General features: G+C 36.0%; 3 protein-coding genes and 2 long non-coding RNA genes across 6 annotated transcripts; 1 reads left to right on the top strand and 4 right to left on the bottom strand.

The window, feature by feature from the left end:
- Nucleotides 1-24603: 24603 nt before the first annotated feature.
- Nucleotides 24604-28674, bottom strand: LOC120009412 (transcription termination factor MTERF5, chloroplastic). Of its 2 annotated transcripts, XM_038860006.1 has the most exons (4): nucleotides 28518-28674; nucleotides 27072-27121; nucleotides 26313-26528; nucleotides 24604-26203 (listed from the first exon to the last, which is right to left on the bottom strand). In XM_038860006.1, the coding sequence occupies exons 1-4, from the start codon at nucleotides 28592-28594 to the stop codon at nucleotides 25110-25112; spliced, it is 1437 nt and encodes a 478-aa protein (XP_038715934.1). In that variant the 5' UTR covers nucleotides 28595-28674; the 3' UTR covers nucleotides 24604-25109. The 2 variants fall into 2 exon arrangements, with proteins under 2 accessions (XP_038715934.1, XP_038715935.1); XM_038860007.1 differs by lacking the exon at nucleotides 28518-28674 and having other exon boundaries at nucleotides 26324-26528.
- A 140-nt stretch (nucleotides 28675-28814) lies between these two features.
- Nucleotides 28815-32050, top strand: LOC120009413 (ribosome-recycling factor). The gene is made up of 8 exons (XM_038860008.1): nucleotides 28815-29104; nucleotides 29552-29689; nucleotides 29807-29922; nucleotides 30530-30621; nucleotides 30913-30934; nucleotides 31076-31144; nucleotides 31609-31677; nucleotides 31760-32050. The coding sequence occupies exons 1-8, from the start codon at nucleotides 28885-28887 to the stop codon at nucleotides 31838-31840; spliced, it is 807 nt and encodes a 268-aa protein (XP_038715936.1). The 5' UTR covers nucleotides 28815-28884; the 3' UTR covers nucleotides 31841-32050.
- A 95-nt stretch (nucleotides 32051-32145) lies between these two features.
- On the bottom strand, nucleotides 32146-36869 carry LOC120009411 (ankyrin-3). Its single transcript, XM_038860005.1, is given in 5 exon segments — nucleotides 32146-32504; nucleotides 32507-33872; nucleotides 34437-34574; nucleotides 35063-35338; nucleotides 36390-36869. Coding segments are annotated over 5 exon segments (2253 nt in total). The 5' UTR covers nucleotides 36690-36869; the 3' UTR covers nucleotides 32146-32331.
- Nucleotides 36870-55101: 18232 nt separating this feature from the next.
- On the bottom strand, nucleotides 55102-56467 carry LOC120008564. Its single transcript, XR_005470533.1, has 3 exons — nucleotides 55731-56467; nucleotides 55330-55649; nucleotides 55102-55218 (listed from the first exon to the last, which is right to left on the bottom strand). It is a non-coding gene; the product is annotated as an uncharacterized LOC120008564 (long non-coding RNA).
- A 12608-nt stretch (nucleotides 56468-69075) lies between these two features.
- LOC120009535 lies at nucleotides 69076-71384 on the bottom strand. The gene is made up of 3 exons (XR_005470697.1): nucleotides 70529-71384; nucleotides 70213-70264; nucleotides 69076-69283 (listed from the first exon to the last, which is right to left on the bottom strand). It is a non-coding gene; the product is annotated as an uncharacterized LOC120009535 (long non-coding RNA).
- Nucleotides 71385-72089: the final 705 nt, after the last annotated feature.

Here is a 72089-nt window from a genome sequence, read left to right as displayed (position 1 = left end):
GGAAATCGGTGGAAAAGGAGAAGAAAGGAGAGAAAAGGTAGGGGAGAAAGAGAGAAAAAGTAGGGGGAGAAAGGAGGTGAAGAGAAGAAGGGGAAAAGAGAGAAGGAGGAAAGAAGAGAGAAAAGAAAACCGGGAGGCCAAGAGAGAAAGAAAATACACGAAAGAGATTTTTCGCTGCAATAACCAGAGGAAAGCGAAAGCGGGAGAGGTAAATATCATAACAAATTTTTATCACTCTCTGTCTCTTTGTCTTGGTGATAATCTGGTTTTGGTTGCTTTGGGTTTTGTTCTCTGAATGCCATGATTTCCTCTCGGTAGTAGCTCTGAATCCTTCGATACCTGCAGTAGCATACATCTTTGGTTAATGTTCATTTGTAATACTTTGCTTGGATGCTTGGGATCTTGATGTTTGATATACAGTGGCTATTCCATTTCTGGCAGGGATAAATATGTGTATATATATATATGAGTTTATAGATATATGTATGTGTGTATATATATAGGGTGTGTATGTATATATATATGGGTTTGTTTGTGTCCATATGTTTATATATATATATATTGCTTTTCTGGTTGGGGAGTGTCTGTCCTTTTCACTTCTTTTTACTATTTTCGTTTACATTTTTTCTAACATTTCTAGTACCAACTAATTCATTCGGGTGAGACATCTCATGATGTCATGATGCACCCATTCCTATATATATATATATGGTGTGTGTATATTATAGACCGTGTGTGCATATTGATTTGCTTGTGTGTAAATGAATGTATGTATACCTACGGTTTGTATGAGTGTATATAACATGGTTAGGGGTGCACACATGTTCATGTTATTTGTATGCATGGTTTGACCGTGTATGACATTATGTAAAATATGTTTGTGTATATGTATACTTGATGCTAATTGGATCCCTTGATATTATGTTTGGATACCCCTTTGCCCTATTTTTTGTGTTTGCTTGTTGGGGCTTGGATCGGGCTTGTGATCGCTTGGGCCGGAGGGCAACTTAGAGGATTTGGGCCGGATTTGAGCAATGGGTCCCGTGGGCAACATCCCAATTGTTGTATAATATTTTACATTTGTCTTGTGTACATAATTGTAAAGAGTAATCCTTGTAATAGGATAGAAAAATAGTGGATGTAAAATAGAAAATGCATACATGATATTCTAGAATTCTAGAAGCATATAGAAACTAGGGATTGATTATGTGAATGATGATTGCATTAGAATGCATGCTTAGGACTTTGATTTTTTATACAATGTCATGATGCCTTAGATGCATGTTAGGATTGTTTGAATGCCATGAAAATAAATGCAACGCGTTAGTCATTGGGTTAATCCAAGCCGTCTCACATTAATAAAACACATCAAGATTAAATTATGGAATCCTTATGTTTTGTTTAAATACCAAAGAGCCTTCAAGATATTGGGGTTCCATTGGCATTCATTGAAAACATTTGGATTTCGTGGATCCGGAAAGCAAATGTGTTTTTAGGGATTAGGAGAATTTATTTACGGACTCAACGGTGGGTTTAAAGATATTTGACCCATTCAATGAGCCATAAATAGATTCTTTCTTTTCTCATGAAGAACATAATTGTGAGTAAGACTTCAATTAAATATTTCTTGATTGTGGGCCCTTTTGGTACATCAACCAAGTCCTCAAAAAATCCTTCTTCAAAAATATCCAAACCCACTCCAAGTGGTGCTTTATCCAATCTTTGGCCAAGCCGGGAATGGCCCCAATGATCCCGTGCAACCCCTTTTTTTCAAATATCCAAACCCACTCCAAGTGGTGTTTTCTCCAATCCTTGGCCAAGCCGGGAATGACCCCAATGATCCCGTGCACCTTGTTGTCCAAACCACTCCAAGTGGTTTTTTTTTTCATTACCTTCCAATAAGACCCATCAAAATGGGATTTTCAAAAACAAATCAAAGCCAAATGGGAAAACATTCAAAGGTAACCGTTTTCGGGAGTTGTGGGGTGCCTAACACCTTCCCCATGCTCAATAGACCCCCTTGCCCATTTTTCTCGTAGACCAGAACGGATGTCCAATTGCATCCTAAAAATCAATTGGTGGCGACTTCATTGTTTTTCAAGCCGGTTGCTTCAAACGTGAAAAGCTCGTCTGTGGAGAGAGATGACAAATTTAAAAGCATCAAAGTGGACCGTTGTACTCTATTTAGTGTTCTTATAAGGCTAACATGTTAGTTTAGCTTTCGTGCATTATTTCGTAAGGTAAAGATGCGAAAAGACCAAGTTATATATCAAATTGCACAAAAACGTGAAAAGCTCATCTATAGAGAGAGTTGAGCAATTCCAAAGCATCAAAGTGGACCATTATACCATGTTTAGTATTCTTAGAAGTCAAGCTTACTAGTTTAAGTTTCGTAGGACGTTTGGAAACAAAAAGATGCCAATAGATCAAGTTATGTTTCAAATTGCATAAAAACGTGAAAAGGTCGTGTATGGAAAGAGTTGAGCTATTCCAAAGCATCAAAGTGGACGGTTGCACTCTATTTACCATTCTAAGAAGTCTAACATGCTAGTTCAGCTTTCATGCAACGTTTCGTAAGGTATATATGCGAATACACGAAGTTATGTTTAAAATTTCACAAAAATGTGAATAGCCAGTCTATAGAGAAAGTTGAGCAATTCCAAAGCATCAAAGTGGACCGTCGTACTTTATTTATTGTTTTTAGAAGTCCAACTTACTAGTTTACCTTTCGTGGAACGTTTCATAAGGTAAAGATGCGAATAGAATATGATATGTTTGAAATTGCACGAAAACCTGAAAAGCTCATCTATGGAGAGAGTTGGGCAATTTCAAAGCATCAAAGTGGATCATTGTACTCTATTTAGTGTTCGTAGAATTCTAAAATTCCAGTTTAGATTTCGTGTAATGTTTCATAAGGTAAAGATGCGAATAGACTATGTTATGTTTGAAATTGCACAAAAACGTGAAAAGCTCATCTATGGAGAGAGTTGAGCAATTTCAAAGCATCAAAGTGGTCCATTGTACTCTATTTAGTGCTCTTAGAAGTCTAACATGCTAGTTTAGCTTTCGTAGAATGTTGGAAACTGAAAGATGCGAATAGAACAAGTTACGTTTGAAATTGCACAAAAACGTGAAAAGCTTGTCTATGGAGATAGTTGAGCAATTCCAAAGCATCAAAGTGGACCATTTTACTTTATTTATTGTTTTTAGAAGTCCAACTTACTAGTTTACCTTTCGTGGAACGTTTCGTAAGGTAAAGATGCGAATAGACTATGTTATGTTTGAAATTGCACAAAGACCTGAAAAGCTCATCTATGGAGAGAGTTGGGCAATTTCAAAGCATCAAAGTGGACCATTGTACTCTATTTAGTGTTCGTAGAAGTCTAAAATGTCAGTTTAGATTTCGTGTAATGTTTCATAAGGTAAAGATGCGAATAGACTATGTCATGTTTGAAATTGCACAAAAACGTGAAAATCTCATCTATGGAGAGAGTTGAGCAATTTCAAAGCATCAAAGTGGTCCATTGTACTCTATTTAGTGTTCTTAGAAGTCTAACATGCTAGTTTAGCTTTCGTAGAACGTTGGAAACTGAAAGATGCGAATAGAACAAGTTACGTTTGAAATTGCACAAAAATGTGAAAAGCTTGTCTATGGAGATAGTTGAGCAATTCCAAAGCATCAAAGTGGACCATTGTACTTTATTTAGTGTTCTTAGAAGTCTAACATGCTAGTTTAGCTTTCGTGTAACATTTCATAATTTAAAGATGCGAAAAGACCAAGTTATGTATCAAATTGCACGAAATCGTGAAAAGTTTATCTATGAAGAGAATTCAGCAATTCCAAAGCGTCAAATTGGACCATTGTACTCTATTTAGGGTTCTTAGATGTCGAACTTGGTAGTTTAAGTTTCGTAGAATGTTTGGAAACAAAGAGATGTCAACAGACCAAGTTATGTTTTAATTTGCACAAACACAAGAAAAGCTCGTCTATAGAGAGAGTGGAGCAATTCCAAAGCATCAAAGTGGACTATTGTACTTGATTTAGTGCACTTAGAAGGCTAACTTTCTAGTTTGACTTTCGTAGAACGTTTGGAACTAAAAAGATGCGAATAGACCAAGTTACGTTTCAAATTGCACAAAAACATGAAAAGCTCGTCTATGGAGAGAGTTGAGCAATTCCAAAACATCAAAGTCCACCGTTGTACTCTATTTAGTGTTCTTAGAAGTGTAACTTTTTAGTTTAGCTTTCGTGCTACGTTTCGTAAGGTAAAGATGCAAAAAGACTAAGTTACGCATCAAATTGCATAAGAACATGAAAAGCTCGTCTATAGAGAGAGTTGATCAATTCCAAAGCATCAAAGTGGGCCGTTATACTCTATTTAATGTTCCTAGAAGTCTAACGTGGTAGTTTAAGTTTTGTAAAATGTTTGAAAACAAAAAGATGCCAATAGATCAAGTTATGTTTCAAATTGTACAAAAATGTGAAAAGCTTATCTATGGAGAGAGTTGAGCAATTCCAAAGCATCAAAGTGGACCATTAAACTCTATTTAGTGTTCTAAGAAGTCTAACATGCTAGTTTAGCTTTCTTGCACCGTTTCGTATGGTAAAGATGCGAAGACACCAAGTTATGTTTGAAATTGTAGAAAAACATGAATAGCTTGTCTATGGAGAGAGTTGAGCAATTCCAAAGTATTAAAGTTGACCGTTGTACTTTATTTATTGTTCTTAGAAGTCTAGCTTCCTAGTTTAAGCTTTGTAGAACGTTTGGATACAAAAAGATGCCAATATATTAACTTATGTTTCAAATTGCAAAAAAACATGAAAAGCTCGTCTATGGAGAGAGTTGAGAAATTCCAAAGAATCAAATTGGACCATTGTACTCTATTTAGTGTTCTTAGAAGTCTAACATGCTAGTTTAGCTTTCGTGCAACATTTCATAAGGTAAAGATGAGAAAAGACCAAGTTATGTATCAAATTACACAAAAAATGTGAAAAGTTCGTCTATGGAGAGAGTTCAGAATTCCAAAGCTTCAAATTGGACCGTTGTACTCTATATAGGGTTCTTAGAAGACTAATTTGGTAGTTTAAGTTTTGTAGAACGTTTGGAAACAAAAAGATGTCAATAAACCAAGTTATCTTTCAATTTGCACAAAAATGTGAAAACCTCATCTATAGAGAGAGTTGAGCAATTCCAAAGCATCAAAGTGGACTGTTGTACTCGATTTAGTGTTCTTAGAAGTCTAACTTGCTAGTTTAACTTCCGTAGAACGTTTGGAAACAAAAAGATGCGAATAGAGCAAGTTACGTTTCAAATTACACAAAAACATGAAAAGCTCGTCTATGAGAGAGTTGAGCAATTCCAAAGTATCAAAGTGGACCCTTGTACTCTATTTAGTGTTCTTAGTAGTCTAACATGCTAGTTTAGCTTTCGTGCAATGTTTCGTAAGGTAAAGATGCAAAAAGACTAAGTTATGTATCAAATTTCACTAAAATGTGAAAAGCTCGTCTATTGAGAGAGTTGATCAATTCTAAAGCATCAAAGTGGACCGTCATACTCTATTTAGTGTTCTTAGAAGTCTAACGTGGTGGTTTGAGTTTTGTAGAACGTGTTAAAACAAAAAGATGCCAATAGATCAAATTATGTTTCAAATTGCACAAAAACGTGAAAAGCTCATCTATGGAGAGAGTTGAGCAATTCCAACGAATCAAAGTGGACCATTAAACTCTATTTAGTCTTCTAAGAAGTCTAACATGCTAGTTTAACATTCGTGCAACGTTTCGTAAGGTAAAGATGCGAATACAACAAGTTATGTTTGAAATTGCACAAAAACGTGAATAGCTAGTTTCTGGAAAGAGTTGAGCAATTCCAAAGCATCAAAGTGGACCATTGTACTTTCTTTACTGTTCTCAGAAGTCTAACATGCTATTTTAGCTTTGGTGCAACGTTTCGTTAGGTAAAGATGCGAATAGACTATGCGATGTTTGAAATTGCACAAAAACGTGAAAAGCTCGTCTATGGAGAGAGTTGAGCAATTCTAGAGCATCAAAGTGGACCATCATACTTTATTTATTGTTCTTAGAAGTCTAACTTACTAGTTTAAGCTTCGTAGATTGTTCGGAAACAAAAAGAAGCCAATACACCATGTTACGTTTGAAATTGCACAAAAACATGAAAAGCTCGTCTATGGAGAGAGTTGAACAATTTCAAAGCATCAAAGTGGACTGTTTTACTCTATTTAGTGTTCTAAGAAGTCTAACATGCTAGTTTAGCTTTCGTTCAACGTTTCATAAGGTAAAGATGCGAATACACGAAGTTATGTTTGAAATTGCACAAAAACGTGAATAGCTACTCTATGGAGAGAGTTGAGCAATTCCAAAGTATCAAAGTCGACCATCGTACTTTATTTATAGTTTTTAGAAGTCTAACTTACTATTTTAAGCTTCGTAGAATGTTCGGAAACAAAAAGATGCCAATACACCAAGTTATGTTTGAAATTGCACAAAAACATGAAAAGCTCGTCTATGGAGAGAGTTGAGTAATTCCAAAGCATCAAAGTTGACCGTTGTACTCTCTTTAGTATTCTTAGAAGTCTAACATGCTAGTTTAGCTTTCGTGCAACGTTTTGTAAGGTATAGATGTGAATAGACCAAGTTATGTTTGAAATTGTACAAAAAACGTGAAAAGCTCATCTATGGAGAGAGTTGAGCAATTCCAAAGCATGCAATTGGACCGTTGTACTTTATTTAGTGTTCGTAGAAGCCAAACTACCTAGTTTAAGCTGCGTAGAACGTTTGGAAACTAAAAGATGCCAATAAACTAAGTTATGTTTCAATTTGAACAAAAAGTGAAAAGCTCGTCTATAGAGAGAGTTGAGCAATTCCAAAGCATCAAAGTTGACTGTAGTTCTCGATTTAGTGTTCTTAGAAGTCTAACTTGCTAGTTTAACTTTCGTAGAAAGTTTGGAAACAAAAAGTTGCTAATAGACCAAGTTACGTTTCAAATTGCACAAAAACGTGAAAAGCTCGTCTATGGAGAGAGTTGAGAAATTCAAAAGCATCAAAGTGGACCGTTGTACTCTATTTAGTGTTCTTAGAAGTCTAACATATTAGTTTAGCTTTCATGCATTATTTTGTGTGGTAAAGATGCTAAAAGACCAAGTTATGTATCAAATTGCGCAAAAACGTGAAGAGCTCGTCTATGCAGAGAGTTGAGCAATTCCAAAGCATCAAAGTGGACTGTTGTACTCTATTTAGTATTCTTAGAAGTCTAACATGTTAGTTTAGCTTTCGTGCATTATTTCGTAGGTAAAGATGCGAAAAGACCAAGTTATGTATCAAATTGCATAAAAACGTGAAAAGCTCGTCTATGGAGAGAGTTGAGCAATTCCAAAGCATCAAAGTGGCCCATTGTATCATGTTTAGTATTCTTAGAAGTCTAACTTACTAGTTTCAGTTTCGTAGGACGTTTGGAAACAAAAAGATGCCAATAAATCAAGTTATGTTTCAAATTGCATAAAAAGTGAAAAGGTCGTCTATGGAGAGAGTTGAGCATTTCCAAAGCATCAAAGTGTATGGTTGTACTCTATTTAGTGTTCTAAGAAGTCTAACATGCTAGTTTAGCTTTCGTGCAACGTTTCGTAAGGTATAGAGGCGAATACAAGAAGTTATGTTTGAAATTTCACAAAAATGTGAATAGCTAGTCTATACAGAAAGTTGAGCAATTCCAAAGCATCGAAGTGGACCATCGTACTTTATTTATTTTTTTTAGAAGTCCAACTTACTAGTTTACCTTTTGTGCAACATTTCGTAAGTTAAAGATGCGAATAGACTATGTTATGTTTGAAATTGCACAAAAACCTGAAAAGCTCGTCTATGGAGAGAGTTGGGCAATTTCAAAGCATCAAAGTGGACCATTGTACTCTATTTAGTGTTCTTAGAAGTCTAAAATGCTAGTTTAGATTTCGTGTAATGTTTCATAAGGTAAAGATGCTAATAGACTATGTTATGTTTGAAATTGCACAAAAATGCTAAAAGCTCATCTATAGAGAGAGTTGAGCAATTTCAAAGCATCAAAGTGGACCATTGTACTCTATTTAGTGTTCTTAAACGTCTAACATGCTAGTTTAGCTTTCATGCAACATTTCGTATGTTAAAGATGCGAAAAGACCAAGTTATGTATCAAATTACACAAAAACGTGAAAAGTTCATCTATGGAGAGAGTTCAGAATTCCAAAGCTTCAAATTGGACCGTTGTACTCTATATAGGGTTCTTAGAAGTCTAAATTGGTAGTTTAAGTTTTGTAGAACGTTTGGAAACAAAAAGATGTCAATAAACCAAGTTATGTTTCAATTTGCATAAAAATGTGAAAAGCTCATCTATAAAGAGAGTTGAGCAATTCCAGAGCATCAAAGTGGACTGTTGTACTCGATTTAGTGTTCTTAGAAGTCTAACTTGCTAGTTTAACTTCCGTAGAACGTTTGAAAACAAAAAGATGCGAATAGACCAAGTTACGTTTCAAATTACACAAAACATGAAAAGCTCGTCTATGCAGAGAGTTGAGCAATTCCAAAGTATCAAAGTGGACCCTTGTACTCTATTTAGTGTTCTTAGAAGTCTAACATGCGAGTTTAGCTTTCGTGCAATGTTTCGTAAGGTAAAGATGCAAAAAGACTAAGTTATGTATCAAATTTCACTAAAACGTGAAAAGCTCATCTATGGAGAGAGTTGATCAATTCCAAAGCATCAAAGTGGAGCATCAAAGTGGACCGTCATACTCTATTTAGTGTTCTTAGAAGTCTAAATTGCTAGTTTAGCTTTCATGCAATGTTTCGTAAGGTAAAGATGCAAAAAGACTAAGGTATGTATCAAATTTCACTAAAACATGAAAAGCTCGTCTATGGAGAGAGTTGATCAATTCTAAAGCATCAAAGTGGACCGTCATACTCTATTTAGTGTTCTTAGAAGGCTAACGTGGTGGTTTGAGTTTTGTAGAACGTGTTGAAACAAAAAGATGCCAATAGATCAAATTATGTTTCAAATTACACAAAAACGTGAAAAGCTCATCTATGGAGAGAGTTGAGCAATTCCAACGAATCAAAGTGGACCATTAAACTCTATTTAGTCTTCTAAGAAGTCTAACATGCTAGTTCAACATTCGTGCAACGTTTCGTAAGGTAAAGATGCGAATACAACATGTTATGTTTGAAATTGCATAAAAACGTGAATAGCTAGTCTATGGAAAGAGTTGAGCAATTCCAAAGTATCAAAGTGGACCGTTGTACTTTATTTATTTTTCTTAGAAGTCTAACTTCCTATTTTATGTTTCGTAGAACGTTTGGAAACAAAAAGACGCCAATAGCCAAGTTATGTTTCAATTTGCACAAAATCGTGAAAACCTCGTCTATGGAGAGAGTTGAGCAATTCCAAAGCATCAAAGTGGACCGTTGTACTCTATTTAGTGCTCTTAAAAGTCTAAAATGCTAGTTTAGCTTTCGTGCAACTTTTCATAAGGTAAAGATGCGAATAGCCCAAGTTATGTTTGAAATTGCACAAAAACCTGAAAAGCTCGTCTATGGAGAGAGTTGAGCAACTTCAAAGCATCAAAGTAGACCATTGTACTCTATTTAGTGTTCTTAGAAGTCTAACATGTTAGTTTAGCTTTCGTGCAATGTTTCATAAGGTAAGGATGCAAATAGACTATGTTATGTTTGAAATTGTACAAAAATGTGAAAAGCTCAGCTATGGAGATAGTTGAGCAATTCCAAAGCATCAAAGTGGACCATTGTACTCTATTTATTGTTCTTAGATGTCTAACTTCCCAGTTTATTTTTTGTAGAACGTTTGGAAACAAAAAGATGCCAATAGCCAAGTTACGTTTCAATTTGCACAAAATCGTGAAAACCTCATCTATGGAGAGAGTTGAGCAATTCCAAATGATCAAAGTGGACCGTTGTGCTCTATTTAGCGTTCTTAGAAGTGTAACATGCTTGTTTACCTTTCGTGCAACGTTTCGTAAGGTGAAGATGTGAATAGACCAAGTTATGTTTGAAATTGCACGAAAACGTGAAAAGCTCGTCTATGGAAAGAGTTGAGAATTCCAAAGCATCAAAGTGGACCATTGTACTTTCTTTAGTGTTCTTAGAAGTCTAACATGCTGCTTCAGCTTTCGTGCAACGTTTCGTTAGGTAAAGATGCGAATAGACTATGTTACGTTTGAAATTGCACAAAAACGTGAAAAGCTCATCTATGGATAGAGTTAAGCAATTCCAAAGCATCAAAGTGGACCATCATACTTTATTTATTGTTCTTAGAAGTCTAACTTACTAGTTTAAGCTTTGTACATTGTTGGGAAACGAAAAGATGCCAATACGCCAAGTTATGTTTGAAATTGCACAAAAACTTGAAAAGCTCGTCTATGGAGAGAGTTGAGCAATTCCAAAGCATCAAAGTGGACCGTTGTACTCTATTTAGTGTTCTAAGAAGTCTAACATGCTAGTTTAGCTTTCGTTCAACGTTTCATAAGGTAAAGATGCGAATAGACTATGTTACGTTGGAATTTGCACAAAAACGTGAGAAGTTCATCTATGGAGAGAGTCGAGCAATTCTAAAGCGTCAAATTGTACCGTTGTACTCTATTTAGGGGTCTCAGATGTCGAACTTGGTAGTTTAAGTTTCGTAGAATGTTTGGAAACAAAAAGATGTCAACAGACCAAGTTATGGTTCAATTTGCACAAACACATGAAAAGCTCGTCTATGGAGAGAGTTGAGCAATTCCAAAGCATCAAAGTGGACTATTGTACTTGATTTAGTGTACTTAGAAGCCTAAATTTCTAGTTTAACTTTCGTAGAACGTTTGGAAATAAAAAAATGCGAATAGACCAAGTTACGTTTCAAATTGTACAAAAATGTGAAAAGCTCGTCTATGGAAAGAATTGAGCAATTCCAAAGCATCAAAGTCGATTGTTGTACTCTATTTAGTGTTCTTAGAAGTCTAACTTGCTAGTTTAGCTTTCGTGCAACGTTTCGTAAAGTAAAGATGCGAAAGACTAAGTTACGTATCAAATTGCATAAAAACATGAAATGCTCGTCTATAGAGAGAGTTGATCAATTCCAAAGCATCAAAGTCGACCGTTATACTCTATTTAATGTTCTTAGAAGTCTAACGTGGTAGTTTAAGTTTTGTAGAATGTTTGAAAACAAAAAGATGCCAATAGATCAAGTTATGTTTCAAATTGTACAAAAACGTGAAAAGCTTATCTATGGAGAGAGTTGAGCAATTCCAAAACATCAAAGTGGACCATGAAACTCTATTTAGTGTTCTAAGAAGTCTAACATGCTAGTTTAGCTTTCTTGCAACGTTTCGTAAGGTAAAGATGCGAAGACACCAAGTTATGTTTGAAATTGTAGAAAAACTTGAATAGCTTGTCTATTGAGAGAGTTGAGCAATTCCAAAGTATTAAAGTGGACCGTTGTACTTTATTTATTGTTCTTAGAAGTCTAACTTCCTAGTTTAAGCTTCGTAGAACGTTTGGATAAAAAAAGATGCCAATATATCAACTTATGTTTCAAATTGCAAAAAAACATGAAAAGCTCGTCCATGGAGAGAGTTGACAAATTCCAAAGAATCAAATTGGAAAGTTGTACTCTATTTAGTTTTCTTAGAAGTCTAACATGCTAGTTTAGCTTTCATGCAACATTTCATAAGGTAAAGATGCGAAAAGACCAAGCCATGTATCAAATTGTACAAAAACGTGAAAAGTTCTCTATGGAGAGAGTTCAGAATTCTAAAGCCTCAAATTGGACCGTTGTACTCTATGTACGGTTCTTAGAAGTCTAAATTGGTAGTTTAAGTTTTGTAGAACGTTTGGAAATAAAAAGATACCAATAAACCAAGTTATGTTTCAATTTACACAGAAACGTGAAAAGCTCGTCTATAGAGAGAGTTGAGCAATTTCAAAGCATCAAAGTGAACTGTTGTACTCGATTTAGTGTTCTTAGGAGTCTAACTTGCTAGTTTAACTTCCGTAGAACGTTTGGAAACAAAAAGATGCTAATAGACCAAGTTACGTTTCAAATTGCACAAAAACGTGAAAAGCTCATCTGTGGAGAGAGATGAGAAATTTACATGCATCAAAGTGGACTGTTGTACTCTATTTAGTGTTCTTATAAGGCTAACACGTTAGATTAACTTGCTAGTTTAACTTTCTTAGAACATTTGGAAACAAAAAGATGTGAATAGACCAAGTAACGTTTCAAATTACACAAAAACATGAAAAGCTCATCTATGTAGAGGGTTGAGTAATTCCAAAGTATCAAAGTGGATCCTTGTACTCTATTTAGTGTTCTTAGAAGTCTAACATGCTAGTTTAGCTTTCGTGCAATGTTTCGTAAGGTAAAGATGCAAAAAGACTAAGTTATGTATCAAATTTCACTAAAACGTGAAAAGCTCATCTATGGAGAGAGTTGATCAATTCCAAAGCATCAAAGTGGACCGTTATACTCTATTTAGTGTTCTTAGAAGTCTAACGTGGTAGTTTGAGTTTTGTGGAACGTTTTGAAACAAAAAGATGCCAATAGATCAAATTATGTTTCAAATTGCACAAAAACGTGAAAAGCTCATCTATGGAGAGAGTTGAGCAATTCCAACGAATCAAAGTGGACCATTAAACTCTATTTAGTTTTCTAAGAAGTCTAACATGCTAGTTTAACATTCGTGCAACGTTTCGTAAGGTAAAGATGCGAATACAACAAGTTATGTTTGAAATTGCACAAAACCATGAAAACCTCGTCTATGGAGAGAGTTGAGCAATTCCAAAGCATCAAAGTGGACCGTTGTACTCTATTTAGCGTTCTTAGAAGTCTAAAATGCTAGTTTAGCTTTCATGTAACTTTTCGTAAGGTAAAGATGCGAATAGCCCAAGTTATGTTTGAAATTGCACAAAAATGTTGAAAAGCTCATCTATGGAAAGAGTTGAGCAATTCCAAAGCATCAAAGTCGACCATTGTACTCTATTTAGTGTTCGTAGAAGTCCAACATGCTAGTTTACCTTTCGTGAAACTGTCGTAAGATAAAGATACGAATAGACTATGTTATGTTTGAAATTGATCAAAAACCTGAAAAGCTCATCTATGGAGAGAGTTGAGCAATTTCAAAGCATCAAAGTGGACCATTGTACTCTATTTAGTGTTCTTAGAAGTCTAACATGCTAGTTTAGCTTTCGTACAACGTTTCATAACGTAAGGATGCAAATAGACTATGTTATGTTTGAAATTGCACAAAAATGTGAAAAGCTTATCTATGGTGATAGTTGAGCAATTCCAAAGCATCAAAGTGGATCATTGTACTCTATTTATTGTTCTTAGATGTCTAACTTCCCAGTTTATTTTTCGTAGAACGTTTGGAAACAAAAAGATGCCAATAGCCAAGTTGTCTTTCAATTTGCACAAAATCGTGAAAACCTCATCTATGGAGAGAGTTTAGCAGTTCCAAATCATCAAAACGGACCGCTGTACTCTATTTAGTGTTCTTAGAAGTATAACATGCTAGTTTACCTTTCGTGCAATATTTCGTAAGGTGAAGATGTGAATAGACCAAGTTATGTTTGAAATTGTACAAAAACGTGAAAAGCTCGTCTATGTAAAGAGTTGAGCAATTCTAAAGCATCAAAGTGGACCATTGTACTTTATTTAGTGTTCTTAGAAGTCTAACATGCTATTTTAGCTTTCGTGCAACGTGTCGTTAGGTAAAGATGCGAATAGACTATGTTATGTTTGGAACTGCACAAAAACGTGAAAAGCTCATCTATGGAGAGAGTTGAGCAATTCCAAAGCATCAAAGTGGACCATTGTACTTTATTTAGTGCTCTTAGAAGTCTAACTTCCTAGTTTAAGTTTCATAGAACGTTCGGAAACAAAAATATGCCAATAGACCAAGTTACGTTTAAAATTATAGAAAAACATGAAAAGCTCGTCTATGGAGAGAGCTGAGCAATTCCAAAGCATCAAAGTGGATCGTTGTACTCTATTTACGTTCTCAGAAGTCTAAGATGCTAGTGTATCTTTTGTGCAACGTTTCGTGAGGTAAAGATGCGAATACACTAGGTTATGTATTGAATTGCATAAAAATGTGAAAAACTCGTCTATGGAGAGAGTTGAGCAATTCTAAAGTATCAAAGTGGACCATTGTACTCTATTTAGTGTTCTTATAAGTCTCATTTGCAAGTTTTAGTTACGTTTGGAAATAGAAAGATGCCAAAAGATCAAGTTATGTTTCAAATTGCACAAAAACGTGAAACGCTTGTCTATGGAGAGAGTTGAACAATTCCAAAGCATCAAAGTGGTCTGTTGTACTCCTTTCAGTGCTCTTAGTGACGGATCGAGTTTAACACAAGAGGGGGGGTGAATTGTGTCCCCAAATTCCAATTGGAATCCCTTTTTCAATTTAAACAAATTAATGGCAATTAACAAGTAGCACACAAATTTGGACTCTAATGATTTTCCTAATCAATATTCAATCCAATGCAAGATGTGATACAATATAGTGAATGACCAAATATCAAATAATCAAGAATTGCACAAAACAGATTTTCAAGCAACACACTGCACACAGATTTTTCAACTCAGATTTTACCTATCAAATGATGTCGAAATGCAACGAAATTTTATATGCAATGTCACAACACCTTAATAAACACTATATCAAAATTTCAGATCAAAATTCAAAGTTTAAGTAAGTCTGCTAATCTCGGACAGATTAGGGTTTTGAAAATCCTGCAGTTTGAAACAAGTAGTAAATATAAACAAGTAAACAAAGAAATCAACACAGCGATTTATAGTAGTTCGGAGACCCTTCTCCTACGTCTACTACCTAGATTCACCAACCTAGGATTTTCCCAACTCCACTAAGGTGTGGTTTTAAGAGACCCACAAAACTCCTTACACCAAGGGTTTCTAAGAACTCCCTCAAACTTCAATGTTTACAATTTCCCCTAACAAAGGGAATTTCTCAATGGGATTGTCAGCCAAGGTTCTCATAGGTTACCTCAAAGGTATTTGGTGTGGAACTCTCAAGATTACAGCAACACTCTCAAAGATAGGATTTTAAGAACAAGAGAGGTTTAGATTGTAAGTAAACAAAGCCTAAAGGATATAGGAACTTCCCTTTTGCAAAAGCAAGAGTAGTGAGAAGTCCTTGATTGTAGAGGCTTGTATTGGAGAAGATTGTTGTAGCAAATAGCAAGAAAGCTTGATGATTGATGAACTTGATAGCAAGAGGTTTCTCTCAAGGATAATTTTCAATTTGCTTCTCCAAGTTGTATGAAAGGGAAGATCCTCTTTTAAAGGCAATTCTCTCCTATGCTTGCAGCCATTGGATCAAACTTCAAGAGTTGATCTCTACCATCCATTGCAGCTCCTAATCTTGGTCATTGATGATTTGAGCAAACAAATCTCCACCATAGAGCATATAGACGTTGCACATGCTCCTTTTTTAAGTCAAAAATTGCAAGCAAGAAAGTTGTCTTATGCACAACCATTTGATCAATGTATGTCTTCAAATCTTGACCATTCAAACTCTCTTTAATTCTCAACCATGGATGTAGATTGTACTATGCCATCTTGTCCCTTCATTTTGAATCAAAGACTTCAAAAGTGATCTCTTAGTCAAGGATCTTGTTTGATTGCACCTAACTTTCTTGGTAGCACATGTCTTGAGTGAAAATGTCAAGGATCTTGTTTGATTGCACCAACCTAACTTTCTTGGTAGCACATGTCTTGAGTGAAAATGTCAAAGAAGAATATATCACTAATGATAGAGAGGACAAGGTTTGTCCCACATGTTTGAAAAGAGTTGTATCTCCATGAAGACCACAACCAATAGCCTCAATGTTTGATTCATTCAACTTGATTAAGTGCCTTAGTGGAAAGTTGGCAAATGTAGGATTTTTCATAGTTTCCTAGAGCTCCAAGCTCATTCTTAGAAACTGGACTTCGACCACTCTTGAACATACTGAATTCTGAGCCATATGAGACCACAATGATGATTAACCTACAAGGAAATAGGAGGTAGAACTCCCCAATTGCATGTAAGCTCAAAGAGCTTCATATAGAGCGCATAGGTTAATTACATTAGAAAAACAACCCAGAAAATTCATATTACTGCATGATAAATCATTTTATATGTAGTAAAATGTCCATGTAAAATTTCATAACAATCGGAAATCGTTTGGTCACTCAACCAAGCAATTAGATCACTAATAGTGAAACCGATAAATTCTAAGTGTAAATTCAAAGTCATTTTACAAACTCAGTGTAAATGACCTTTTCTCTTGAACTTTACTAAATCAAATATGTTCATAGTGATGAAAATAAGATGCACGCGAAATTTCATTTAAATCGGAGTTCATTTGGTTCACCACGTTCACAAAGAACACATATGCACAAAATTAGGTAAAACCTAGTTTTGGCGGAATTTAAGCATATGACCAAATATATATGTGATGCACTTAATTTCTCATGATTATAGTCCTAGAACATATATTAAACCTTCATGTGTATGTGGTTCAAGTTTCAAGTCATTTGGACCTAAATTGGTTAAGATATGATAATTGGAAAATTGATGCTCTAACTTAGTCCATGTATGTTTGTTTTCAAAACTTAATTTCCAGCACTATCTCAAAATTATATAGTCATTTAAATTTAATTCATATAAATCAAATATTGCTTTAATGTTTCATTATCATTTATAAATGATTTAATATCATCAAAATTAGACATATAGGACCATAGGTCCAACACTTAGAAGTCTAAAATCTAGTTTAGCTTTCGTGCAACGTTTGGTAGGGTAAAGATGCGAAGAGACCAAGTTATATTTCAAATGCACAAAAACGTGAAAAGCTCGTCTATGCAGAGAGTTGAGCAATTTCAAAGCATCAAAGTGGACCGTTGTACTTTATTTATTGTTCTTAGAAGTCTAACTTCCTAGTTTATGTTTTGTAGAACGTTTGGAAACAAAAAGATGCCAATAGCCAAGTTATGTTTCAATTTGCACAAAATCGCGAAACCTCGTCTGTGGAGAGAGTTGAGCAATTCCAAAGCATCAAAGTAGACCATTGTACTTTATTTAGTGTTCTTAGAAGTCTAACATCCTAGTTTAATTTTCGTAGAACTTTTGGAAATAAAAAGATGCCAATAGACCAAGTTATGTTTAAAATTGTGCAAAAAGGTGAAAAGCTCGTCTATGGACAGACTTAAGCAATTCCAAAGCATCAAAGTGGACTGTTGTACTCTATATACTGTTCTTAGAAGTCTAACTTGCTAGTTTAACTTTCATAGAACGTTTGGAAACAAAATGATGCAAATAGTCCAAGTTATGTTTTAAATTGCATAAAAACATGAAAAGCTTGTCTATGGATAGAATTGAGCAATTCCAAAGCATCAAAGTGGACCGTTGTGCTCTATTTAGTGTTCTTAGAAGTATAACATGTTAGTTTAGCTTTCGTGCAACGTTTCATAAGGTAAAGATGCGAATGGACGAAGTTATGTTTGAAATTGCACAAAATTGTGAAAAGCTCTTCTATGGAGAGAGTTGAGCAATTTCAAAGCATTAAAGTGGACCGTTGTACTCTATTTAGTGTTCTTAGAAGTCTAAATGCTAGTTTAGCTTTTGTGCAATGTTTTGTAAGGTAAAGATGCGAATAGACTAAGTTATGTTTGAAATTACACAAAAACGTGAAAAGCTCTTCTATGGAGGGAGTTGAGCAATTCAAAAGCATCAAAGTGGACCGGTGTACTCTATTTAGCGTTCTTAGAAGTCTAACTTCCTAGTTTAAGTTTTAAAGAACGTTTGGAAAGAAAAAGATGTCAATAGACCAAGTTGTCTCTTCGACGAAGTGAAAAGTTTTATTTCATATTGTTGGAACATAAAAGGATGACTTGGAAACAAACGGCGGGAGAGGATCTCTCCTTTTAATTGAACTTCAATAAAACAAAGGATGGAGGAGGATTTCCTTCTTATTGGCCTCTTGGGTTTGCATTAAACATAAAATTTCCTCAGATTTGCAAGTTTTCCCATTCATCTTCTCGAGTTGGTAGGCTCCTTGCCCAACCTTGGCCCCCAGCTTTCCTTAAGTTTGCTCTTTGGTCAGCAAGAACACTTTCCACAGCTCCAAATCGCCTATCTCAAATCCTTTGGTCTTCACATTCTTATTATACGCCTTGGATAGCACTCATTGGTAGACAATGAGGCATATCATGGCCTAGTTCCTCTTCTCTTCCAACAGATCTAAACTCTTTTCCATGGCCAAGACGTAGTGCGATAAGCCTATAGCATGGTTGGGAGCTCATCCACCCACCTTTTCTTAGCTTGTTTCAGCCTCTTCTTGATTCTTTCTAGTAAAGTATTGTTTGAAGCCTTCATTTGGCCATTCCCCTGAGGGTATGCCAGAGTGGAGTAGGAGTTCTTAACTCCATAGTCTGAGTATAATTTCTTGAAAGATGCACTAGTGAACTACGTTCCATTTTTTGTGACCAATGCGTATGATATCCGGAATCTTGTTTTTATATTCTCTCAGAAAAACTTCCTCGTATCAACATCTAGAATGGAGGCAAGTGCTTCGCCTCTATCCATTTAGTAAAGTAGTGATTGGTAGTGATGATCCACCTCCTTTTTTCATAGCTTGTGGCAAAGATCCCACCAAGTCCATTCCCTACTGGGCAAACAACCATGGACTCGTTAACGGATTAAGGTCTCCAGCTAGTTGGTGTAGAATAGTCGCGAACCTTTGACACTTCTCACATTTCTACATGTACTTCACAACATCTTTCTACATGTAAGGCTACCAGTAGCCTTGCGTTATTGCTCAAAAATCGAGGGACCGCCCTGCTGCGTGTTCTCCACATATGCCCTCATGGATCTCATACAACAAGTCCTCAACCTTGTCCGGGTGGACACATGGCAGGTCAAGCCTAGAGTAAGATTGTCTGTACAGCTTTTGGTCTAGAGACAACCAAAACCGTGCTACCCTCAAGGTTAGCTTCCTCGCCTCTTTCTTGTCCTGGGGCAAAGTTCCCTCCTTTAGGTACTTGATGATCATGTCCATCCAGGTAGCATCTTGCTACTTGGCACACCTCACCTCTTATGTTAATTACTCATCTTTTATGCTCAATTTTTCCTGTATCTTAATCTAAATGACCCTCTCCATTTTGATTTGCTTAATCGCACCAAGTTTTCCAGTGCATCAACATGATCGATCTACTCCCTTAGGATTTGGGTTATTTTGAAGTGCTGCAACTGACCAAGCAAATCTTTTGCCTTCTCTTAGTAAGAGACCATCCTTTCAATTTTTGTACTGTACTATCCGATAAGCTGGTTCACTACCAACTAAGAGTCTGAGTGGAAGACTAACCCAATTGCCCCTAACATCAGGGTGCTCCTAATCCCATGGAGCAAGGCCTTGTATTCTGCCTCATTGTTAGTAGTAGGAAAGCCTAAGCGAAATCACCAACTCCAATACTTCACCCTTGGGGGGCAATGAGGACAACACCTATCCCAAACCCCTTCATGTGGAAGAACTATCAACCTGCAGCTCCCAGGGGCGTGGGGTTGTCACCTGCACTGTCTAAACCTGACTCTCCTCATGCTAGTATCCCGTTGAGAACTCTGCTAACATCTGCGCTTTTATGGCTGTCCTCAGGATAAACTTCAGACTGAGCAAGTTTAGTTGACCACTTCACGACTCTCTCTAATAGGTTTTCCTTTAAAGCTTTTAGTGGGAACTCCATCATGACTGTGATAGGGTGCGCCTGTAAGTAGTGGTTCCATTTTCTTAAGGCCATCACCAACGCCAAAATCAAATTTTCTAAAGGTGAATATCTTGTCTCTACATCCAACATGGTCTTGCTCACATAATAGATCGGGTATTGTACCCTTCCTTCCTCCCCTTAAACAATTGTACTTGCAGAATACTATGCCACTGCTAAGTACAGCTGTAGTATATCTCTATTCTTGGGTGTGGACAACAATTGCATCTTTTGGAGATAATTCTTCATGTCTAGCAAAGACTTATCACAATCCTTATCCCACTGGAAAGCCTTTCATGATTTAAGCAAACGAAAGAATGGTAAGAATCGATCCGATGACCGACTTATAAACCAGTTGAGTGTAGCTACAATGCTAGTAAGTTTTTGTATTTACTTCACCTTGGTAGACCTCTCCAGTATCTAGATAACCCTTATCTACTCTTGGTATGCTTCAATTCCTCGATGGGTAACTACATGATTAAGGAAGTTATTGATGCCAACACCGAACGCGCACTTAGTAGTATTGAGGTGCATCAAGTGGACCATTGCCTCCCTACTCTTCACCACCATGTCGTCAATGTAGACTTCCATGGTCCTTCCTATAAGTGATCCAAACAACTTCGTAACCATTCTCTAGTAGGTTGCCCCCACATTCTTAACTCCAAATGGCATAACCCGGTAGTAGTATATTCCATTTGGAGTCTTTTCTAGATTAGGAGAGTAGTGGTACCCCTATAAGCATCAAGGAAACTCATCCTAACCTGCCTTAAAGTTGCATTCACTAATTGATCAATCTTCGGTAGAAGGAAAAGGTCCTTCGGACACGCCTTGTTCAAATTTATATAATCCATGCAAACCCTTCATTTTTTGTTTTTCTTACGGACCACCATAGTTTTGGAAAGCCATTCATGATATTGCACCTCTCTTATAGCTCCTACCTCAAGTAGATTGTTGACTTTCTGTATGACTACCTCCGTGTGCTGTAGTGCCGACTTCACGACATCTCCATGAGATCTTCTAGCAACTTCTGTTGACGTAATTAACTCCATTAATTTCTCCAATAATATTTCTTCATTAATGGTCAAATTATTCTTCTCATAAATCTTAACCAAGCTTTCACACATCTCATTGTATTCGGTGATTTCACCTGCGTGACGTGGAGCTTCGCTAGCCTCTCTGATACATAGACGTCTGGCTCGATTATATGCATTCTTAAGCATACGCCCTTGGTTTTCATCGTTCCTTCCCCCTTTGAGTTTTTCCTTTTCCTCAAGGACTAAATTAGGAAACTGGAGTTTCATTAATGATAAATCTTCCCAAGTTTATTATTCCGATGGTAACGAATTCCACTGAATTAAGACCTCCCACCTTACTCGGTTATCTTTCTTCATTTATCGATATTCAAGATCCCATGTTGGTTGGAGGATGACCTCCCTATCATTGCCAAAGACTTGTAGTTGTGTCTCCATCGTAGAGGAATCCCTTAGGCACCGCTTCAGTTGTGAAACATGGAAAATTGGGTGAATATGGGCAGTGGCCGGTAACTCAAACTAGTAGACTATGTCACCGATGCATTACAACACTTTGAAAGGCCTATAAAATCGACTTCCAAGCATAACAAGGCCTATTGAGTAACCAATTTCTACTGATAAAGCTATATTTTGAGGAACACCTAATCCTCTGCCCTTAAATGATATTGTCTACGGCCCTCATCATAGTATGCCTTAGACCAATTGTTAGCTTGCTCTAAGTTACCCTTCAACTCATTAAGGAGTCCACCCCTATGTAACAATTCTTTATCCACCTCCGCATTCAAAGATTGGCTTTCACGGTAGTGTACCAAATACAGCAAATGGCGCCCCTACAAGTATTCAAATAGAGTTCACTTAGTGGAAGTATGGAAGGTTTTATTATGCCAATATTCCTCCCAAGCGAGGAAATCTTCCAACTTCCGAGGATTTTGGTACACAAATGCACATAAATACTGTTCAAGTGTTTGGTTGGTTACCTCGATTTGTGGATGGTAAGTGAAACTCATGGATAGCTTTGACCTTTCAAGCCTGAAAATTTCTTTCCAAAAATTACTAGTAAAAATACAATCCCTGTTTGTAATTATTGAACAAGGATTTCCGTGCAACTTGATCACATTAGAATACAAAGTTGAGCTACCGATCTTGCAATAAATCACTTTTGATGCGTTGGCAAGTATCATATGAGGTAACCTACTTTTAGACATCCCATCTCGAACCAACCCATTGAAAAATTTTACTTAACCTCATCCATGTCCGATAAATGCCTGAATGCTAGCCAACCACCGAATCATGAAAGTGGTGTAAAATTCACTATCTGTGATCATGATCCAGTGGCACAATCACATGTCCTTTATGTCGGACGTATTTGCCTTATAAGCTGTAACCTTCCATACTCTCAGGTGAGTCACAATTTTTTGTTTGAGGTTTACAATATAACTACAAGCTGGCCAATGAGTGTTTATCTCTTCCCATACTAACAAAGCTGGGCCAGTAATAGCTGTAAAAATCAGATTGTCGAACCTCCTTGAGAGTGTGTCAGCTGCTACATTTTTCTTCCCTGGGCGATAATGGATCTTTAACTCAAACCCCATCAATTTTGCGATGAATTTTTGCTGCTCGAGAGTGACAATACACTAATCTAGAAGATGTTTGAAGGGTTGTTGATTAGTGAACATCTTAAACTTTCGCCCAATCAAATATGGTCTGACCTCTAACTGCTTCACTCAGTACAGGCATCTCTTTGGAATATACTGACCAACCTTGATTCATAGGCCCTAAGGCCTTACTTAGATATGCTATGGGCCGCCCCTTTTGGGTAAGAACCGCCCCAATTCCTTCGTCAATTGTATTAGTACGGACCTCAAAGATTTCTTTACAATAAGGGATGGCAAAAACTAGAGTTTTCGTCATTGCTTCCTTGTGATTATGAAAGGCCATGATACTAGCCGTGGTCCAACTGAACTTCAACATTTTTAGAATCTCTACGAGAGGTTTGGTGATGAGACCGTACTTCTCTGAGTGTTGAGATACTTTTCGACTATGACCATGATTGCATGACATCAATCTTCCTTTGATCCACCTCAACTCGTTCTCTTGACATCATGTGTCCCAAATATTCTAGCTCTTCTTGCGCAAACGCGCAATTTGATAGCTTAATAAAAATCTTGTCTTTATCCAAACCATAAAGACCTATATTGTCTTTTTTTATTCTAATAATGACCCATAATCTATCATACTCAACCTATGAAATTCTTATATGCCATATACTATCATTATTTAAACTCTATCACATATAGTTAATAACTTAACACATTATCTCCTAAATACCATGCATAGTAAGTACGGTCATGCACAAGTGCATGTCTACCCATATGTATACGTGTATGTATATATGTATTATTTGCTATTAACGATTTTATGCAAGTCCTACCCAATGATGATCTTTATTTAAATGAAAAAGTATTAGACTTGTTTAGGCTTCACGACTATACTATTTTTACTAGGGTAAGATTTTAACTCACTTGGTTAATACTAGGGTCAAATTTTTGGAATGTTACAATAGGGGTGCATACATACCCGCCGAATACTAAGGATTCGTTTGGTAGAAAATTTTGTCAGTAACGTATATACTAGCAGATATGGTGGTACAGGATATGCTGCACAATAATAATAGCAGATATGCTGTCTGAATGATTAGTAGTGTTTGGTTCTACTTTTGCTGATAACATATATTCTATGAAAAATTATGAGCAGGGGTATTATGTATTTTAGTGGTAACATATGCAAATAAATACAAAAATAAATAACAATTATTTTTTAAAATAAAAATAATAAAACTTAACAGTTTGATATTAAAATTAAAAAAAATCCTACATATTTACATATTTTTTAGTGAATGAATAAATTATATGAATTTCATTTACAAACAAAAATGAAAAATATGAATAAATACTTCTAAAATTAATAAACAAAAAAACATCATCAGTGATGTCGTTCAAGTCTGAAGACGATAAGGTTGGGTTTATGGGATAGTCTCCACAAGCACTTCCAAGTCGATTCAACAATTGTATGAGTGTCAATCAAAGCAACCATTTCCTAGATCGAAAACTTGAACGATTCAATGATTTTGTTGCTATGCGAGACTGAGACATGGGCATTCTCTCACACACATTAGTGCTATACTCTCCTCCTCGACATGGGTTTTTTTTGGGCGACATTTTGGCCACGCGATAACAGTTGTGGCTGCAACGGTGGCCGTTGCGGCCCAGGCGGTTGCAGAGGTAGTGAGGCTCAGAGCAGTAACTATGAGGGTTGTGCAACCATGAAAGAGGAAGGAGAAATCATGGGGTAGTTATGGGATTTTATTAACAAAGGGTATATTTGGGAAGAAAACTGAAATGGTCTCAAAATTGTCCTCTCGAGTACCATTTCCATTTGATAATATTATTGTTTCAGAACTACCTCGATATTGCAGCCCTAAAATGGTTGTTTGGTTGGCACAAGCCATATTTGCTAATTACCAGCATATATGGTTGCCAAAATGGCTTACCAAGCGGGGTTTAAATCGGAGTAAGGGTATGATATCAACGTAATAACACTTATTGTTGCAGTATTCATACTTCAAAAGAAAGAAAGAAAAAAAAAAAAAACCAACAAAATACGGAATTTTCTTCAATATGATACTGGAATCGTTAGATTAGACCAAAAAGCCCAATGCTTGATGCAGACAATCTCCATTACCAAGTTATGAATCCTTCTCTAAATCAAACAGGTTATACTGAATAATCGATTAGATTATATCTCGAGATTAAATCCTTGCTTGTACCTTACAAAGTACGGAATTTTTTATTCCATCATCAAATGCAATGTTTACAAAGGAGTTGAGTGAAATCACAAATTACAATACTACAGAGAAACTGTGGAAGATCAACGCAGATGATCAAAAACCTTTGACCAGTGAAATATGTACGGACCTTAGGAATGGAATACCCTCCTTGGCAAATGACGCGACTAAAGCTCCATCAAAGAGCAGCAAGGACAAATTCAGCAATGCAGTAGCATCTCTGGCTGTGCTTCATATTTCTTTAAACAATGTGCATCGCCCAATGCATAGGAAAGTCATCAACTTTGCATCTGACCAGAAAATAGTATTACCGATCCTCTCTTACGATGACACCTAAACTGTCAAAAGATTTACAAGCATTGCACATTCCGATTCTCAATTGAGGATCACCAGAGACATGCCTATCTTTGTTTGGGCATTGGCAGAGCATGACGATCATTTGGAGCCTTCCTTAGAAAGCCTTTTCTTCATTTTCTTTTTGACAAGCGTATCAAAATCAGCTTCCGACACTACTAAAACCTGGTTCAAGTGTAATTTAACACCACAGTCTTTTACACGCGCATACCTTGGCTTAATCCTCTCTTCCAAACTGTAACCAAAATATTGAGGGAATTTAACTAGTTCTGGTTTTGTATATTCCATGGTCAGAAAGAACTCCCATTTTGGTACCAAATTTCCCGCCAAGCTGAAAGTATAGAGAGCTGCATATCTTGAAGCCATGGTTGCTACTTCCAATGTGCTATATCCCTTCTCCAAGAAAAACTGTGTCACAGGCTTTAAATTGGCCTCAATACTAAGACCAAATGTCTGCGGACATCGGTAAAGCAGAACCGCCACATCAGCTCCCAGTGAAAGGAAATACTCAGCTGTGGGCCGTAACTTCTCCTCCACACTATAACTTATAATGTTTGGGAAGCGTGTTAAAACCTTGCCTATGCTCTCCGGTGAGAGACCCATCTCAGAGAGGAAATCTACTGTTGCCTTAACCTTCTGCCTGCTGTAAGTGAGCAGTGCAGGAAAACGGTATATTACCTTTGCCCATTGACCCTTCTCTACACCCAAGTTTTCTAAAAATGCCATCATGGGTATAAGGTTTTCTGAGAGACTGATACCACATAATTGAGGCCTTTTAATGAGGACAGTGGAGATGTCTGATTTAGGTATCCCAAGATCAAGAAAGAACTCAACAGTTGGTTTTATCTTCCTCTCTAAGCTGTAATAGGCAAAAGCAGGAAATCTTCGTGTAATTCCTTTGATTTGCTCTAGATCCATGCCAAGCTCTATAAGGTATAGAACAAGAGGAGGGAACTCTCCAACTGTGCCTAACTTACTAACCCGAGAAACAGCTTTCAGTTTCTTGGAGTTGAGGGTTGAAGGAGGTGAAGAAACAGGTGAAGGTGATTTTTCTTTAACAGGGGACTCTGAAAAGTTTTCAACCACATCCATCAGAACGTTTCCATGCTCTTTTAGAAGTGATTCAAGGTAGGGGATAAGAGAGTCCCTTATCTCAAGAGTTGTAAGCTCTCTACCTGCAATGTGAAGTAGATTTCATAAGCAACAGCACAAACTTTAGTAAAAATTACACTCCAAAGTAGGGGCAACACAGGGGGAAAAAAAGGTGAAATTTTGCAACCGAACCTACTAGATACCGAGTTTTATGAATATAATGCAGCCTTGAGACAAGATGGTCAATAAAAAGGTCTGACTTGTTGATGGTTCTCGAGGAAACTGCATTGCTCAAACCTTGTTTCTTCAAGAACAAGGTTAAAATAGCCTTGGCTTCTTCTTTTTCTGCTGCTAACAAGGATGGCGGCAACACTCTTGAGCTTAAAGAACCGTCTATTCCCGAATCAGCTGTTATATCATCAGAACACAGTGGGTAATATTGACGGAGAATAAGGGGAAATGTACATGTGCCTCAACATTTTATCTTCCAGAAGGAAATTGGAAATACTACTCTAGAAACCATAGTTGCTAACTTACAATACCGAAAGATTTCATGCAATACTTACACAGCAAAGGCAGATTTTTTGGCGATTACTATGAATGTAACAATGATACCATAAAAACTATGTCGCACTTACAATTCCTACTACCTACGACCTTCGAAAACTCAAGAATTCCCAACCTTTATGTTACTTCTCTCCATTCTTAGAAGCGATGTCTTTCCAAGATAATGAACAAAAATCTATTCCAGCCTATAAAACATCCATATGTATATTGTATTAGAGATATTTATAATTCCTAAAAACAAGTTCTTTACTGCAAAAAAATTTATATGCACGATACGTATGACATCCTTCAGAAATAATATGAATATTGATGCACCCTAGGACACATCATTAAACAATTATGCTAGACACCACTGAATAGAGGACTGTTAAATAAATTGCTTACCACATTTTGTATGGCAAAAGACTACTTTCTTTGCAAATGAAATTCGATTCCTGTGTATAAGAAGATAAAAAAAGTTATACTATAAACTTAACAAGAACAAAAAGCATAAAACTAGATGCCTAAAATACAAGGTTCAAATTATAGATGCCATATCATTGTATGGCGATGTAACTTGGATAACATCCAAACTACATTGTTTCATCACCTAATTTGGCATCTCAAATTCAGACATAAAATTCCTGTTGTCAAAGGATATTTAGAATTTGACATCTCATGCATCTGTATTTAGTGTGCTCAGTTCTTCTACTACGAAATACAGATGCCTGGGTTAGTGTGCTCGGTTCTTCTACTACGAAACATAGATGTCCTGGTTAGTGTGCTCAGTTCTTCTACAACGAAATACAAATGCCCTGGTTGAAGGTGTGAGCAACGGTCATGCTTATAAGATTCAGAAAACATACATACTTAAGCGAATTGAAATTCAAGTTTTGGTTGGACAGGCATCCCTGTCCCTTAGTTCAGTTTTCAATCTAACAAAAAAAGGAGAGATAAAAACAAATCTAAGAACGAGAATATCTAAGAATGAAGTCAAAATGAAGTTATCCTAAGAGTCGAGTCATAGAGGAAAATCGCCAAGATGCTATGGAAAAAGACAATTGATAATTCGACAAACTTAACAAAAGCGAATTTCCACAGAAATTAAAGACAGTTTTCTAAGACGACCATCGTTAAAGTTCATCCGAGAACAAACAATTTATCCCTCTCCCTCTTCATCGCACTATTTATCATTTCCTCTTTTTCCTCTTTTTTTTCTTGGACATGTAATAGGAATCTATTCATAATACTTGGTGGGAAAGGGGGGATTGAGCCTTGCACCTTGTGCAACAAGTATAAGGAGTTGGCTAGCACTAGGCCACAAGCTCCTTTTTTCACTATTTCTTTTGTTGTTTTAATCAACTACCCACCATTTGTATCCTAGACAGTGTTCAACATCGAAAATAAGGTGCATTCTTGCTGCATCAGAATAAACCCCATTTGAAGATGTACAACAAATCCAATGAATTTCCAGTTTTGGTAAATACAAATTTTTGTCAAGTCACAGGTTGCCTCCGAAAATAATGCAAGCATACAAACTGAACCTTGTTATTTGGCACCATTAATGGTCTATTGGTAACATTAATGGTTTATCTATCACCTTCTCATTTCTTCAATCAAAATGATTATGGCATCACCTACTCAGATTCACATTGATCATCTTAATGAAATACAAAATCCTGTAAATCATACTTTTCTTCTTCCATCTAAAGGTCGGCTTAATTACACCTCAAGATTCAATCTTGAATCCCTAATTCCAGCTCAAGCTTATTTGGCCTTACAGTTCAGAGTACTTTACAAAAAAAGAAGAAGAAGAAACGGAGATGAAAGTGAAGAAGAAGTAGTTAGTACCGTGAGAAGGGCAAAACTCCTCCGCTTGAGAAATATGTGAGCTGCGACGAACTGATGGCACTGTAGGATCTCATCATTGCTTTTCAATTTCGCTTTCTGGTTTTCAGAGAATTTTTTGCTTGGTTGGAAATGGCGGTATCCTTTCACAGTCACGTGTAAAATGGGGCTCAGCCAGATAACCTGGAGGAGAGCCAACACGACACCGTTTTTAATAAGACAATGAAGCAAGAAAACGACATCGTTAAGGAACAAAAAAATTAAAAAAACAAAGTAATTAGTTAAGCGAAAACCCCTGCAAAACCCTAGAAGAGAAATATCAAATATGTATCAGTAAGTAGGCCATGAAAATTGAAAGATCCAGACAGCCATGGCTCTATACTTGAGACGTGCGTTATTCTTAAACCGAAACGCATTTCTCCTTGTTCGAGCCTCTTCGTTTCAATCTCGCAATCTCTCTCACATTCTCTGTTATCGCACTCCACGCATCTCTGATTCCCATAAGACAGAAGCTTCTATTCTTCCTACACTTGATTTCATCGGATTTCCTCATCGCGGATTCGCTAAAAAATCAAACCTCAACAAATCAAGTATTTCTTTTTCTCTGTATATACTGGTTATTTGGATTTGTTTTCTTGTGTATATTATCTAGAAATGAGGCTGTTTGTGGTGATTCAGGTTTTGTGCGCGACTAGTTGCGTGGTTTTGGTCTCTGGTTTTTTTTGTTCTTTTTTTGTAATGGGTTTTAGTTCATGTAGTTGTAACTTGTACTATGCTTCAATTGATTAGTTTTTTGTATGGAAATTCCTTTTTCCAAATTGAATTGGATGGTTGGATCTTCGCATCTATCATTGTTTTTTTTTTTTTGGTTTTCATGACTTGGAGGGTTAATGTGCACTACTCAATTTTCTTTCCACTTGGTTTTATTGTGAAGAGGAGAGTTGTTTTCTGTTGACACTTATGCCTTGATGACAAAGATCTGCTAATATGTTGCGTGGTTATTCATTTTACTCATTGTTTGTTTTCCGATTTCGTAGATGACTTGTTAGCTGACCAAACTGCGCCACATGATTTTGGGCCTAACATAAAGGCCACGGCTGTGTCACAAATGGAGGCAGCAGTAGAAGCTTTATCGCGTGAATTAACCAAATTGCGTACTGGAAGGGCTTCTGCAGGTATATTATTGTGAGCAACCTTTATAAAAAACAATCGGGGCAACCTCAATTTAAATAAGATTATTATTGTATTGTGGTTTGCGCCACTGACATGCTCACTTTGTAATCGTCTTGCAGGTATGCTTGATCATATTATTGTGGAAACTGGTGGTCTAAAGATGCAGTTGAATCGGTTAGCTGTAGTCTCAGTCATGGATCCTAAAACATTATCTATAAATCCTTACGATCCCAATGTAATGAACTGTACTCTCTAGACTCATACTTTTATTACTTCCTTACCTTACTATTACGTGCTTATTTATTTGTTTTTGAATGGTAAAAGAAATTTTATTAAGATCACCAACGGGGTTCCCAAATAACAAGATGAAACATCGAGGAATGATAAAGTCTAATACATTACACACTTCATCATCACTTACATTCAACATTTCACTGGACCAAAGGCAAAAAGTGTCCCCCAGTTTCTGCTTTAGAATTTCTTCGGGAGTTTCCTCCCATTCAAAACACTCTTTTGTCGCATACATATGAAATTGTAAACTGCCCTTTGTGTTCTAATTTTGGAAACCTTTCTTTGCTAGGATTTATGTATTTAGTTGGATAAACTCACTGAGCAGGATTTTTGTCTACTATGATCATAAAAGAATGGAGGAAATTTTGTAGCATCATGTCACCATTTTTTGAAATATTATTTGTGAAAATTATCTTTGGTGATTTTTCTTTGTTGTTAACTTTTCCAATAGCGGGCATTGAGTTTATTTTATAGTAGCATCTTAACAATTTCAAAACAACTCCATCCCACTAACCCTTTCCATAATGAAATATGTCAAACTGGTTTTGTAGACCCTGAAAGAGATAGAGAAGGCCATCACATCATCTCCATTAGGTTTAAATCCTAAGGTGGACGGGCAACGGTTGATTGCATCTATTCCTCCGTAAGCACTTGCTACCTTTGAACACGTTATTTTCCATTTGCTTCTCAGGATTAAGTCCCCATCTTGTTGTGGTGGATATTCTTAGACATAAGATGCAAATGGACAATTTTGTTAATTCAAATTCTTTTTGACTGTTTTTTTTAATGGAGGATATCTCTTTTTGACAATATAATGTAAGTATAATCTCTGCTAAGGTTTCGGGATCCCTGTGCATGACTGTTTTGGGATTTTGTCTGATTTTATCATCTTTGTATCTTATTGACTGAGCTTTCCATGCTTTGCATCCAACAGATTAACGAAAGAGCATATGCAGGTAAGTCCATGAATGATTACCTCCACCCCCCCCCCCCCCCACCCCCCCCCCCCCAAAAAAACTTCCCTCCCCAAATTTTAACCTTTTCATATCTGCTGTATAACGGCCAACTATATTCTGTCTTGCAACATGTTGCACCAGGCTATTTGCAAGGTGGTTACCAAGTCTTGTGAAGACGTCAAGCAGAGCATAAGAAGGGCTCGCCAGAAGGTATAGTTGTAAAATGCTTACGTCTATTCATCTGTTATATTGATGGAATAATATTCAAAATTTTGATTTTACAACAAAAATGAAAATTGAGTGCTACAAAACTCATGGTAGTCATGATGGATCCTCCACCGTGAATCTCACGAGATTCGTGTTCAGTGTTCACTAATGCCAGATAACTTGCATCATTTTCTTGTAAAAGCAAAACATCTGGAATTTGACTGTGAGAATCTCTACACTCGTGTCAGTTCTTTAGTTCAAAGCTTTACTGGATTTTTTTCTGCTAGACTGAAAGACCACTATTTATTTCTCTGTTTTGCAGCATTCTTGTTAGCTCATAATAGAGCTGACCACTGACACTATTTTTTTTGATAACCTACACATCAAACTTGTGTTTGTTTGTCCAAGTACATTCGTATATTCTTAGATCTTGTATTTTAAAGCTTATCCATGATTTTGCTATTCAGGCACTTGATACAATAAAAAAGGCAGGCTCGATATTTCCTAAGGATGAGGCCAAGAGATTGGAGAAAGAAGTAAGTCTATCTGCAGCTTAACGAGTTCTCCTGAAACTTATGTTCTTTTGTGTACGAATTGTGACGTTCAATCCTCTTCTAGGTTGATGACTTGACAAAAAAGTTTATTAAGTCAGTGGAGGATATGGGTAAATCGAAGGAAAGGGAAATCACTCAAGGCTGAGTGGCAGTTTGTTGTTGTGTCCTGGTATCATTTGGAATTGATCTACACAACTCGGAAGATTGACTGCTGATAATTTATGAGATAATGTTTTGTACAACTTCTCTGTAGATTTTGGCTAATATTAGCTATTGATTTGGTGTTCAAGCGAGGCTATATACTATGCTCCTTGAAAAAGGCAGCAGATTTTATGGAAAAAGGCATTTTCATACATTATCATGTAGCCTGAACTTAGTGCGTTTCGTTGGAAAAGAACCTACCCTCATCCAGGTATGAGTAGCTTAAAGAAAGGATGCACAAGTTCAGCGCAAGAGAAATCAAAACTGAAAATGGAACAAGGATCGGCGAGTGCCTCTGTAACTACATATGGCGCATCTACCGCTATTGGTGATCAAAACCTTTACAGTGACACTAAGCTGATCAAAATACTTCGAGACGAAGTACTCCCAACTATATACATACTAAAACATGACCTTGCGAGTTCATGTCTCGCTCTATTTGATCTTACCACAAATAGCATCCCTTGTGACAAGTTTAATTCCCCTAACCCACAGTTCAGCTACTTCAAACCCACCTCTACAGACAAAATGCACCTCCTTGTTCTTTGTAGTCAAGACTCGGAATATGCCAGGTTCATCAGTGTCACCCTTGCCAAGCCTGTTTTTCGGAAGGATGGGCTTGGTCCCAACTCTGCCTCAGAGCAAATCACGTTCCTCCGACTTGACTTGCCCCATCGAAGCACCCCAGCACCTCCAATCATTTTGATTTCCTTCACATGCGAACTTCCCTTTCCTCCTTTGGTGTGCTTCTCAATATGAGCACCACCCAAAACCAACTTGCGTGCAATCTCATCTAGTATCACGCATTCTACATCACCTTTTCCAAAGCGGCTCCTAGCAAGTGAGAGGGCAGTTTCGCCTCGGGCATTCTTGAAGTCGCAACAAGCCCCACACGAGATCAAGAGTTCACACATAGACCTATAGCCTTCCTTTGCTGCTAACATGAGCGGAGTGTAGCTATCCCCATCAGGAACATTAACATCATAACCTCTGCTTGTCAACAACTTGACTGCATCCAAGTCACCACGACGTGCTGCACAGTGCAATGCATAGAACCCTCCAGCAATGCGATTCCCCTTTTCGAGGGCATATTCAAGCAAAACCTTCTCAAACAGATCACGATTTTGGTTTCGTTCAGAGAGATGAAGAGCAGTTTCACCTGATTTGTTATGTAGCTTGACATCGGCCCCTGCATACAACAGTAATCGGAAGGCTTCGACATGACCCTTCAAGGCAGTAATCATGACTGGTGAGAAGCCACTATCATCCTGATAATCAAGATTAAGTTCTCCCGATTTTATGAGAACTCTCAAAGCCTCAACATCACCAGCTTGAGCAACAAACATTAGAGTTGAGAAAACAGAAGCATTGCTGGATTTGGGAATTCTTCCCGCCTTAATTGTATCAAGAACTGCACGTTGAAAACCAAGAGACCACTTGTTTGCCCTGGCAACTGAACTTGCACACTGACCAGCTAAATTGACCAAGCCAAAATCAGCCCCAGCCATTGCCAAAACTCTTAGACACTCTTCATGTTTGTATTTTGCACAAACAATCAAAGCTGTTTCACCAGAACTAGTTCTAGAATCAACATCACAACTTGAATCAAGCAGGGAACAAAGGATCGTAGATGAGCCAAGCCGGGCAGCCATGTGAATAGGACGGAATTCAACCTTGCTGGATGTTTTAACAGGAGACTCTACATTGGCACCACAACCCAATAGCACATTGACAGCCTCCATATTGCCGCAAAGAATGGCATGGTGGAGAAGGGTTCTTCCATAGTGAGGTGCATTCGTTGATTGTTGCTGGAGGAGCATGCACAATATACCCCCACTTCCTTCAAAATACTCCACTGCACACCAGGTAATGGCATAAGGCTCAGCCAGTCCAGCACCCACTCGGAACTCTTCACCCGTAGTTGTATCCCATGACCATGCCCCCAGTCTAACTTCAACATCTGTCCTAGCACCAGCCTGTTCACAACATTGGACCAAAATCAGAGTGTAGGACAACATTGGACCAAAATCAGAGTGTCGGCAGACATCATGTAAATAATAATTACTTGAAAAAATAAAATTAAAAAATCATAGAAATATTGTCTTTGTTCAGGAGTTGTCTGCAGCACCATTGTTCTGTTTTTTCTACTCAGAAAAGCTGTCTTTTAAGATTTCAATTTAAGGCATAGAAATGTCTACCATTGGTATGAAATCCACATGTAGAGATCCAACCAATTTAGGTTGTCACTACCATCATGAAATTTATATATGTTGCCAAACAAAGTTTCTCTATAATCAATCATCTATAATCACTTTCAGAAATTCTTATGCTTTACACTTTTGAAAGTCAATTTACACTACCAGAGCTTTCTATATTTCAAATCTTATCTCATTAGCAAAAAATTTATCTTATTAGCAATCATTCAGAAACGTATACTGTCGACAAATCACTCCTCTAGTCGTCTTGTGCATTGTCCTATTTCTTTTCAAGATTCATATGATAATAGAAGTTCAAAAAAACAGTAAGTATAAAGGATTCACCTGCAGCAGCATACGGACAACCGAAACTTGTCTACTGACAATAGCTGCAACAAGTGCAGTACAATCAACATTTGCATGCAGAGATGGCTTAGTGGATTGAAGCAATGGCCTGTCAGTAGCGTTTGTGTCAACTCCACACTGCCATTAAGAAAGAACCATAGTGATTGCATGTTAAAAGAGCATCATGAAAAATTATCCATTTTGACTTGTACACAACTCCCTACAGAAAGAAAACAAATAAATTCATTTAAATATTCAGCAGACACTTCATATAACTACAGTGTGGATTATATATCTTATTTTTCGGAAAGGTACAGCAGTTTTAGATATCTCTTTCAAGTTGAACAAATGAAAGGATACTCCATGCTGTCATAATGTTTTAATACAATAATCGCCTGGTAAAAGAGAGAGGAAAAATGAAGAACCAAAAGGCCACAAAGAAAACCAAGTTGAATATACACCCAGTTATATTGGTCAAGCTAGAACTAGGAGTTAAAAACCTGGGAGCAAAGCATACCAACAGAGTAGCTAAAACTATTCAGTGATAGAAGCAAAAGAATCATGCCATGTTTATCTCAACAATGAGGATGTAAAGCGCTCATAAATTAGCAATAATAGTAGTTTACCTTCACCAGAGTGTCCACCACATCCTTAAAACCTCTGCAGCATGCTGTTACAAGAGTGTGCACAGCAACATGGGGTCGAATCAGATCAGAGCCCATGAGAAGTTCAACCAGCCTTGCTCTCCCATGACAACTTGCCTCCAATAGAGCTTCCTCACAAGCTGGCCGAGATGCCCCAGCTTTCAGTAAGATCTCCAAAATCTCTAGTTGGCCCTCCCTAACTGCTGCTGTTGTTGCAAAGCCCCTAAAAAGCTTATGATTCACATCAGCTCCAATGCTCTGTCATCGTTAAAAATAAAATTTAAAAAAAAAAAAAAACAAAGTGTTAGCAAGATGGATCTATGATGAAGAATTTCATAAGACAACAACATTTCTTGTCCATTTCTCTCCAGAGTATGTACCTAAGCCTCTTCATTGTACACAGAAAACCATGCCCATTCAGTAACAAAACAGGGAACAAGATTGATGCAATAGACAATAACATTCACCTCAAGCATAGATTCAAGTCGTTAAAAACTAATGATGAGGGATGATCAATTGTGTGTGCTGTATTTTAAAATTTATGCCTGACGGCTAACCATTGGTCAAGATTATAAGTCTGTGTGGAGCTGTAATGAATCATCAAATAGGCCAGAGCAAGTCTGTGATCATTTCCCTAACCAGCACTGGTGGCCATAATATTGTGTTTGGACAGCGAGAAATGCAACAAGAATAGCAATATCATAAAACAGCTCAACTCTTTGAAGGATGATTAAAGAAATAGTTGTCCTCAGGACCTCAGGTTTTGTCTAATCCAGTTTGTCTGCTGGGAGTTGTAGCAGCTATGAATTAAGTTGTGTTGCAGAAAGGAAAATTTCTCACTGCTTTACAAAATATATTTTGTCCTGATTTTGCAAAAGTATAGATAAAAAAAGGTAGAAAGTATTCAGCTCAGTATGAATCACCAAATTCCGATACATAAATCACTCAAAAATAGCAAATCGCGTTTGAAACGCTTAAGAGACAATAAAATGAACAATCTGAGTGAAAAGGACTTAAATCACAAATCCAATCAAAAAAATAGTGTAAGAGAATCAGAGCAAGAAACATCGTCTAGTTCTTCAAATCGAGCATAAAATGCTCCGAACTCAGGTTGAATATCAAGGACGTGAAAAAAGTCCAATAGATTTCGACTTCAATCAACAAATCCAGTAGAAGAGAGAAGTATCTAAACTGTTCAAGACTTCAAAATCCCGCAGAAAATGTTTCAAAATCGCAACAAAGTGACAATGCAAATAAAACAGTTCAAATCTCGACAAAGAAAATAACTAAAGAGATTCATTGGCATCACCAGCAACTTCTTCACGAGAGCCACATTTCCACCGTGAACGGCGAGAAACAAAGCAGTAACGTCTGTTTTGAACTCTTCATACTCAACTCGGACTACACTCGCCGATTCGTCCCGTAGAACCACCTCGCTCTTCCTGGTTTTCAAGCAAACAGCACCAACAAAGTTCACGTCGAGGAACGGATCCGCAACGCACTCCATTGCCGATGTAAGATCGCCGGAAAGGCAAGCTTCTAGAAGTCTCTGAGAGACCTCGGCCTCGCAGTCCACCGGAACCACCTGCTTGCCAGAGAAAACCGTCATTTTCTCCACCGGCGCAACTGTTAAGTCCGGGCCCTGCCAAAACTGTCGCTACAATGCAACTTCAGTTCAGGTATAGTATAGCATGCGTATATATCCTCCACCTGTTTGGCTTTCGAGATTCGTTTCTCTGGAAAGAAAGAGAAAGAGAGAGAGAGAGAGAAGAAACTCGAAAGAAGTGAGCGCCAGAAACAAACACAGAGAGGGAAGCTACTGCAGGTTGCATTGTTTATTTATTGTGTTTGGCTTAACTTTTAACCTGGGGATATTAACCGTGGTTAAAATTTGTCATAAAATATTCAATGTCAAGGATGTGAGGTTGGGGTCCAGTGAGAGATTGTTTGTTAGAGTGTCACACAATGTGCGGCACTGATGGCCCCACCCTAAAAGAGATACGGGCTCCAATTAACATTCACTAAAAGGATCGAATTCAAAATCAGGGTGTATTCTACCATTGACTTTTTGCTTGTAATGAAATACTCAAAGGTGTCAAGTGTGTAGTGTTGTCTTATCCTGTTTGGGTTGTAGTTTCAAAAAAAATGAAAAGCTCGTGTGCCGAGTGTGTGTGATGTGTGTTGACACTGTGTCTACCACGGAGTGTCTACCACAGAATGTTCCACATCGGTTGTGTGAGTCAATCCTTTGCAGTTGATAAGTTCCTTCTATCACTTGACTTTTTACTTGTGATGAAATACTCATAGGTGTCAAGTGTATAACATTATCTTATCCTGTTTGGGTTGTAGTTAAAAAAAAAAAAATCAGGGCCACAAATGAGATGCACCTTTAATCAAAGGTTGTTCAAGAAATTAAAATGATCCTTTTTTTTTTGAATATAGGGGATGGGGTTTGGGAGTCTCGAACTCTAAACCTTTATGAGAAAGAAATTAAAATGGTGTTGATTAAAACAATTACATGATAATTACATGTCCGGTTCTGAAAAAATCGAATTCACTATATGCAAAGAGGGTAGTCTCCAATCTCAATCCTAATCGGTTAGTTTAATCTTGACTTTTTTTTTATTGTTTGGTTCAAAAAAAGCATGAAAGAGTATAAATTTAAATTTGATAAATTACAAAAAAAAAAAAAAGGACATGTGAAGCACAAAAATAAGATAACAACAAATTATCTCAATCATCGAGAAAAAAAAAACTTTAAAATAGAGCGATACAATAATCTTTGCTCTAAAGCAATGTTATAATTGATATCTCTTGGAGTAGCAATAAACAGACATGTATAACCTTATCCACAATGGAAATTGAGTTCGTGGCATATTCAACAACAATACAAGAGGCCATTTGACTTGAAAGGTTTTTGGATCATTTGGGAGTTAATGAGAATGTTGCGGACCCAATATTGGTTAATTGTGATTACCAAGCAACAATTGCATGCACAAATAATCTCAAATATCACATTAAAACTAAACATATAGTTGCACGAAAAGAGGTGAACATTCAGTACATATCTACACATAAGATAGTTGCAGATCCAATGACGAAACCTATATCTAGAGATATTTTCCTTTAACATGTTAAATCTATAGAATTACGTAGAATGTAATGTATTGATATTTTATTTTTCCTAAATGTTAACATGTTAATGATAAATTTGTCATTTATGCCTAATGAGTTTTATTAAACATATATACGTGAAAAAAAATAATAATATGTATATTTCTATTTGAAAAAGGTATGTCAGACAAATAAATGATTAGCTCACTCATATGGATAATCGCATCTATTACGTCGTAGTGAATGGAGATGAGATAATTTTAAGCTTATTATCTATGTGATAATGCAAAACTCAAAACTTGAAATATATTTGTCAACTTAACAAAAAGTTAAGATGATCTCACACGATATTTGTACCCGAAAGTGAAAGAACCCATAATTCACTATATATGTTTTTGATGCCAGATGCGAGTTCTGAGAAATTTTAAAGGAGTATATATGTGAACTCAAGTTAGTCATTTGAGTATGTATGAACTATCATCTATACGGTATTCAATTCACAGTTGATGGCATATGCTCCATGGGAAAGGAGAAAATATCGTAACACGTATTTCATATTATGTGTGCATTATTTGATCAATAAGGGTCATGAAAGTATTGATCTCAACTTTTCGAACATGTGAGACTGTTGAGGATAGTTTACCTCAACAAGTACCCTTACGACTTCTATTTGTTTCTCAAGATTTTAGTCAGTGCTTGCTATCTTAGAATGTTATCAATGATCATGTGAGATTCGATCTAATGAAATATTTCTAGAAAAGAAAATTGACTAAAGATTAAGAGATTCAAGAAAAGAAGAAAGATCCTTTTTGGCCGTATTTTATTGTATTCAGAGGTCGACCAATTATAATTATTCTTATTGATCAATCATATTTGTGAATACAAACAGAATAATTGAGAGATCGGAAAATGTATAAATATGACTAAATGACATAGGGTGTTGCATACTAAATATACTCTTTATATATGTCCAAGTATTCGAGCAGCTATATATTGCTAACAAATGTATAGCAATGAGCTTTCGAAGTATGCTGGTCCAATGGATTATTTGCGAGTATGAATCTTATAGTGAAAGAAGAGACGTTTATGAGCCCATCATGAGCGAGTGGGAGATGTTAGTATATTATTCTATATTGAAGGGCACACAAGATAGGTCAAAACCCCTCCAATGAAGTTACAATTGTCCATGGGAATTATCAACCCCATAAGCATACAGTTTGTGTGCACTCTAATAAGAAGAACGAAAATAGACAAAAGAACTCTCCAAAGGGCTCTCTCTCACATGAAAGATTGTACTTAATCTGTGGGCACCAAGATACACTCCATATATGTGATGTATCCTTGATTAGAATACATTTGATCATGGGAAGTTGTCAAATATTGAACTTTTTTCGTTTTTGATGCTTAGATCATCTTACATTCTTCAATTCAAGCAAAGCCATAAGAAAAAGAGTGTCAAAAGGTCCTCCATGGGTATGGAGAACCTCATATGCTTAAGTCAAAGAGAGAGAGTATTTAGAATAAGAAATGAGAAAGCGAGAGTTCATGTGATAACGGATGTCCCTCTAAATTCTTCCTTAGCCCATTTTATATTCTTTTTTTATAACACTTTGTCCACAATGCTTTAATTTCTTGTAACGTGATTTCATAGAACGTATGACATTCCTTGATTTCAGGGTTGTAGTATAATGCCGACCTTTAGAGTATATTTGGATTGAGGGATTTGAAAGGAAGAGAAAGGAAGAGAAATAGAGTTTCCTTCCAATTCCCTTGTTTGGATAGTTTATTAAAAATTAAGGGGAGGGATTTGAGGGGATTTGGGAGAAAGATTTCATTAAATTTTTGTTAAAATTCTTTCTCTCCAAAATGGAGTCATTTGGAGAGAATAAATTACTAATTAAGTCATTTGTAAGTTAAATATCTATTTTACCATTGTACATAATATTTTAACATAAAAATAAGGATAAATTAGTAAATTAAACAAATTTTCTTTCCTTCTTTTTTTTATCTATCCAAACATGGGAGAGAAATATAGTCCCCCTTCCCCTCCCTTCTCTCCCCCTCCCCTCCCTTCTCTTCCCCAAAAGAAGGGAAAGAGAGCTTCCTTCCAATTCTCTTGTTTGGATAGTTTAGAAAAAAATTAAGGGAAGGGATTTGGAAGGAATTGGAGGGAAGATTTTACTAAATTTTTGTCAAAATGGAGTCATTTGGAGGGAATGGATTACTTATCAAGTTGTTTATATGTTAAAAACTTATTTTACCCATTGTACATAACACTCTAACATAAAAAATAAGGATAAATTAGTAAATTAAACTAATTTTCTTTCCTGCCCTTTTTAATCTATCCAAACATGAAAGAGGGAAAATTATTATTCCTTCCCTTCTCTTCCCTCCCCTTCCCTTCTCTTCCCTTCTCCCAAATCCCTCAATCCAAACACACTCTAAGGGTGCGTTTGGTATGGGGGTAAATTTGGGGGTATAATTTGTTACCCATGTAAATGTTACAAAGATAATAATAATTATGGAGAATAATTGTTACCATTGTTTGGTAAAAAAGGGTAAAATTTACCTAAGCATTCATTACTCTTGTTTGCTATGACTATACGTTACTGGTGTAATACCACTACCCTTGTTTGTTATTATTGTAATGAACCAAACTAGAAAAGTAAGATCATGTTTTTTTTTTTTTTTATTGTTACGACTATCATGTATCAAATTTTAAAAAATATAGAACATATGCATATATACACACACACACAGGCAGACACATATTATATATATATATATATATATATAAGTTTCTAGTGTGAAATACTTCTCGTTGGAGCTTATTTTCAATTACCATGTGTGAGGAGTTTTTTTGGGATTTAATTAAGGGGGTAATAGGTTAGAATAAAACTGCCTATTACTTTTTATTACTCAGGTCCCCCCACCAGTAAACTTTATGTATAAAAAATAAGCTCAATTACTAAAATTTATTACAAGAGTAAAGATTATACTAACATAACAAACACAAGTAAACTTAAAATTTAATTACCCTTGTAACTATTACACCCCATTACCCCTCTACCAAACGCACCATTAGACTCTTGGTGATATACGAATGTAGGAAGTTAAGCAACTCTCTTCTTTCTCTTGATCAATATGAGAAATGGAGCATGGGATGAGTGGATGACCCCCACAATTACATTAAATTGTGTAAAAATAGCATGTGTTTTAACTTCTTCAAGTCACTTATCTTTGGAAAGAATTTAAAGAATGATGGTAGAAGTGAGTAGGTGACCTTATCTTCTTGGGTGACTCGGTCAAAAGATGTTTCATTCCCTACCTTCAAAGTTATACTGAAAAAAAAAAAGAGTTACTGAATAGTTCTTGCATTCAATAAGATTATGTAATTTATCAAAAAAAAAGGAAGAGTATGTAATAAGTTATCCTCTTCATTGAGTATGCAACTTGGTAAGTGTGGGCAAGGCGTATTTATCTTATTTCAATTCCGTACTAAGAATAATACTCATAACTGATATGGGATATTTTGTACCCAAAATGACCTTCAATCATCTATTGACATGTGGCAGAGAAGGACTTACAATTGGCAATGGTGAACCAATCTTTAGTGGACATGTGACAAAGGCGAAGAGATTTTAGATTAATGTTTGTTCATTTTGCAGGTAAATCAGGTGTTAGTTAAGCTGAAATTCAAGAGACAATTGCTAGAAATTAGGGATGTCTGAAGAACCTTGTTCGAGAAGCTATAAACAAGGGGTTCATTGTCATAATTATTTTTATTCTAATTTAAAACAGTTTGTTAAACAGAAAGCGAGATTTAAGCTAGATAAGCCTAAGAGAGGTTCAGGAGAAAGCGAAGTTTGAGGCCTGTACGTTCCTAAAAATTCTCAGACACATTTTCAGCAAACATTATGGCGATGTTTAGCCATTTTTCCTCAATCATAAGCACAGGGCCTATAGTTTAGGATAGTCAAATAATAGACACGCTCCCAGTATTCTCACATCCACCTTGTAGAGGGAGCACAACCAAGGATCTCTCACCATGATGCCCTTTATTAGGGAGGAGTTGAGGTTGTGAAGAATATTGACCAAGCAACAAGCAAGAAGACGGTCCCCATGGTACACCAAGTCAACACATGTCAAGATCGTGCCAAGGGAACATGAGATGAAGATTACTATGATCACCATGAAGAATATAAAAGGAGAAAGAAGAGAAGTTTACACGGACCCTACATCGTCAAACAAAGACCACGCGTCAAATACATACTCCATGTTTACAAAACTTTATTGCTTTCTTAGTCAATGATACTGATCACTTATTTTTACAATAAGTATGACTCACGCCAACTAGTTCCTTAAATTACCCCTTTGCATTTTCAAGCCACCGTGACTTTCGTGGCGTCTATATTTCTGTTTTAGTTTGTAAAGCACGCCTTAATACATTCCAGGATATATTCTCCATCAATGAAATTCCTGATACATTTAAGCAATGTGTTGTTTTTTATTTTATCTTATTTTATTTCAATAGAAGTTCTTTCATTCCGGTGTTAGTCTTCTATCTCCTGCTTTTTCCACTTAACACTTATTAAATTTTAAGTTCTTTTCTTAGAAGGCAACCTCGAATCAATAACTTTGTGTTCTCATACTGCACACAGCTTGTTTGGTGGTAAATCATATTTGATGCAACCCCATATCAGAATCTACTCAAACACTACTATCTCCAACAGTCGGAATTTATTTCCTATCCAGCGTAGAACATAGCAAACAGATATATTCCCAAAGTTTATCAAACAAGAGAGGGTCTCCGGGTGGACCAAATCTTACATAGGTTCTTCATAGAAATAATTTTTTTTAAGTTTTACATAAAGTCCACATCATTTTTGGAAAGGATAGAAAGTGTCATTATAGCATTTTCTTTAGTTTTGTAAGTGGTTATAGTGAATCCTATTTATATATAATAAAAAAAAATAGTAAGTTTGGAAATGATTAAAATACATGTATGACTTTGGTGGGACTAAATTTAGAGATGGAATTTGAAGAACAACACTGTGAGGTAAACAGATCATGTGGATCAGTGGATAAACCAACAGACCGTACAGTATCTAACCAGAATCAATATCACCATAACAGCTGGATCTCGACGTAGCATAGTCCCATCCATAGTTGTAACATATAAATATATAATATGGGCGTCATCTCACTCAAGTTTTATTTGTATAATAATACTAACATGCAATGCAACAGTATCTTCTTTCTCTCTCTCTTTTTTTAAAAATTCATTTTTTATTTTAATGCAATCTAATCACCGTCAAGCCCATTGCAAAACAGAAAATACATCATACAATGAACTACTTTATGATGATCGAAATATATCATTTATACATATAAAATAAGGAAAGAATAATCAAAGAGAGAGGTACCCGTGCATGTATAATGTTTATCTTTCTGTATTGTCATGTATTTGACAAAATGGATAGAATTAACAAAAAAAAAAAAAACATTATCAAGCAATAATTATTTCTAAGTTTCGTGATAAAATTGCTTTAAGCATCAAACATGATAAGGCCAAGTGTGACATGCTTGCTTTGACTACAACAAATGCCAACCATATATGTGTTTTGATAAGAAGAAATTATGGTTCTTATGACATTGTATAGTTAGATACAGATGCATCCTAATTCAATCATTCTCTACTCTTTGGATTGTAGAATTAGATGTTTTCTAATGGGACATGATGCATGTAAGGGGGTTCTCTTTTTAACTATCAAGTTATTAGTGTAACTTCAATTCTTCACTTTACGTAACTCATCTTCATTAGCAAGTAGCCAGCATGAGATGGTAAACTCTTATGATCAACTCTATTTGGGTTAAAGACTCGATTCTCCCACATAGGTTGGCACAAAATCAATCAAGTGGTTTATATGGACAAACCCCACCCTTATATGTCAACTAAGCATTTTCCCAAACTTAAGTGAGTTGGGCCTTGGCCCACTTGCTGAGCTTGGGAGGAGGAATAAAGCCGTGAGGATAATTGATGTATCCACGGGATTCGAAACTCCAAAATGGACAATATAATTGAAATGTATTGAGGTGTGGATTTCTTATAATTTGTCCTACTCTATCACCGGAGCAGGTGTGCATGGTGGAGAATTTAATGCCGACAAGAAAATCTTTGGTGCAATTTTATAGCTAGTGTTCAAGGTTTTGATTAAATCGAAAAATGGTTGAAGATTTTACATAAATGGTTGCAAGTGAGATGCCCACAACTTAAAACATTGGATTTGAAACATTATCTCCAAATTCATTGAAACCAACAAGAGTTGATGGGAATTAGAGCAACTTCCATTTATCATTTATTTACCTGTATTTTTTAGTGGTTGCAAGTGTGCAATTCGCGTGAGCCTTTTAAATGCAAAACTATTCATTCCACTTATTTTCAAAGTGTGTTTGGATTGAGAGATTTGGAGTAAGGAAAGAGAATGATAAATGAGTATCATTCTAGTTTCTTGTTTTGATAGTTTAGAAAAAATTAAGGGGATGGATTTGAAGAGAATTGAAGGATATTTCATTAAATTTTTGTCAAAATTCTCATCTCAAAATGGGGTCATTTAGATGGAAGGGATAATTAATTTAGTTATTTATAAAATAAAAATATATTTTATATTATACATAAAATTTTAAGATAAAAATAAGGATAAATTAGTAAATCAAACAAATTTTCTTTCCTTTCTTTTTTTTAATCTATCCAAATATGAAAGAAGAAAAAATATTATTGCTTCATTTCTCTTCCCTTCTCTTCCATTCCCTCCAAATCCCTTAATCCATCTAGGGAAAAAAAATTCTTGGGTTCGATTCCTACCCATCTCTTATATAAAATTACTATTTATTTGCCTAAGACGTTTCATTAGCACGAGCCCATTAATTTATTTAGTTTACATTGAAGGCTTAGCTGTAGGTTTCTATGTTATAAAAAAAGGGTACCTCAATGATATGGTTTATAAATGTGAGTCCAACCTTAAATACTTAAGGTGTCGTTTGAAGGACAAAATCATGTGGGCCTCGAGCCATGAGCGTTGACAATACCTTAAGTTAGGCAAGTCTATGAAAAATTCATGTGTGAGCTCATCCCTCTGTAGAAGATTGGACCTTGATGGGAGATTATAACCAGCATGCTCCTTACTACGTGCCAACTGCATCATTGGTAAACAAATGTTAATTGATAAACATAAGTTAATCTATATACAATACTCAAAAGCTGAAGTTATACGTCGCACCAATTAAAAAAGTTTTAGTGAAATAAAAAAATAAAATTTTATGTAATATGTATAGTATTTGTATTTGGACTCTAAATATATATATGTAATATTAACTTGATTATAATTTTATAATTATTTTTGTTTCTCTTATTTTAAAAGTACATATATAACCATGAACCAGGAGTGGTGAAATTGTAGACTCACTCTAGAGATATGAATTACTCTGTCGAAAATAGTAAAATTTTGCGGTAAGGTTAGAGTGTTAGACACCTACATACATTGCTGAAAAACACATGTATATAGTCTGTTGAATGAGTTAGTTGGAAATGAATCTATTTATCTGAGGATCTAAGTTTGATTTGTCGCATCAACAATCCATAACCTAACAAAGTGTATGGAGACACAACATTCAGATCCACCAAACAAAATAATTTAGACGCAATTGGCAAAAGATTATGAGATTTGTAAAATTTGAACTGAAAAGAGTGACATGGACCACATCCACCTTAGCCCCAAATTGTCTAAATCCTTTTCCAATGTATCAGGGCAAATCATGCTCAATCTAAAAAAGAAAAAAAGAAAAAAAAAAAGCAGAGAAAGAAAGAAAACCAATTCATTAAGTTCCTTTTCAAATTAAAAGTGAGAGCCTCCCTCACAACACATAAATAACATCATCATTGCAAGTTAAATTGCTTTTGCGCCAAGGTTTCTTTCCATTCAATTTCTTTTCTTACCAAAACACAATCTGCCACCAATTTTAAGATCTTATGATTGGGTTGCCAATTTTGTCTAAAATTCAAATATATATGCACTACAACCAACCAGGGCACCATATTTATATAATCATGAATCATCTCACTTTTAAACTTGGGAATGGAGCAATGGGGCCCACTCTAACACTAACTCCCACTCAAACTAATCTCCAAATTGCTTGTGTTTCAAAGTTTCCTAGCTTAAGCAACAAAGTTAAAATAAATAATTATTCTCATAAGGATAACTAATATATTATTCAAAAGGTTCTTGATAATATATATATGCATTTTGAAGTGTGTTTGAAGGATTATATAATTCAAAAGTTAGTTATAAGGGTGTATGAATTCGATTACTTTAATTTGATCATCAAATCAATTAGTTAAAGTTGAACTTAGAGCGTGGACATGATTGATATTCCAACAATCGTCGCGTTTGGTTCGATTTGAGTGTTTTTTTCCCAATAAATAATGTATATTTCCAAATAATTTTGATATTAATTGGTAATGAAAGTCTAGTGAAGACACGTGCACAATTCGTTGAAAGTATGAACGCTAGAGAATAATTGTACTTGTATGATATCACGATAATTCTTGATTCCAAAGGCGGAGCCAGTAATTGATATTAGGGTGGGTTGATGCATTTTGATGAGTCGGAAAATTTTAGCGGGGGTTTGATGCCCCATAATTTTTTTAGAGTTATTTTACAATAAGACAACTTATATAAATGATATTATTGATGAACATTCACATTGATATTTGTTCTCTCATAAAGTAACCCAACAACTTAAGATAAATATATATTAAAATTGATGAAAACTAATCAAAAGAACATGATCAAATAATACCAAAAATTTAAGATAAATATATATTAAAATTGATGAAAACTAATTAAAGAACATGATCAAATAATATATAAATGTAGTTCATTGTGGAGACCTAAATGAAGAGCACAATAATAATGAAAAAAAAACTATATTACATATTTCACTGTGATATGATGTTGTTGGTTATCTTCTACTCTGAATAGGAGATCTCACAATTCTAGCTGTTGGGAACAAGAGTTTTGTGGATCTGGATGTTAGATTTACAGGTGTGTCAGGGTTTGTTTGTCAAGCCAAAGGATTTGGTAGGATTGTTTGTAGGATTATGCACGGAATCTCCACACCAAGCGGACTATGCGCAGTTAGATAACATAAGGTTGCTGGTTCGAGGTTTGTCTTCCAAGAAAAGTACTTAAAATGTCTAGAGTGTCAATCTAAAAAAAAGTAGGAAAACAGAAGACTGTCACCGAAATGAAAAGAACTTCTATTGGAATGAAATGAAAAACAACGCATTGTTGGAATGCATTAGGATCTTCATTGAAAAGGGATGCATCATGGGATGTAGGCATGTTTTGCAAGCTTAAACTAAAACATAGTTGTGAAGGTTGGAAAGATAAATCTAAGTACTAGTTGGCGTGGAGCCATGCTAAATAAAAAGATAAATGACTGAAGCCATGCCTAAGAAAGCAATAAAGGATTGAAAATGATGTGTATGTGTTTGATGCGGGGTACTTTGTTGTTTCTTCTTCTTCTTTTATAGTGCCAAGTGATGGACACTTCTTCTATTCTTCTTCAAGTATTTGTCGTGGGACATCCTGGGGATAGAGGTAAAGCCACTTTCTTGCTGCTTGCTGGAGTGCTTGGGTTAGTGGGCTTATAATCGTAAGCTTCTTCTAAAATTGGGGATGATGGCAGTATCTCTCTGGTCATGCTTCTTCTTTAAAGAGGAAATGGACTCTCTTGGAAGTCGTGATAATCTTTGCTTTGTGAGCCTTCAGGCTTCGTGGTCAAAAATATGGGAACATGGCTATTTGCGATCATCTCGTTACTGCTTCTGCACGAAAAATCATGAAAAAATGTAACCTTCTTAATTGTGCAGGACGAATGTGGTTTGAGCTTCATGGAGTCGTGCTTCAGCAGGAAAAAAATTTAAGAGAAAACAGGGACGTTCAATTAATAGACTTTCGATTCTCCAAGGCTCTTTTTGATATAATCCTACTAAAATCTCGTTAGTTATCCAGCATACACGTTTGAAAAGAATTTATCTGTTAAGACCAAGACTCCCTGAATTGTAGCCTATTGGACAGTAAATCTTGGGCAGTCCTAATTTATGTGAACTAATCCCTAGGTTTCAGGCTAGCAACCACTCAGAATCTTACAAAATGAACACCGATTAGTAAAAAATTCTCCTTGCCTCTGTCACGTGTCACCAGGAGATTGCCACTTTTTATGCATCGTGGGACCCGCTTTAGCATGTTTCAGCTGGCTTGTAGGATTTAGATTTGGCACAAACAAACGTACAGAAAAAATTGAATGAAGGAAGGCAAAAATAGATAATGGAAACGGGAAGCTCTGAGAGATATTAATTCATGATTTGCTATCCGTAATTTTTTTTTCTCTCAATTATATCCATGGTTTCAGATTTCATTTACCCGCTTAAATCATTTGTTCTACTACTAAAATCAGGGGTTTTACAATTTGTGAATGCCACACTATTTGTTGATTATGCTATCCCAGTGCTAACCACATGCCAATAATCTTTGGATCTAAGAAAGTAATTCTTTGTCAACATGCTCCAATGGTCATGGTAACCATTGAAACAAGGAATAATTGGCTCAACAAAGTTATCAAATGTCACCTATGTCGATTCTTACCTCTAATACCAATGTTGGGAGGAGTGCGCAACAAGCAAACACAATAAAATTGTACGCTTACCTTAGATCGTTCATGCCATTAATCTAATACTATACTTGTAATGACTAGCCTCAAAGGGGGTCGGCTGAGACGGGGTTGGCGGAATTACTAAAATGTCCCAAACATATAAACATGCAAAATCCTCTAAAGTTTGTTTATTGCAAATCCAAAATAAATCCAACTCCTCTAAAAAACATTTAAGACATAATAATAAATAAGTCATTACGAATTAAAACATGTGACAGTCTTTATTTTTTAAACCTGACACTACTCCTAAACCACAAATGTATCCATGGGAAAACCCCTTTAACGCTTTGGGATGTCGGCTGCCATCTACATACTCACTTGAAAAGGAATCAAAAACATAAGTGGAGCTAAATAGCTCAGTAGGAGTATAATACCCGATAAGAACTGGGTTATCCATGAAACGGATACTCGAGTGAGCCAACCAAAACCACAGTCATAAATGATAGAAAAGAGAGTAGAACAAGCCTACAGATAATGCAATCAATTCAAAGTGACGCAAAGAAGGGCAGAGACAATATGAAAATTAATCATACCACAATCACCATCCAATATGCATATATATATATAAACATGTAAATATACATGTCATCACACATCTCCCAATGCACATAGCGCCACAAATCATCCACGTCCAATCAACAGCACACGGTAGTCTGAATTCTCCCTTGGAGGCCTGAAACTCAAATACCCCATAGTATCAAATGAGTAACAAATAAAGGGACAAATATCATACAACGATCACATCTCAAACACAACCACCGCACACAAAGCCACACAACAACAATAAGGCTATCACATCCACCCATATAACTCCTAAATCACAACTGACCAGACAATAACAACAAGGTCTTCACAACAACCCAACTCCACAAACCATAATTCAATCCAATCCAAACACATGGTCAATAATATATCATGATGCATATATTTTTAATAAGTTTCCCATATACCCCAAAGCAATTCCATTACCAGTTTAGAAAATATTTTATTTTTCTAAAAATATAATGCAAAACTCTACAAAGAGTCCTAATCAAATCAAATATTTTCTTGGGATAACTATTGAAATGACCCCTGAACTTTCCTGAATGGATCAATTTAGCCCCTGAACTTTCAAAACTGTAATCCATCACAATTTTCGTCGATTTAGCTGATATGACAGCAAGCCTGAAAGCCACATGTCATGTTAGTAATGGAAAACAACTGCCACATCAGTAAAAATAGACGGAATATGTGCGTAGGGGCTAATGGTATACAAAAGTGCAAGTTGAGGGGGGCAAATTGATCCTTTCATGAAAGTTCAAGGGCCATTTCATAACTCCTCCCTATTTTCTATCCCAATATCCAAAACAGTGCATATCTAACTACACGCCGAAAGGAATATGATCAAGTTTGAAGAACCATAAATCCATGAATAGACAACAACAATTATCCAATAAAGCAAGTATTTAACATGAAAGAAAATATATCACAGAATTTTCGACACACGAAGTATCGGACACTAGATGCCAATGAATGAAGAACCCCTACATGCCATAGAAGGAATCAAGACTCACAACATCACAATCGAATTTTAAATGAATTCAGTAGAAGACATTAAGGAATTCAACAAACAACTAATAATAAGGAAAATAATATCCCAACATTTATACTGAAACTGAAAGATGGAGTATTAGATGCCAAATAGATCAGAACACCTACCTCGATAATAGTGAAACATACACTAAGCGTCTACCGCATCTACTGCATCTCCTAAATCTCCTATAAATATAAATCAGCATATAGCGAGTTATTAAAATGTCTAAAATAATTTATTAGACTGTTGTCGCAATCGGGGTCATGACGCAGATCGGCGATGGGCTTATTTTGAAAAGGAAATGGATGAAAAAGAATGAAAAATGTTTAGAGTCGCCACCAATTGATATGAGTGCAATTGGACACTAAAAAAAATGGTCTGCGAACCAGAAAATGGGTAAGGGGGTCTATTGAGTGTGAGGAATGTGTTAAGCACCCCACAACTCCCTAAAAGATTACTTATATTGATCTATGTGCTTTTTCCTGAAAATTTATTTGTCCCAATTTGTTTTAATGAATTTTTCATATGCCCGAAAAATCATGTATTATCAAATGGGGTGGAATGTTTTCCATTAATGTTAGACCAAGACTTTATTCTGAAAATCCCGTTTTAATGGGTTTTATTGGAAATTGATGAAAAATCGCACTTGGAGTGGGTTTTGAAATTTTAAGAAAGTGTGCACAGAATCACTGTGGGCATTCCCGGCTTGGCCAAAAATGTTGATTTTGAAAAATATTTGGTGGAATTTGCAAAAGGGCATTGGGTTTTATACTAAGGGGACTTTCACAATCACAAAACAAAAGTGGTCTAATTTTATTTGACGAATACGAATGGTGTTTTTATTTGAAAAGATAACATAATTAAAGCCTAGGCAGGAGCTGAATGTCATCAAGTCTTCTTCCTAATTAACTTTAATTAAATTACCATTAATTTTACGAATACAAATGATACTTTAATTTGAAAAGATAACATAATTAAAGCCTAGGCAGGAGCTGAATGTCATCAAGTCCTCCACCTAATTGACTTTAATTTAGGTATCTATTGAATTTATTTATCACTGTTTTTCGTTTAAATGAAGATAACACAATTAAAGTCTAGGCAGGAGTTGGACGTTATTAAGTCCTCCTCCTCCTAATTGATTTTAATGTGGGTATCTATTGTTTTCCCCTTATTTTGTTTAAATGGAAATTTAGTGAAGACATGGTTGCTAAATTGATAGATTTGCAGCACTAAGCATACAACCTAACATATAATCAAGCAATGCATTCTAAATAGTTTATCAACTACTCCTACTCATGCATCTTTGATATTCTAAATTTACCAACCCCTAAAGATGCATACTAATAACATTAAACATGCATAAAACTAAACTACACTACTTTACACTACTTTTTTATTATTTCCATTACCCTATTACATATTTATATTTACAAGGATATATACAAATCAAATAAAAAGATCTAAAAATATATACAAGAAAAGAAAAAGAATACAAACAATATACATATGATGCAAATATAGCCGATGGGGCCCGGTCTACTACTCAAGCCCAATCCAATCTCCAAATGTGCACTCTGCCCCGAACGATATCCTTGAAGAACTAGAATCCTTTTCTCCTATTTCTTCTCTGGTTTGCGGTTCTTCCTTTTTGCGGTTCTTCCTTCTTCTCTGTTTGACGGCGATTCTGCTCTCTTACAAACTCCTATTTTCTCTTCTTGAATCCGTTGTGCGATTTTGCTCTCTTCTTACCCTCTTTGATTGTTCGCAATTTCGGCTCTCTTACCCTCTTTTCTCCTCTCCCACTAAACTCTATTCTCTCTGATTTTGCTATCTGCTACTTCGGCTCTCTTTACCCTCAAAACCCTTTTTGTTTTTTTTTTGTTCTCCCTTTCTTCAATTGTGCGGCTGCCTTCCCACTACTTTCAATTTCTCTTTTTTGTTTTTTTTTTCTCCTCCCTTTGATGATTGTGCCCCGGATAATGCTTGAGACCCCCAAAAAGTGATCCCCAAAAGTCCCCCATTTATTGTGGAGTGTTGGATGCGAAGTGGGCCCTACATGTGTGTTTTTAATCAATGGTTATTTTAATGCCACATAGATTTGGGGGACTTTTGAGGGTTAAATTTTGGGGGTCTCTAGCATTGTCCTTGTGCCCCGCATGAAAATGGTGTGGCTGTATTATTTATATCTTTTTCAATTTTTTCTTGTCCCCTTTTTACCCCTTAAACCTTAGTTTTTTTTCTCTCTATAGAAACATTAGGAAACTAACCCTTTTGTATTTTTCATTCTTTTTATAAAACCTTAAAAGGTACCACCTTTCCCCTCTTAAGATTTTATTTTCAATTTTTTTTAATTCTCTTAAAATTTTAGATATTTTCTAGGGTTTTTACTTATGGGTACCTATGGGCTCATGGATCAAGGTAATGACTTTTTTTAGACTTGTGGGTACAAAAACGGGCTTTTGAATTTTTTTTTGCTTATGTGCTCAAGAACGGGCTTTTGAATTTTTTGTGTTTTTCTATTTTTTTTGTATTTTTTAACTGGATGGAAACCGATTACTACAACTGTCCAAAATAATTTTCCCAATATCAAATTATTTTTTTGGCTTGTACTAACCTATTGGGCCTGGCCGACGGGGTCATAAACACACATGGATTAAAAACTTGTAATTATTTAGTATGGGTAGGACGAATAGACTCACATATCTCTTATATTGGACAAACTCCAAGTAGAGTACTGTATCTTGAATGGTTCCTGTTAAAAAAGGAAAAAAAATCATAACACATAAGCTAATGTCACATTGAAATTGGGTCTCTAGTAACCGAGTGGTGGTAACAATACATGAATTTTATATGATTTAAATCACACAAATAAATCGCACGACCCTATCTTTGATTCAAGTTTGACACTCCATATTCACACTTTGTATCTTGTCTAAGTATTTGAAAGATATGAGACGATGCAAATACTTACTTGCAATGGCTAGGGTATGGTGGCTACTATACCATTTTACCCTCACTACAATAAAAATAATCAATACCAGTGATTAAAACTGCTGGCATAGGTTCAAAAATTCACAGGTGTATCAAACTCTCCCGTTTGACAACCATTGGTATGTTTGAATCGCTAAGCTTAAACCTACGTTTTTTATGAGCGTTCGTACAAGTATATTGAGCGTCGTAATATCTAGGTATTGGTATTTTTTAACCGCCGTTGTTTACTTCATAAACGTAGTTGTAGACAGATGTTTAGTGACATCATAAAACATGGCAATAGGTTAAAAATCGTTGGAATTGGTTGTAGTTTTTTAGTAATCCATAACTGCTGGAATTGTGTAAAGCTGCCGCTATAACTTGTTTATTTTATTTTTCTAATTAATTTAATTTGAGAAATTAAACACATCCAAACACAAAACATGATCAGTTAAGAATATCCAAAACACAAAACATTATTATCAATTAATGAAACAAGAGATATAGCTTGAAGAAACTTCCATTGTTATTGAAGCATATAATATATAATCACGTACACATATTGTTCAAAGTATAAGAGAACACATTAATTGGAAAGAGCATCAGCTTTAGTAGATCTTCAAAGTCCAAAATAGATCTTCAAAAGTCCAAAATATTTTTTCAAAAGTCCTTCTCATAATTATCATGCATGCACTGTCCAAAATAGCTAGATCTTTAAATGCCCTATTAGTTTCCTGAAATATTAATTGGAATCAGCCATCAGCTCAAGTGCAAAAATGTAATACCAACATGCCCAAGTGCAAAATTGCAACCAAGCGTTCAATATTGAAATAAAAAATCAACACAAAAAGAATTCTGATTAATTTGGGAATATTAGGCTAGAGCTTTGAGTTCTTCCCAATCCCAGCAAGACACAGGGCCTCTTGCTCTAAGCCATTTTTCAGTCCTCTTTGCAGCAACATGAGGATAATTGTCAGCATCAGAGGCCTCAATAAGAGATATTTTCCAAAACTAAGCAAGAGTCCGATGCTTAATAGCCAGATAAAATCCATGACTATTAGAGTAGAACCATACTGCCCACTCAAACTTCTAAAGGAAAAGTTTTCAAACAATTCTTTTTAACTAGGCCTTATAACAAACTAAAATGACCACTTCAAATCATTATAGCCTTAAATAACACATCAAACTGCTTTCCAATTCAAATAGTAATAAGACTTGAATCACAAATATATATTTCAGAGACAAATGTCAACAACAAAATGACTAAGTTAGTATTGAATTGTAACCTAAATTGATGACAACCTAGCTAACTGCATTGATTTAGACAAAGATAATAAATCTCACAGCCCACCTCCACTAGTCCAACTATCTCTTTTCAATATTCCTTCCTCCCACTAATATATATATAGAACCATAACCAAATCTCAGTGCCTTAGCAGCCAAATTAGAGACAACAATAATAGATGAACCATCAACAATGATCTCATTAGATTCATACATGAAACCTTAATAGTAATTGTGCTATGGTTTTCAAGACTTGAACCAGAAATTAACAAAGACCATACGTATGTCACAATTATCAAGAAAGCATGTAAGTTGATCGAAATTGTGACTTACATTGTTCAACTTGATTGACAAGATCATGACTAGAGCTTGAAGAACGGAGATGAGTCTTTGGAGTTACCACATGCTCACTTGATTCACCCTAGAAAAAACATATATGGAAGAAATGCAAAGTTAATCCAAAATTTACATTAACTTATATACAGGTCTAGCAACATACATGGATTTATTATCAAAGAAACAATAATCATACATGTCTAGTAGTATAAGATTGAAAGGCATCCATGAATTTGGTGAACTTATCCTCCAATGACGCTAGTCGATCCGTAAGTTCCATCACTAAAGTAGACTATCTGCTACTTGTTGATGATGAAACGATGGAAACACCTTTTAATGAACGAGGGATGAAACAATTTTTTGAGATGGAGTAGGGCCATGACCCACACCCCTTACACGACCATTTTTTTCATCTCCAAAGACTTCAGAATAAACATTGTCTTTGCTCCAACCTATGTCATCTTCATTTGAGATCCCAACATTTGGATCTTGAGTGATTTTCTCTTGAATCTTTTGCTACAAAAGAAATAAGAATTATTTTATCCAAGCAAACACCATTGAAATCAATAATTTATCCACAAACTTTATTATACTTACTATCTTTTCATGAGTGTCTTCAGTGAGAATAATGCCATCCTTACGTGTGTGTCTTGATAAATAATTTGGCACGTAAAAGAGCCACACCATCTATTTTAGTTTGTCAATATAAAAGAAATAGTATAATATAGCTTTATTAGGGCAATAGCAAACAAATTCAACAATTTTATTGATTACCATCTCAGCAACAACTCGTGCAAAGCTCTTTGTAGCAGCAGTATGAAGCAAAGTTTGCTTTGAATGATTTTTCCTATTTTACTCACTCTTCCTCTGTACATGCATTTGATTAGAGCCAAATAAAACAAGTCCATATCAGAATGTACTACATAAAATAAAATGACATGAGATGATGTTACAACATTTAAATAGTGACATATAGAGAAAACACTAAATGACGTATAGAGAAAACCTTCACTGTATACCATAATCCATCATTGTCACTGCCTTATTAGTCATTCCACAAAGAGTCTTTATACGATAGAAATATATGATAAATGACAATTTACTATACTTTTCGCACACAGGATAAATTTATATGCGTCACTAATCAGATCATAAAACTATTCATTCAATGAATTCCTACTTGTATTGCCCCTTTCCCTCCTCTGGTTTTGATCATCACTGTTATCAATGATATTGTCATTACAATTATGCACACCAAGTAATTCATGAACAAAATTTTCAATGCCATCATGATCCATAACAGGAGCAGGTATATCAGCAACATCAGATGGGGTTCGACATGCTGCCATAACTTCACCATTGTAGTCCTAGTATGTGTAGCGAGGATTGAAACCATTACATATTAAATGGTCTTCAATGGCTTGACAATCAACCAAAAATGCATTCACGCAATTAACACAAGGACATAAAACCCATCCAGCACTATCACTTGAATTTTGGAATGCAAATTCAATGAATTTGTTTATTCCATTCAAATATTCAACACTAATCCTATGCTTACTAATCCAACTCTTGTCCATAGACATATCTATGTTCATATATATATATATATATATATATATATATATATCTGAAAGCAACACGTATAACATAAAAAAATTAGAAGCTAACCATAAAAATCATATCAAAGGTCAAGCATGCAGAGAAAATTATTGATATAGTTTCAGCCATTAAAGCTAAAAACACATCATGGATAAATAAAAAATTAAAAAGGTTAAGCTAGTACATTAATGATAAGAAGTTTAGCTGGACAGAAAATACTTAAAATATTTGAAGCAAAAAATAAGAAGATTATACAACATTATGACTTTTGACATTGCATTCAAAGAAAATCCATTCACAAGAAGTCAAGTAATGAATCACATCACTAAGGACATAGTATCTGTAATTTTCACTTTCTCCATTTATTATCAGTTCTTAAATTGTTATATATGTAAAATTAATATCTATCTGCATCCTATTTGACTTGTTAAGTCCAAAAACAATGTAAGGATCCTTTAAATCAATTTCTTTAGTCTGACCAAGTAAATTTAAGCCAAATGGAGAGGAGGAAAAATGCTTCAGTTCTGGCACAAAAGCTACCTCAAAAACAGAGATTGGTCTGAGTTTTTCTCAACTAAAATATCAAAAATGGCAAAACTTGGTGACAATAAATGCTTCAGTTTCGGGACAAAAATTGCCTTTAAAAATAGAGATTGGTCTGAGTTTTCCTCAACTAAATTTTCAAAATGACAAAACTTGGTAAGTGGAAATTAAACACAAAGTACAAACACTACTAATGTATCTCCCTCATTCTTAACAAATAGGAATTGCAAACACAAACAAGAAAGAATGATAGAAGATGCTATCAACTTTGAAGGTTCAAACTTGAAGCCCTAAGAATACTCTCAAAATGTCATAATTCTAAACAAAATCGAGTAATTCCACAAATTTATACAAACTTTTCATCTAAAAACTTCCAGCAACAAAGCCACTCACTACAACACTATAACTCAACAATTACAGAATCGAAGAATCCATTTCAAGTTCCAAATCAATGTCAAGGTACCAGAATCAATTTCAAGGTCCATTTCAAAATTTTAAAACTAGCTTCGACTTAAAAGAAGAAAAATAGCTTATGGCGTACCATAATTCATCAAATTTGAGGGAAGTGTTCTTCCCGAGTAGAGAGGATACAACTTTTCTTCTTCTCCTCCTCTACTTTGAAAGAAAATCCTTTCGAAAGAAACCCATAATTATAATATAGCCAACAACAAACAAACAGAAGAAAGAAAGATTAGATTCGTTCATAAGAGTTAAAATGAACATCCAGATCCAAAAGACAAGCCGCAGATATTGATTTGAAATCAATCTGCGATAGAATTTGAGGTAGGTTTGAGAGGAGCCTATGGTTGAGGGAGGGTTTGGGAGAAACCGAGGGTTGAGGGTGTTGGAAACATGCAACTCGCGGAAGCGTATAAGGACCTCATAGACATAAACGATAGCTAGACAAGATTCAAAAATTTCTTGCCAAATACTAATCACCATAGCATAAACCATATATCAATTAATTGCAAGTAGATTATATACCTTGAGATCTCTCTGATTTGATATCTAATAATCAGGAACGAAGGATGGAGTCAGGGAGTTTGATACTAAGCTCAAACTTGCGGATCTTCCACCGTATGCACCAATTCCCAAACTTGGATTGAGAGGATGGTCTCTTTTCTCCAAGAACCTGAAGAACACAAACCAAAACTAGTGGAAACGATTAGAGAGTAGAGAGGCCAACTGGTGTCTCAAAACTTGTGTTAACAAAATACACACTATGTGTGTATTTATAGGGTCGGTCAAACCTAGGGTTTTCTCCCTAGGTGGGCCGGCCCCTAAGCCTCTCCCTCTCCTAATTCCAGTCCATTTTGGTTTTCCTGCAGGGACGAAGCCAGAAAATTTTTGTAGCAGGGTCAAAAAAAAATTAAACTAAATAATTCTTCAACAATCAACAAGTATCAAAACCAATTAACCAAACTAATCAAAGTTCAAACATATAAGGAGATCAAACTAAGATTACCTTTGGGTACAAATAGTAAGCTCCATGCCTCCACCAATGCCTTAGGTACTTAGCCGGTTAGCTCCTGTATTTGAGGAGATCAAACTAGGATTAAAATGAATATGTAACCTATCTAGTCATATTATCAAAATTGAAAAAAAAAATATAACACAATATTATAATATCGCATTGTGTCATTTGTGTGAAGTCATTACTAAAAATTCCAAATTCTAGTATATATGTTCCAATTTTCACAGGGGTTAGGGTGTAACCAATAAACCAAATAATCAATTACCATTCGTCCATTCAACTAAACAGCTATTGAGATTCAAGAACATGATTTTCTACAAATAACAACTTAACACGTTACATGTCAAAAAATTAAGCACTATTGAAATTTTAACGAAGTACAATAAATGAATCAAAAAATTACCTAAAGAATGACCCAATTTGAGGCTTTGAGCAAATTGATTGATCTTTGATTGAGCCCTAATAATCGTATGAATCAATAAGCACAAAATTGAACAAGAAATAGAGTGATTCATACTTTACAAGGCTAGTTGGCACATGCGACTCACTCACCACTTGTGTAGACTGTGTAGTTGTGTTCTCGTCTTTTCGATTCGCCTTAGTGGGCGATGTTCTCGTCTGCACGTCTATAGAGTCTTGACTGGGGTTTTTCCGACTTTACTTTTGCTTCTCTCGTGTTAGATATTGTTACTTATTATAGATGTATATGACAATTTCAATTGGCTTTGTAGTTAAAAATTTGAGTTGGACTTTCTACTCGACCTAATTAAGGCCCATATTTTTAAACACATGAATTCATTCTATATTCACTTGAGCTTTTACTTAAACACATAAATTGATAAACTCTAAAGGCCCATATTAGTCACAATAATCATATTTAGACTACATACATATATATATGTATATTAGATTTTTTTTAAAACTTTTCCAAGGGGGGTCAATTGACCCCCCAAGCCATAGCCTAGCTTCGTCCTTGTTTTCCTGTATCTTCTAGTATTGGGCTTTTGAGCTACAGTAGGGACCAACTAGGAAAAATAAAACATGGGCTTCCTATGAATTTAATTATCAGCCCAAACCCATGGACATAATTATAATTCATAAATTATAATATAATCCACTAAAATATTATAATTGCACTCCCTGTTTTATCTCAAATTAAACCTGAGCCTTTCGTGATACTTGTTCATAAAATTCCTCACGTTAAGTTACAGATACCCATCAATTAAATATGCCACTGACATATAATATTTAATTGACATCTTTAAATATTTCCTTGAGCTTACCGCTTAACTTATTTGAATATGTCGTCTTAATTAAAATCCACCTACAAGGTTTTGACACAATCTCAAATCCTATAAGCATTCTCAAGAGGGTATCATCAATCCATAATTGGACGTGAATTTTATTAACAGATTATTTTCTATCGTACATTTAATGCGGTGACCCAACTTACTTGGTGTTTGTTGGCCTGTACAAAAAGACCTCACCCTTTAGTAAATCAAAGTCCCGTACATTAAATGCACATGTACTAATAATTTTTAATAAATTAAGAATATGAACAATTCTATAACGTCTGTGTGAGTGTACAATTTTCCATATAGTCAGACTGGGAAAATTGACTCACACGTAGTCCTGATCAATACACTCCAAGTGTACTAGTATAGTAAGTTCAAGCTTTATCGCTCTCCGTAACCAAGATAGGTATACTGAAATACTATGCCACAGCCAAGCCGACGGTTTGTCCAATTCCATCTTAGTTGTGATCGCTTACTTATATTCGATAGGAACTTATGAATTGATCTTCTGTGTGCAAGCTTAGACTCTACACACCAATTCATATACCATATAGAATAAAAGACACTGATGTCAATATGTCTTTTCTCATTTTAAATGCTAAATATATTTTATTTAAATAAATAAATCGAGTTTGAATATTACATAAAATAATGGCCTTTAGCATACTTTTCCTATCAATCTCCCACTTCTGCTCAAGGCCATGACGATACACATCTTATTGCCAGGCCCTCCAAGTGTCCCTCAAATGATTTTGTTGGTAAGCACTTGGTGAATGGATCCGCCAGGTTATCCTTTGATGCTATCATTTCCACTATGACGTCACCTCTCCATACGATCTCTCGTATCAAGTGATACTTACGTTCAATATGTTTTCCTTTTGAATGAGCCCTTGGTTCCTTTGAATTTGCAACTGCTCTGCTATTATCATAGTAAAGTGTAATAGGCGACAGAGTTGTAGGCACCACATTCAAGTCTATAAGAAAGTTTCGGAGCCACACTGATTCTTTGGCTGCCTCAGAGGCTGCTACATATTCAGCTTTCACAGTGGAGTCAGCAATTGCTTGACACTTCTCCAACTAATGGCTCCACCTCCCAATGTGAAAACATACCTTGAAGTTGATTTCCTGGAATCTTTGTCTGATTGAAAATCTGAATCTGTATACCTAGTGGGTATAAGCTCATCAGACTTGTAAACCAGCACATAATCTCTCGTTCTCCTTAGGTACTTGAGTATATGCTTTACAGTAATCCAATGTTCCATACCTGGATTAGACTGATATTTGCTAACTAGAACAACCATATAACATATGTTCGGTCTAGTACACATCATAGCATACATGAGGCTTCCCACTGCCGAAGCGTATGTTACTTGACTCATTTTCTTTATCTCATCAGCATCCTTAGGACATTGATCTCGAGATAAAGTGACTCCATATTTGTAAGGAAGAAATCCTTTCTTGGAATCTTTCATGTCGAATCTTTCCAGGATGGTGTTAATGTAGACTCCTTGAGATAGGCCCAACATTCTTTGTTTCCGATCTCTTAGTGGTTTGATCCCAAGAATGTGGCCGGCTTCTCCCAAATCTTTCATTTCAAATTGACTACTCAACCAGACTTTAACAGTAGATAATATAGCTACATTGTTTTCGATGAGTAATATATCATCTACATAAAGGACTAAGAATACCACCACACTTCTATTGCTCCTCTGATAGACACAAGGTTCATCAGGACAGTGCTCAAATCCATAGGATTTTATGGCCTAGTCGAATCTTATATGCCAAGACTTGGATGCCTGCTTGAGTCCATAAACGGATCTCTTAAGCTTGCACAATAGGTGCTATTGGTTTCTCGCTACAAATCCATCTGGTTGCATCATATAGATGCTTTCGTCAAGACTTCCATTTAGGAAAGCTATCTTGACATCCATTTGCCATATTTTGCAATCATAATATGCTGCAATGGATAAAAGTATCCCCTTCTTTCTGAGTGTACCCTTTCATAACAAGCCTAGCTTTGAAGGTTTCAACCTTCCCATCCACCCCCTTCTTTCTCTTGTAGATCCACTTGCAACCAATGGGTTTTACACCATTCGGTGGTTCTATAAGTTCCCAGACCTGATATGAGTACATGGACTCCATCTCAGATTTCATAGCTTTCCTCCAAGATATTGCATCTTTATCTTGGAGAGCTTCTTTGTAGTTACTGGGATCAGTATCTTGTTCAGTTGGGATTATTTCATATACTTCACCCAATAGAGCATTCCGACTAGGTAATCTAGTTACCCTCCCACTACAACGAGGCCCTATTTGTTCGTTTGGAGTATTTTGGTGTGATGATTCTGTTTGATTTGTATCAAGATTTTCACACTAATCTGGTTGTTCCCCAACATGTCCTGATCATCCCTATGAGCAGAATTAGTTTGGGATTCCACAATCCTCCCACTATTATGTGGTACTGGATCGTTATCCTCAATTGGTGTTTCTTGAGTTGTTTGATTTCCTTGTGTTTCCCCTCTTAATTCCATAAGAACAATCTTACTTTTGGGTTTATGATTCATCATATAGTCTTCTTCTAAGAATCGGGCATTGGTGCTGACAATGACCTTCTGATCCTTAGGACTATAAAATAAACCACCTTTGGTACCTCGAGGGTATCCAATGAAAAAACATACTTCTGTTCTTGATTCCAACTTCCCAGTGTTCCCTACCAACACATGGGCCGGACTACCTCATATCCGTATATGGGCCAAGCTGGGCTTTCGCCCTGTCCATAATTCAGTAGGAGTAGTTGGTACTGACTTAGAAGGAACTAAGTTCAGAATATAGGCAGCTGTTTCCATGGCATAGCCCCAGAAGAAATTAGGCAACTCAGAAATACTCATCATCGATCTTACGATTTCTATAAGAGTCCTATTCCTCCTTTCTGCCACACTATTTTGTTGTGGTGTGCCTGGCACAGTCAGCTGGGATGAAATCGCCTCTGCGTTTAAGTATTCCATAAACTCTCTTAAGAGGTATTCGCCACCACGATCAGATCGTAGTGTTTTGATACTCTTTCCTAAATGCTTCTCCGTAACTGCCTTATATCTTTTGAACATCTCAAAAGTTTAAGACTTACAGTGCATTAGAAAAATGTATCCATACCTTGAGTAATCGTCTATGAAAGTGACGAAGTACTCATAACCTCCTCTTGCTTGGATAGTCATTGAACCACACACATCAGAATGTACCAACTCCAAACATTCTTTGGCTGTATACCCCTTGGCCGAAAATGGCCTCTTAGTCATCTTACCTTCCAAAATGATTCACAGACTGGAAGTTCCTCAACTTTTAATGAACTCAAAAGTCCATCTCATACTAGTCTAGTAATCCTGTTTAGATTTATATGACCTAAGCGTAGATGCCAAAGATAAGTTTGATTTGGTTTTGAAGGAAGATAAGTTTGATTTGGTTTCGAAGGTTCCTTTCTCTTAGATGGCAAAATTGTTGAGTTATTCAATTCATTACATATAGCAGAATTTGGACTTATAATGTAAAGATTATCTACCAAAGTACCAGAACAGATAAAATGTTTATTGTACCTGATAACAATAGAGTTATCAAACTCAAAACAATATCCATTCAAAGCTAAAGATGGAACTGAAAGTAAATTTCGTCTCATAGCTGGTACGTAAAGACAATCGTTCAAAATTAAAGTCCTATCACTACTAAAACTCAAATGAAAAACGCCTACTGCTTCTACTCTTAGTCTTGTTGCATCTCCCAAAAGCACGTAACTCTCTTCTTTATTTGGTCGTCTGGTTTCCTGGAACCCCTGCAACGAATTGCAAACATGATTAGTGGCTTCAGTGTCTACATACCAAGATCTAGTAGACACAACCGCTAATTGTGTTTCGACAACAAATAAAAGAAAGTTACCTTGAGTATTCTTGCTTAGCCATGTCTAACATTGCTTTTTCCAATGTCCCTTCTGGCCACAGTGAAAACACTTGCCTTTTGGCTTTTTCACTCCCCCTTGAATACCTTTGGAGTCGACTGATTTATTCTTCTTTTGAGTCTTTTTCTTCTTCTTCTTACCTTTTGGTTTAGTAGAAGATCCTTTCTCATTCAGATTGACCTTAGCTTGCTTAGGTTGAAGTTTCTCTACTCCTTTAAGCTCATTGAGAAGTTTCGGCAAGGTATAACGCCTTTTGTTCATGTTATAATTCAATCGAAAATTCTCATAGCTATCAGGAAGAATTTGAAGTACGATATCGATCTGGCTTTCACCATCAATATCAGCACCAAGTGCTTCGAGCTCATTCAAAAGACTCATCATCTTAAGAGTGTGCTCACTTACATTGGCTCCTTCCTTCATCTGGGTGTTTAGGAGTGTTTTCATGGCAGTCTGTCTTGAGGCTCTGCCTTGATCACCAAACATCTCCTTTAGGCTATAAATGATGTCATAGGCACTTGTCATATTATGGTGTTGTGTTTGCAACACGTCTGACATTGATGCTAACATGTAGCATCTAGCCGTTTCATCAGCCTTCTTCCACTTCTTGTGAGCACTGATTTGCTCATCAGTGGCACCCTCCTCAGGCAATTTAGGGCATACTTCAGTCAACACAAATTTGTACTCTTTAGAGTTGAGCACAATATCCAAATTTCTTTTCCAGTTGATATAGTTTGTTCCATCCAACTTATGGTCTTTCGGTATAACAGATAATGGGTTGAATGAAGACATTTTGAAAAACTAAAAAATGACATATTCAGAAATTAATTTATGGCATACATGATTAGAATTATCTAAGATTGCACCCATAATCAATCATATAATTCGTTAACAATTAAAACACTTTACCATGAAATTTCCTATCTCGATAAGAGAATAAATTCCATGCAATCTAGGAAGCACGGACATGGACACGGACACGGGACACGACACGACACGGACACTCCGACACGGGAATTTCAAATTTTGCAGGACACGGACACGGCAAGGACACGCATACGTAGATATATATATAAAATATATATATCCCATATAAAAATTAACATAAACAAATATTTTTGAATTGCATAATGCTTGATTTTATTAAATATATTTCTAGGTATTTTTTTCAAATTATAAAAGAGTAAAAAATAAATGACATTTTTTTTCCTTGCACAAGCATTTATGAATGGAAACTAGGTTAAGGACACCTATTGACCAACAATAAAGAACAAGGGTTTCAAGGTAGACACACCACATCAGACTTGACTTCTTACATGTAAGAATCTCATGGTGAGTGGGACATAAAACAGCAACTCCTCCAAAGGGAAAAGAGCGTAAGAAATTTACCCCTTTGTCTTTGTTTTCCAGCTGAGGGAGAGCCAAAAACGTGTCCAGGAGTGTCCCCACCGTGTCCTCCCTCTAAAAAGTTGACCAAAATCAGGACACGGTCAGGACACGTGTCCGACACGTGTCGGAGGCGTGTCGGCGGCGTGTCGGTGTCCGACACGGACACTTCGTCATTTTAGAAGTGTCCGTGCTTCCTAGCATGTAATTTAGTTCACATTAAATTTCATTGTCTAGACAACACGCCGTGTCAAATGTAAATTTAATTAGTTAACTTGCTTTGGTCCTATAAATAATGGTATTGATTTCGATGAGAAATATTTCCATAATTTATAGTTAAGTGTATAACTATCACTTGATCATAATCTCACAATCTTCATAAAATTTATTCCAATGGGAAAATAATTTTATAATAAATGACTACCCATTATGACTATCAAGAAAACTAATAATTTGAGATATCTGTAATCGAAAATTTCCGATAGGGAGGAAGGTCTAAGCCAACACATATTTTCAATTACATCTCTATTAAACTTTCTTACCAATAATCCAAACTGAAAAAATATTTCTATAATTCCAAAACTCCTGGAATTGAGATATCTTAAAAAATGCATTGACCGAAATTTACGCATTTTGGTATCACCGCCCAAAACCGAGATTCGTTATGGATTTTCTTCATGAAGTGAAACCGTTATCGTAGCACCATAGGTTTTCAATTTAACAATTAACAAATCTAGCAACAAGGTCGTTCCCAGGAAAGAGGGGGTTTTCCAAAAAACGGTGCGCAATTAAGTAACCTCAATCCTCGACAGAACTTTCTAGACATTGCATTGTTAATCATAAATTAGAATATTTAAATGCATGGGTCGGAATTGCACACTTTGGTTCCGAAAAGAATCTTAAGTTAAAATTTTTTTTTCCCAAAATAATACCATAGTCACATTTAATATCTCAACTTTCCAAATTTTATTATTACATATTTTTCTTTGAACCAATGATGGAGACCGTAGGGTGATGTGTAACCCTTCTCCCACTTAATATTTTATTTTCGGGTGATTAATATTTTAATTTCCATGTTTAGATAACATCCATAAATAAATAGGAATCCTAATCTAGCATGACATTTAATTACAATCATACATGCAATTAAAATAGGAGACATAGTTAAAATAGGAAACCAAATCAATCAAGAGTCCTAGCTATCATGGTCTTCAATCAAGCCCGAATCTCTACTCGATTAGGAATCCCTGTTTGGAAACTGCTCGAAACACTGCTATGCCAGCACTTGCTGCCCGCTGCCCGATCTGCCCCCTGCCGCCCACATCTGTCCGGCAGCTTCCGGCGGTGACTGTCGGCTGCCGGATGCTCTACAGAAGCTATGCCAGCACTTGCTGCCTACGCTGGCAGCAGCTGCCTGTGATGGCAGCAGCTGCCTGTGCTGGCAGCAGCTGCCTGTGCTGGCAGCAGCTGCCTGTGCAGGTAGCAGTAGCCGGCAGCGGCAGCAAGGCTGTCGGTGTCCTTCGTTTCTTCATCTTCTTTTTTACAAAAAAATCATAGCCTCCTTCATACCGGAGTTCGCAATCTAAAAATTCGATTTACAAAAATTCCTACTCCTTTATTTGGAGTGAACAATTCTAAAATCATAATTAAGAAAACTAGATCATGATAGCCAGAATTTCAGCCTGCAAAAACAAGTTAGCAATAACACAGAAAAACATAGATTATGCTAACAAATTAAATTTGATAAATTTTTTATTTTGTTTAGCATCGATTACGTATCTATGATCGGCTGCGATACCAATTGTTGGAAACATGCAACTCGCGGAAGCGTATAGGGACATCATAGACATAAACGATAGCTAGACAAGTTTCAAAAATTTCTTATCAAATACTAATCACCATTGCATAAACCATATATCAATTAATTGCAAGTAGATTATATACCTTGAGATCTCTTTGATTTGATCTCTAATAATCAAGAACGAAGGATGGAGTCAGCGAGTTTGATACTAAGCTCAAACCTGCGGATCTTACACCGTATGCACCAGTTCCCAAACTTGGATTGAGAGGGTGGTCTCTTTTCTCCAAGAACCTGAAGAACACAAACCAAAACTAGTGGAAACGATTAGAGAGTAGAGAGGCCAACTGGTGTCTCAAAACTTGTGTTAACAAAACACACACTATGTGTGTATTTTATAAGGTCGGTCAGACCTAGGGTTTTCTCCCTAGATGGGTCGGCCCCTAAGCCTCTCCCTCTTCTAATTTCGGTCCATTTTGATTTTCATATATCTTCTAGTATTGGGCTTCTAAGCTACAGTGGGGGCCAACTAGGAAAAATAAAACATGAGCTTCCTATGAATTTAATTATCAGCCAAAACCCATAGACATAATTATAATTCATAAATTATAATATATTCCACTAAAATATTATAATTGCACTCCCCGTTTTATCTCAAATTAAATCTGAGCCTTTCGTTATACTTGTTCATAAAATTCCTCACGTTAAGTTACAGATACCCGTCAATTAAATATGCCACTGACATATAATATTTAATTGACATCTTTAAATATTTCCTTGAGCGTACCGCTTAACTTATTTGAATATGTCGTCTTAATTAAAATCCACCTGCAAGGCTTTGACACAATCTCAAATCCTATAAGCATTCTCAAGAGGGTATCATCAATCCATAATTGGACGTGAATTTTATTAACAGATTATTTTCCATCATATATTTAATGCGATGACCCAACTTACTTGGTGTTTGTTGGCCTGTACAAAAAGACCTCACCCTTTAGGAAATCAAAGTCCCGTACATTAAATGCACATGTACTACTAATCTTTAATAAATTAAGAATATGAACAATTATATAACATCTGTGTGAGTGTACAATTTTCCATATAGTCAGACTGGGAAAATTGACTCACACGTAGTCCTGATCAATACACTCCAAGTGTACTGGTATAGTAAGTTCAAGCTTTGCCGCTCTTCATAACCAAGATAGGTATACTGAAATACTATACCACAGCTAAGCCGACGGTTTGTCCAATTCTGTCTTAGTTGTGATCGCTTACTTATATTCGATAGGAACTTATGAATTGCTCTTTCGTGTGCAAGCTTAGACTCTACACACCAATTCATATACCATATAGAATAAAAGACACTGATGCCAATATGTCTTTTCTCATTTTAAATGTTAAATATATTTTGTTCAAATAAATAAATCGAGTTTGAATATTATATAAAATAATGACCTCTAGCACACTATTCCTATTAGAGGGATGATTTGAGGGAAGAAGTTATAAGATTTTCATTTTTCATTTTACTAATTTGAGTCACACAAAATTTTTAGTCTAGTAAATAAAAGACCGCCAATCTAAAACGATGCCATTTTAATCAGAACCTATACTGGCGATTTTAAACGCCTCTATTTCTAAGATACACGCAGTCGTTGATCATATGTATACCAACCGCCACTGAATTAAAAGGTGTACCTACATTTTAATAAATCGTGGCTATATAGTCAATACCGACATTTTCTCAATATATATTCCTGCGTATTTTAAAACCCAGGTGTAACCAAGTAATAGCGGTGGTTTAGCGAAAACCGCTACTAAAAAAATGCCACTGTTGAACCTTTTTGTAACGACCCGTCCCGGAGGGGGGGTCTGCGGAATTACCAATTTGTCCAAACCATAAACTATCCATGTAAATCCTCCAAAATCATTTAATATAATCCCAAAAAAATGAATAAAATGCATTTAGAAATCCATTAAGAGATAATTAATAAGTCTTTAAAATTTAACAAAGCGGAAGTCTTTAATAATCAAACCCTATGCTACCCATAAACCACAACTGTATCCATGGGGACACCGCTCACGCCTCGAGAAGCTGGCCACCAACTACGTACTCACCTGAAAGGGAAAGAAGAAAATAGAGATTGAGCTAAATAGCCCAGTAGGGGTATAGTACTCGATAAGGACTCGGATATCCATGATGCGAATACCGAGAGAGGGAATCACATACGATATGACAAAGAGTAGAACTAGTCTACAAATACAACAATCAGCTCAAGAGTAATACAAGAATAGGCAGGAACAAAAGGATTATGCTCATGTCACAATCACAACCCAATATGCATATATATATAAACATGCAAATTATATATGCAAACACACATCTCCTCCCAATGCGCATAGCGCCACAAATCATCCACATCCAATCATCGGCACACGACAGTCCGGATTTCCCCTCGGAGGCCGTGGCAATCAAATCCCCGTATAATCACATCGCAAGGCAATCCGGATTTCCCCTCGGAGGCCGCGACAATCAAATCCCCGTATAATCACATGGGAACAGATTAAGGGGAATAAATCCCAGACAGTGATCACGTCTCAAGGTGGTGTGTCGCGAGTCACAACCACTGCACAAACCGGAGCCAGACAACAACAACAAGGCCATCACATCCACCCATCTCCACAAATTCACAATCCGAACACACAGTCAATATATATTATGATGCATGTATTACAATAAGTTTTTCCACTCACCCAAAACCCATTTCCAAACTAGTTAAGAAAATATTTTATTTTCTTAGAAAAATAGGACACAAAGCTCTACGAAGAGTCCTAATCAAATCAAACCAAACATCTTTTCCATAGCCAAAATTTCACATGTCTATCTACATGCTGAAAGATTATAGTCAAACACGGAGAAATGCGAACCAATGAATAGACAACAAAGAACGATTCAAGAGACAGGTATTTAACACGCGAGGAAAACATAGAAAATTGTAAAACACGAAGTATCGGGTAATAGAGGTCAATAAATGAAGAACCCCTACCTCGACACCAATGCGAAATCTAGCAACGCTTCTAGAGAGTCACCACCATCACCTATACAGATATACCAGCATTGTACTGGTTAATATAGATTTGTCATAATGTTAATCAACTAATTTATGGTCCAATGACCAAAAGTCAACTGATGGGTCAACTTCAAACAAATTGATTTACTTGACCTTTTGGCACGTGGCCAAGGAAAGAAATTTCCTGCAATTTCCTCAAATAGCCGAGACCCACATGGGTCCTAATGGCCTAGTAACTAAATGGTACAATATTTAAAGAACCAATTTGATTTGTCAATTGAGCCCAACTCACCTTCACCATTTAAGGTCTAACAACTCTAAAGCCATGGGCCCACCACTCTTCTTCTTTAGAAACAATTCAACACAAATAGTAGGTACAGGCTCGGTGTTACTGTGTACCCGAGGCCATTCATTCTGCGTTCAAACCTGCCTAACACCAATCTTGGAATCAAAACCTTGTTCTTATTTTCTTCAATGAATATAATAAATATTAAAGAGACTACCGGATCAGCTAACAAGTAACACTGGGTCGGGTCAACATGTCAAAACTGGTTCTTCCTACTCCGATCTCTATTCCGATCAGCTGCTAGTTGAGTTAGGTCGGCCTCACATCACAGAACACGCAGGTGGCATCCGAGAACGGTGGCGTGGTCTAAGGTGGCCAGATCGGCCCTGTTTTTGTTGTGTTCCACCGCGGCTTCAGCTGCCTTATTCCGACAAACAACCTCTGGCTGCTTGCGACGGTTGGCGGCTTGGCCAGTCCCTAGTGATACGGCGTTTCGTTTGACATAGTTCATGGCCGGTGACATGACCGGACGGCATAGATAGGTGGTGGAGTGGGGCGGCGCCACAGAGATGAGAGAGGAGAAAAGTTTTCTTTTTTTTTTTTTCACGACTCCCGGGGCAAGTCTTGTATTTATATTAGGTTTGATTAAGGTTTTCTTTATTTAAATTTTTTTAACACCTAAACATTTCTCTCTCTTTTTTTTTTCAGTTAAACCCCTCCTTGTTTTAAAGAAATTTCAAGTATCATCCCCCAAAAGTTTAGGGTTTTACACTTTTTCTTGTAGTGCCTTATCTATTGCCCATACCCTACAAATTGGGTAATTATTTTCTTAAACTCATACTCTTATCCATTGGATTAAGGGGAAATCCGACTCATAATCATACCTGTGAATTTCATTTGTAAATTTTTTCTCATACACGTGCACTGTGTTTATGTGTCTTGACACTAGAAATTCTAAATAAAAACTCTACAAAAGCAATGTTTGATTTAGTTTTAGAATAGTAGACTATTCCCCATTTGAGCGATGTACTAGAGTATTTTTGAGTTAAATTGTGGTAGCTATGACAATTTTTTAAAAACTAGACTGGGATCGTCCCAAACAATGGTTAGGTTCCCGATTTAATCAATTGGACGGGTCTAAATCTCTATTCAACCACTTGAATCATTATTAAGTCAGACGACAAAGGCGGTTTTTAGAGTGTCCATGTCGGATGTTATGTGCAATATGTGATTGCCACCTGGAATTTTTTGTAAATTAAATTAAATTTGATTTAATTATCTATTTTGTGAACGCATGTTCAACACTGCACGCCTCTTCTTCTTCCTAACCTATTTATCTACTACACGCATCAATCCCCTCCTGATTACTTTCATACGCGCATCCTCTCTAAACATGTAAATAAACTACTTTAATTGCATTCACTACAAGAAATTCGCGGAAAACCAACCGTTTTTTCCAACCAATTATTTTGGTTGGAATTTGCAACCGATTTCCAATCGTTTCTCATTATATTAACATTTACCAACCGATAAAATATTGGTTGAAAAATCGGTAGGAAAAACTTAT

Source organism: Tripterygium wilfordii, chromosome 11 (genome assembly GCF_013401445.1).
Source record: "Tripterygium wilfordii isolate XIE 37 chromosome 11, ASM1340144v1, whole genome shotgun sequence".
NCBI classification, from domain to species: Eukaryota; Viridiplantae; Streptophyta; class Magnoliopsida; order Celastrales; family Celastraceae; genus Tripterygium; species Tripterygium wilfordii.
The sequence above is the reverse complement of the archived record's forward strand: the minus strand, read 5'-3'. Positions and strand labels throughout refer to the sequence as shown.

Coding starts and splice junctions, on each gene's coding strand:
- LOC120009412 (XM_038860006.1), bottom strand. CDS start 28,594: ATGATGAGATCCTACAGTGCCATCAGTTCGTCGCAGCTCACATATTTC. Junction 27,122..28,517: donor GGAGTTTTGCCCTTCTCACG/GTACTAACTACT, acceptor TCTTATACACAG/GAATCGAATTTCATTTGCAA. Junction 26,204..26,312: donor TAAAACTCGGTATCTAGTAG/GTTCGGTTGCAA, acceptor TTCACATTGCAG/GTAGAGAGCTTACAACTCTT.
- LOC120009413 (XM_038860008.1), top strand. CDS start 28,885: ATGGCTCTATACTTGAGACGTGCGTTATTCTTAAACCGAAACGCATTT. Junction 29,923..30,529: donor TAAATCCTTACGATCCCAAT/GTAATGAACTGT, acceptor CTGGTTTTGTAG/ACCCTGAAAGAGATAGAGAA. Junction 31,145..31,608: donor TAAGAAGGGCTCGCCAGAAG/GTATAGTTGTAA, acceptor TTTGCTATTCAG/GCACTTGATACAATAAAAAA.